The sequence below is a fragment of the Xenopus laevis genome, chromosome 8L (genome assembly GCF_017654675.1).
Source record: "Xenopus laevis strain J_2021 chromosome 8L, Xenopus_laevis_v10.1, whole genome shotgun sequence".
NCBI lineage: Eukaryota > Metazoa > Chordata > Amphibia > Anura > Pipidae > Xenopus > Xenopus laevis.
Genome location: NC_054385.1, coordinates 123,292,098 through 123,364,186, shown reverse-complemented (window position 1 = coordinate 123,364,186; position 72,089 = coordinate 123,292,098). Strand labels below are relative to the sequence as shown.

Genomic DNA, 72,089 nt, shown 5'->3' with positions numbered 1-72,089 from the left:
AAAATAGGTTGTACCATAAAGAGAACTGCAAGAACAAATATTAATAGCTGTACAAAGAGATAAGCAATACATATAAGAAGCAGGAATAGGGAGTAAATCAGTGGAACATAAATCCCTGTACAAATATCAGTGTAATTTAATTGCAGGTAAGTTTATAAAAATAAGACGTTTGTTCATAATCGATTTTAAACCTGCTGGACAATTATCCCAAATGAATGAATTCTGAGTCTCTAACGGTTACAGACACATAGAGGAACAATCAGCTCATGTTCCTGCACTTCTCCTTCTCCATGTGAATCCCAAATTCTCTGCCATCAGAATACAGAAGAGGTATATTTGTAGGGAACAGTTTCAATACGGATCAGTTCCGTATCCTACATCCAGGCATGGAAAGCTGTTGGGGAATTTCAAGCAGGGTCTGGGTGGGAGATCTGATCATTTGTTGGGCATCACCACAGAATAAATTACATCCTAAATGAAAAAGGAAACACACACGGAACAGGTTATGGGCTTTGCACAACACTAGGGGGCACATTTACAAAGCTCGAGTGAAGGATTCGAATAAAAAAAAACTTCGAATTTCGAAGTGTTTTTTTGGCTACTTCGACCATCGAATGGGCTAGTTCGACCTTCGACTACGACTTCGACTACGAATCGAACGATTCGAACTAAAAATCGTTCGACTATTCGATCGTTCGATAATCGAAGTACTGTCTCTTTAAGAAAAACTTCGACCCCCTAGTTCGGCAGCTAAAAGCTACCGAAGTCAATGTTAGCCTATGGGGAAGGTCCCCATAGGCTTGCCTGTGTTTTTTTGATCGAAGGATATTCGTTCGATCGTTGTATTAAAATCCTTCGAATCGATCGAACGAATAATCCTTCGATCGTTCGATCGAAGTATTAGCGCTAAATCGTTCGACTTCGATATTCGAAGTCGAACGATTTTAGTTCCTAGTCGATTATCGAGGGGTAATTAACCCTCGATATTCGACCCTTAGTAAATCTGCCCCAAAGTGTCTCTTTCGAAGAGTTTAAAGGAGAAGGAAAGATAAAATAACGGTTTCCTCTTTCCTCGAGGCGTTGCACATACAGACTAGAGTGAAAGGCAACTTTTTAACTTTACTGTGCATCCATCAGGCCCAGGATATCGAAGAAAGAAAAAGTGAAAGAAGGATTTTGACTTCTCCTGTAAGGGCCCTATAACCTTATAATTTCCAGCATAATTGTGCTTAGAGTGAGAAAGTCTAAGAGAAACCTCAGGTGTTTATCCTGCTATGGTATTATATATTCATTTGGCCACACCCCCAGTGATGTCATACCACACCCCAATGACCAATAGGCCATACAATATTCTGGCTTCTTGTATTGGGATGTAAATAAGAATAAGGGCAAACAGAGGACTTGAAGCTACTCCATGTTTACTATTTAAGGCAGATAATTAGCTTCCCAGTGCACTAATAACCTCCCTAATAATGGACTCCTCTGAAACAGTCACAAAAAAGGGAGAAGAGAGCTAGTTGTGTACGGGAATCCAATTTGACTACTTTACAAGGACCAATCAAATAATATCTTCTCCATGACAAACCTTCTGTTACACAGCAGGCCTCTGTCTTCTTAAAACCCACCTTAGGAGACCTGTGTTATAATTTTACAGGTGTACCACCAACGGGTGCTTGTTGCCCGTGACAAATTGCCGCTACTGCAGGTGGTAAAGCACCTTTTTATTCAGAAGAATGGATTACCCCCAATTTCCATTGTAAATTGTTACATGCACCAGTTTCCATTCTTCTGCATCAGAACATACTAGGGATGCACCGAATCCAGGATTCGGTTCAGGATTCGGCCTTTTTAAGCAGGATTCGGATTCGGCCTAATCCTTCTTCCTGGCCGAACCGGATCCGAATCCTAATTTGCATATGCAAATTAGGGGCTGGGAGGGAAACCACATGACTTTTTGTCACAAAACAAGGAAGTAAAACATGTTTTCCCCTTCCCACCCCGAATTTGCATATGGAAATTAGGATTTGGTTCGGTATTCGGCCGATTCTTTCGTGAAGGATTCGGGGGTTCGGCCTTATCCAAAATAGTGGATTCGGTGCATCCCTAGAACGTACTTTCTGTGAGCTTTGCCATCTGCAGAAATGGTGATTTCCCACGGGCAACAAAGACCCTAATGCGCCATTGCCTTAAAAGGAAAATGCTGATTTTGTTTTTTAAATATAATTAAGGTTATTATGATTTATACATTTGGTTCCCATGTCCTACCATTTTAAATCTGCTTGAATATCCTAATCAATATATGTCTGAGCCTAAGAATTACTGAATTTCCGTAATATAGAGAATTATGTCACAAACACCTATTTATATACACAAAACTATAGCTGCTTTGGATACCAGGGTCTTCTGAAGAGTTTGGTACCTAAACATGTATATAGAGACCCCACAATATGAGTATTGCATGCATATTTTCCTGATTGATAATCCATACCTTGAAGATTTGCAAACTATTTGTGTTTTATGCATAGCAAAAGCCCCCAAATAGTATGTTTACCCCAGAAAACCATATAATTTTAGAATATAGACTTTCTCAAGAATTCTGTTTTTTTTTTGCATTAAAGTTTCCCTAAGTGAATAGAGGAGGAGCAGGCGGCAGGTATATGGCTGTCCCCCAACACTTTTTGGGGTTACATTGATGAATATGCCCCTTCTAAAGTTTCAGTTACACCATAGAATTGTTTAATAGCATACACATTTCAAATCTATAAATTATGGTTGCAGTTTTATTTTTGTAGTGAATTCTGGGTGTTTTAATAATCATGAGAAGCCTAGGGGAAAAAAATTAGAAACATTTACAGCCTAGTAAGTTCAGGTTGTTAACAGAATAAGCTGCATAGTAGGTTTGCTAAGTATGGTTAATAAATAGTAGGGATGTAAATAGTAGGGATGCACCAAATCCAGGATTCGGTTCGGGATTCGGCCTTTTTCAGCAGCATTTGGATCTGGCCGAATTCTTCTGCCAGGCCGAACCAAATTTGAATCCCAATTTGCATATGTAAATTAGGGGCGGGGAGGGAAAACGCATTACTTTTTGTCACAAAACAAGGAAGTTAAAAATGTTTTCCCCTTCCCACCCCGAATTTGCATATGCAAATTAGGATTCGGTTCGGTGTTCTGACGAATCTTTCGCGAAGGATTCGGGGGGTCGGCCGAATCCAAAATAGTGGATTCGGTGCAACCCTAATAAATAAACAATCCAAAATCATCTAAAGGATGTACAGTCTGGGTATAGAGATCTTTTTATAACTCATACACGGGTTGAATGTTACGAATTCTCATCTATGGGTCGTGTCTGCACTGCCAACATGTCGCTTCCCCCAAGGGTTTGTGTATTTCACTCCATTCTTAATTATATACATAGTTTTGTGGGTAATGATAAAATGCAGGTAGAAGTTGTTACTATACTCACATTATTCTGTGGATTCAGGGAGGGAGCTGGGAAAGCTGAAGGAATGATATAGAGAAATATTAGTGTTACATTAATATGTGCCATTAGCTTGCAACCTACAATAACTGGAATCATTTAAATAGTTGAAAATACAACAATATAGTGACCCTTAAAAACATCTAAAATCTTGACAATCTTTTGCACTGTACTAATAGGACATTTTATTCCCCCAGTGGTTTTCGAAATTGTAGTGCAGGTATAGGATCCATTATATAGAAGCTCCAAAATTCCAGTAAGGCCATCACTCAGAGAGTACATTTAAATAAATAAAAATCTGATTTCTAAAAGTGATTTCCTTTTTCTCTGTAATAATAAAACAGTAGCTTGTACTTGATCCACATTAAGATATAATTAATCCTTATTGGAAGCAAAACCAGCCTATTGGGTTTATTTAATATTTACATGATTTTTTAGTAGACTTAAGGTATGAAGATCCAAATTATGGCAAGATTATAGATAACAGATCCCATTCCTGTATATCTTTTATTTACAGGGTGCAGGGTCCCCAGAGTGACAACGTCTAATTTAGTTGTTAGTTTCAGTCCTGACTGGCTAAGAAGTGCTGTGCTTTTGGTCTAGTAACCCATGGCAACCAATCAGAAGCTAGCTTTAAAACATTCTACCAATAAATTCTGTCTGCTGATTTGCTGCAGGTTTTTATTGGTTACTAGAACTGGAAAATCCCTGGCACACATTACCCCCCTAATGCATAGCACATATTTATTGCAATGACATCTCGTTTTTATCCGGGCTGTTAGTTGTCAAATCATCATTGAAATTCATTTCATTTCATCATTGAAATTTTTTTCATTTACTTTCTAATGCAGAAAAAAAATTAATTGTTTTTTCTTGCAACTGGCCGTGCACCTGCTGAACATTATTTTGAGATTTCTTTTCTCGTGATGTTCTGATTTGTATCAGTCTTCTACAGTTTTGCCCACTAATGAAACACTTTAGTGAATTCATCACAAAATAGAGCAAAAAAGAATAATTTTAAGACTTCTAAAGAACGTGATAACATTTAGGGGGTTATTTATCAAAAAAAAAAAAAGTTAAAAAAGTCCAACCAAACTAGAATTTATCATTTGACCTTATTTATCATTGAAAAAACTTGATAAAATCGGTTTGGTAAAAAACTCAAAGAACTGTGTGAATGATTTTTTGTGTTTTATGCCCAAAAAGCTAGAATTTTCTGTGAAATCACTCGAAACCCCTAAATTTTTTAATATTTTTGGCTGAAACTCAACATAGACCATCTTCATATTTCAAATGGGACCTTTCCCATTGATTTATACAGGACCCGACAGCATGGAGATGGAGTATTTTCGGATTCTGACTTAAAGCAGCCTCGGGGTATAATACATCACAAAAAAATCTAGTTTTTTTTCTCAACTAAAAATTCAGATTTTATAGTAAAAAAAAAAACTTGGGCATTGGGACTTACTCTTAGACTATAAGGAAAATTCCATCAGTAGTAGAAATCATCTACAGGTATGAGACCTGTTATCCAGAATGCTCGGGACCTGGGATTTTATGGATAACAGATCTTTCCTTAATTTGGGTCTTCATGCCTTAAGTCTACTAGAAATTCATTTAAACATTAAATAAACCCAATAGGCTGGTTTTGCTTCCAATAAGGATTAATTATATCTTAGTTGGGATCAAGTACACGCTACTGTTTTATTATTAAAAGGAAATCATTTTTAAAAATTTGGATTATTTGGAGTCTATGAGAGACAGCTATTCTGTAATTCGGAAGCTTTCTAGATATCGGGTTTCCGGATAAGGGATCCTATACCTGTACAACAACAACAACTTTTAACAAGTGTCAAGTTATTTATAAAAGAAAACATTTTTTTTAATAGCGAGTTTTCGTGTGCTTACAAATGAAAGAAACTCTTTAAACCGCTAAAACCATGAAGCAAAGAAAGATGTTATATGATAAGGTTCAGGGAAATTAGCAAAATACAAACTTCAATAAATTGGCCCCTTACTGTGTGAATGATACCCATTCTGTATATTTTACTAATCGAATGATCCCAAAACGTACTTTTCCGTAGGTGATTGGTGTCAATGTAGGAGTAACACACGTCTTGTTCAGCAGGGGGAGCTCCTGCACAAAACACAAACAAGAAAGTGATTTAAACAGATTCATGTAAATCATGGCAAAAAATATTGTGCTTTGTTTATGGCTCATTTTATTCTGCAACTTGGTGATTGGTGGCAAAATCAACAATTTGTGCAGAGTAGTCACTTACGGCACAACCTGACTAAATAATATACACACAGTACCTGCAGCCATTATATTTTAGCAATCTTAAAAGTGTGCAATGGTTCCATCAAGTAAAATGTCAATTTCGCACTACAAAAACAGTATCTCTCAAAAAAACATTTTACCATAACTTTAGTAACGAGAATAAAAGAGACATATGAACGAATAGCAGAACAGTGACATAGAGATGTAATATCAGATCAGTGAGTTCTGGGTGCAGAAACACTAGTAAACGTGCCCTGATTGTGGTGTTTATACAAATGGCCTGTAGATGTCACTGTGCTCAAGACTTATACTGTGCATACTTTCTATACAGCTTGTGGTGTTAGAGTTGCTTAATGTTGTTTAATAGCTGCATGAGCCTGCTAATAAACACGGTTATACTCTACTCATCCTCAGCTACCCAAAACATAACACTGATGTTTCATCTAATTGGGAGAGAAACACAAGTTAGTTGAGTTAGATATAGAGACAAGTACAGTATGTAAGTAAGTAAAAATACTATGTAGTTTATTGTATCTCAGTACCTGTGCGAGGCTGGTGATAAACTGGGTCTCCATCTACTGCACTGTGGACATAAAATGTTGGTTAATATCTATAAATGTAAAATAATGAAAATGGTATTTATTGCAATAGATCCAGCAGCATAGACCACACTGAGCATGTGCACATTCTTAGTCTTGCAAAGATTTTTGACAAAGTTACAAGATGGTGACCCCCTGTAGCCAACTTTGAAAGCATAAATTATTTGTTTGATTAGGGTTGTGGTGCAGTGAGTTCATTTTTTTATTTAGTATACAAAATACAGCATTTCTAGCCTTATTCTATTTTAGACTTTACATGCCCTTTAAGCATAGTAAAAACACTTAGTATTTGTAGTGCCTCTATAAAACTATATATTAATACATAGTAAAATGTCGGGACTCCGCATACATTAAGGGGTTATTTACTAAACTCCAATGTAGAGAGTGATATTCTGAGACAATTTGCAGCCACCAGTTTGCCATTTACTAGGGTCCAAATTACCCTAGCAACCATGCATTGATTTGAATAAGAGACTGGAATATGAATAGGAGAGGCCTGAATAGAAAGAGGAGTAATAAAGAGTAACAATAACAATAAATTTGAATAATTTTAGAACATGTGTTTTTTGATGGGGTCACTGACCCCCATTTGAAAGCTGGAAACAGTTAGAGGAATAATTTAAAAACGAAAAAAAAAATGAAGGCCAATTAAAAAGTTGTTTAGTCATTCTATAATATTATAAACGTTAACTCAAAGGTGACCCACCCCTTTTACCCCTGTAAATGAACCATATTGCTTTTCATTTATTTGGAGGGTTTATGTCTACACCCATAATACATTTTATTCAGAAAACCAGTTTCAGGATTTTTGGGATTCGGGGGCTTCTTCAGTGGTGAAAAATACAGCCTGTGTCTGGAGCCTCAGAGCTTCTCATATAGACTATAATGAAAGAAGAAGTGGAACTTACAGAGTTGGGCCGGTAGAAAGAGGAATGCCTAGGAAAGAAAAGAAGGTCGGTTTGTGAGCAAAAGAAAGTGACTTATTAGTTTTAGTTCAGCTTTATGTTAGGTACACTCTCATATTACATTATACATATTATTTATGCCCAACGGCAAAGCATATAATGGACTTTTCCTGCGTCTTTCCTGCAGATGTGCCTCACTATTGTATCTTGTTATTATTTATTATGCTGCACATAATAGGCGTTTTTATGTCACATCTCCCCAACCAAATCCAATCAGCAGCATGAGAAAAAGAGCCAACTTCAGCATTAGAGGTATGGGATCCGTTATTTAGAAACCCATTATTCAGAAAGTTCCGAATTAAGGAAAGGCCGTCTCCCATAGACTCCATTTTATCCAAGTTATTCAAATGTTTAAAAATGATTTCCTTTTTCTCTGTAATAATAAAACAGTAGCTTGTATTTGATCCAAACTAATATCTAATTAATCCTAATTGGAAGCAAAACCAGCCTATTGGGTTTATTTAATGTTTACATGATTGTCTAGTAGACATAAGGTATGAAGATCCAAATTACGGAAAGATCCGTTATCTGGATAGACCCAGTTTCCAAGCATTCTGGATAACAGATCCCATACCTATATTAAAAAAAAGTAACAGAGAATAACAGTTGGAGATCGTACGGTTACCCAGCAGAGATAATTTTTTAGGGTAACAGTGGTGTAAGTAATAGTAAATGATGGTTATGGAGCCCAGAAACTCAAGAGCTGCAGGTCTGATTATCAGTGCCGATTCTTGCCTAAGGGCCGTCTGAGGCGCCTCCTGCAATGCCGCCCCCCCTGCCAACTTACCTGTCGGGAGGGGAGGCAGGAAAACTAATGCGAATTGCGCTCTCTCACATAAGTAAAGCCGAATTTCTGGTTTAAAAACCGGAAATTTGTCTCTTAAAGGTACCAGGAGCCATGGGCGGATTTTCATTAAGGCTAGGGGAGGCTAAGCCTCCCCAAACCTTTGACATCTGAAAAAAAACCACTGCGGAATTAACAAAAATCAAACCTCCCCTTTGTCTAGAGAAGTCTGAGTGTGGGGAAAAGAATCTGGGGGCAGTGTCTCTGCAGAACGCATCACAGACGTTTTCTCTCATGCCTGCCTGCGTAAAAGCCTGGTTTTGTCAAGTTTAGGACCAGGTACAGTTGGCTGGGAATCTGATTGGCTGTAAAGTGAACTTCAACCTCCCTCCAGCCAATCCAGTTCCAGCATGGCTTTGCCAGGACTTTGAGCAGAGACCAAGCAGCATCAGAAAATGACGTTAGAGTTCTGAGGGAATAGATTAACTTTCCGCTATATTTATGAGGCAGAGTCCTGTTGATGACTCCGGAGGTAATCACCCCCACTACTAAGTGCAAGCCTTAAACAAATAAATCTTATCCTTTTTTCTAAAACTGCTTTTTTATCTGCTTCACCCTCACCTCCCTCCCAAAACGTTACTTTATCTACACTAATCCTTCAACCCCTGTTTATTTATGGCTGCAACTTCTGTATATAATAGAATTAACCATTTTCTTGCTCTAACTAGCGTTACTATTTTGTTTAAACCTATAGTTTTTTCCTGAGGTTATTATGTGTCTGATTACTCCTGAAATTAGCATTGCATTTATCCAGTTATGGGTTTTGTGACTATTATACATGAAATGTATGCTTTTTTTGGGGGGGGGGGGGTTAATATAGATGTATTTAGCATTTATTTTATCCTACATTGTTTTCTGGGGAGCGTAATAAATTAAATTTGGACAGCATTTATTGTAACCAATATTCAAGGGCAATAAACATGGAACTGGCAATTCATTTACCTAAATTAATTGCAACCCTGATGTTTCACTGCTTCTCGTTTCATATACTGTGCCAGGTGTATCAGTAATTTATCCACTTTGCTGGGGGTAAGTACCCACAGCCTTTTACTGTATGTAATGTGTTGTGTAAAAGTGCCTTTCACTGTATCCTTTGGGTCAGCAGTAGTGATGGGCAAATATATTCACCTGGCACGAATTCATGGGGAATTTCCAATTTTTATGAAAACTTTCGAATTGCTAGATTTTAGTGAAAACTTTAGTGAACTTTCATATTTCACCATTTTGTGCAAATGTTTCACCGTTTCGCGAATTTTGCAGGAAATTCGAGAATTTTTCAGTGAAACAGGAGAAATTTGCCCATCACTAGTCAGCAGTTAGGCAGCTTTAATTTAGACAAAAGACTGAGCTTGATAGACAGGAGTCCTATATTACTGCATATAATGTACTTGAGGTGCAAACACTGCCTCTCACAGTATGGAACATACTTGGGGTACCAGCACTTTCTCTGATTGTATATAATGTGCTTTGGGAGTCGGTATTCAGAGCCTTTCATTGTATATAGTGTGGTAGGAGTGCAGGACACTATACGAGTATACTGCATTGTAGTAGTTTGTCCCAACACCCTTCAATATGTTGTGTCCTTATATGTGGGTAGGCTGTAAAGTGCCTAAAATATTATTTTTATTTTTGATTGCCTAGTTTGATTGTCTGTCGTTGCACTTGAAGTCAGTTGAGACTGTGGCAGGTACTTGTGGTGTTCATTTATACTCCAGTTGAGAATCTAGTACATCTGCCAACATATGGCCAAATCTAGCCTCCCCAAACAAAAAAATCACCCTCCGCCTATGCCAGGAGCGGCTTTTTGCTGCCCCTGGAAACCTCTCCGGCATTGCCGCCTGAGGCGAGCGTCTCAGCTCGCCTCATTGGCGGCGCGCCCCTGCTGATTATCACTCACCTGTATTTGATTGGTCAGAAGGAGGTTTAGTTTGTCCAGTCTTGTGTCTGAGCTTAACAATGCCTACCGCAATAATAATACTGAGTATCACCAGCAGAGGGAGTCCTATCCAAAGCAGCAATTTCCATCTGTTGCCTAGAAAAAGGAAGATGCAATTGGCAATTGTTTCCTTGATTACAGAACTTTAAAAGGATAAAAGTAAACCTTAAAAATAAGCAAATATAAAATTGATGAGAGTGTTATTCTAAGCACTTTTGCAATGTACATTCGTTATTTGTTTACTTTTTAATGCAACATATTAAGAGATACATGTACTGTTAACATGAATAAATTGTGTTACAATAGGAATTTTTTGATTTAGGTACAACAGCGCCACCTGCTGGTCAGTTTCCCACCAGTCTGACCACCAAGTAGTCAAGGAAGTTGTCAGGAGAAAGAAAGAGGGCTAACTTGATGTTTTTCTGGTTAGGAAAGATTTGAGAAAGGTTTCTAATATTTTTTCTAAGCAGAAGAACATCAGAGCAGCCTCTTTCTTTCTCCTGACAACTTCCTTGACTACTTGGAAACTAACCAGCAGGTGTCGCTGTTGTAACAAATCCTATTCATATTAACAGTCCATGTATCCCTTAATATCCTGCATTAAAAAAAAATGAATGTACATTGCAAAAGTGCTCATCAATTTTATATTTGCTTATTTTTAAGGTTTACTTTTCCTTTAAGTAGAAACATTACGTACATAAATATAAACTGTCAGAGACATGATGGGGAAGAACCATAAAACAAACATAATTAGGATTGGTCAGACTTATATGTGGCACTTTTGGTTTTTAACAGATGTGAAGTGTCTTCAACAACTTGGAAGTTGGACCCACCTTGTAAGAAATCACAGGTCTCTACTCCTCATGGCTGCGGGGTCTGGATCTTAGTTACACCATTGCTTTTGTCCAGGTCCGGACTGAGAATTAAAATAGGCCCTGGCATTTTCAGCCCACATAGAGGCCCAATCAGCCCCACCAGCCCACTAAATACTGACTTTCTATGGCACCTTATAGCAGCCCCTCTGGCATTTGCCAGAACCCACAGATTGCCAGTCCAGGCCTGCTTTTGTCTGTACTGTACAAAATGTGAATGTTATACTAGTTGTTTGAGTTATACTAGTTGTTTGAGTTATACTAGTTGGTTATACGAATTGTTAATGAAGCTTAATCTCCCTATAATGATATTGCATTAGTCTTTGTGGAGGGCTGGTTATAAATTGGGAACAGGACAGCCCCCCAGGGCACAAATTGGTGTATTACAGGTGACAGTGTCTCTCCAGGTCGGTTACTCTTGCACAAATAAATTTGCAGAATTTGACTATGGAGAAGTTCACAGAACACCACTGGCTATTGAGAGAACATGGGCCTGGACTAGGGGAGGGGACAGAAGAGGAGTCTATACATAAGGGTAGGACTACATGGACGTTTTGGCGCGATCTGACGCACTGCAACAGAACGCCTGCGACAAGAATGCAACAAAAATGAGGTAAGTGAATGCATTGTCGTATGATGTTGCAGCGTTGATCTGACGCGACACGACTGTCGGATGCAGACGCAGCGTTTTGTTCCAGCACGCCAAAAACGTCCATGTAGTTCTACCCTAAGTGCTGATTGTATTGTATCTACTGTGTATAGATAATAATGGGAAGCCCCACTTGGTTATTATTCTCTGTGGATAACCTCTTGTTTGACATTAGTACTGGGTAGTAGCTATTTCAGTACATATTGGTATTGGATTCTAAATAAAACAAGAAACTGGTGCCTTACTGACATTGAGTTGTATTACAAGAAAGGGGGAGATTGCTGAGAACACTATTAATCCATTATTTCCACACTTACCTTGTATCTGGATTTGGGTCACATTGCTCATTTTAAGCACAGAACCAGTAACAGTTCTCACTGCGCAGGAATAATCTCCCAAGTCTCCAGGTCCAATTGAGCAAACTCTGTATCTTTTGGATAAACTGAAATTGCGCACAGTATTTCCATCTTTATAAAAGGCAAATTCCAGCATTGTGCTTCTTCTGGATGGATGAAGGGCTGTATCACAGGTTATGATCATGTCACTGTCTTCTGCCAGGGGACTTGGACTCACTTTTATTTCTGGGCTGGAGAACAACTCTGGAAAAAAGAACGAAATAGAACTTTTATGCTGTATGCAGAAATAAGAAAGATGCATTTACAATTGGTCTTTGACTCCAGCAATAAAAAATCACATTGTTAGTGAGTATATACAATAAACATTTATGTGGTATTACATCCAAAACCTTCAGCTTGCTACCAACATCTTTATCTTAAGTGAATTATCTAAAGAGACCAGACCCTGTCTGTGCACCTGTAGGTCAAATAGTCCCACCTCCACCCCTGGGCCACCTCCTCCACAAATTCACTCGTTTGCATGAATGCACATATTTTCAATCAGTCTGGAGTTAAAAAACGTAATTATATAATATATTATTGGAAGCAAAACCAGCCTATTGGGTTTATTTAATGTTTACATGATTTTCTAGTAGATTTAAGGTGTGAAGATCCAAATTATGAAAAGACCCATTATACAAAAAACCCCAGGTCCTGAGCATTCTGGATAACAGGTCCCATACCCGTACTACTAACGTGCAGGAACATATTGAACATTATTTCCTCCTCTGTATCCATTTTAACTTAACCTATTTTCAGCCTCCATCTTGTTTCACTACTAATGTTCTGATAGTATTGATATTCATCTTTTTGGTAGGGAGGTTCATTGTCTTGATTTTTTTTAAATTAGTTGTTCTTTTCAATATTGTGTAATATAATATATAGTTACTGCGAGCACTTGCCACAACATGAAGATGTAGGGGCAGATTTATCAAGGGTCGTAGTGAAAATTCTAATTTCGAATTTTGAAATTCGAATTTCGAGGTTTTTTTTGTGAAATTAGATTGGGAAATAGTTAAAATTTGATTCGAAAATTTTAAAAAATATAAATTCGATTTTTAAAACTTATCAAACCGTGGCCCTTTAGAAATTCGAATTTTGACTATTTGCCACCTTAAACCTGCCCAATTGCTGTTTTAAACCTAAGGGGGACGTCCTAGGATCAATTTGGAGTTGTTTGCTGGCTTACTGACATTAATTAAACTCGAATCAAGTTTTAAAATTTGATTCGAATTTGATTTTGGGTCAATCCTATTCACCTGAGTTTGTAAAATTCTAATTAATTAATGCATTTCGATTGGTCGAATTTTGGTTGAATTCCGAGTTCATGGGAGTTTGAAAAAACTCCCATGAACTCAAATTTTAAACTTTGATAAATCTGACCCGTAGGGGGTTATTTACTAAACTCCGAATGCAAAAATCACGAAAAATGTATGATTTTTTTTTAATATAAAATCGGACTTTTAAAAAAAATCACAAATTTTTCAAAATGTATTAAACCCCGAGGATGGAAAAGTCAGAATCTGGAAATCCGGCATCTCAGACCTGTCAAGGTTGCATATAAGTCAATGGGAGAAGTCCCAAAGATTTTTTGATGTGCGCTGGGTTTCGGGCAATACCCTGAAGTTGTTACGCAAAAAATTGTGAGAATCTGGAAAATCGGAGGAAAAAGTCTGAAAAATTCTTGAAAATCGGATTTTTTGGAAATTGTAATAATAAATAAGCATAAAAAACCCGAGCGAATTTGATTGGAGTTTGTAGCAGAAATTATTGAGATAAATTCAGACTTTGATAAATAACCCCCTTAGCGTTATGATTAACATAAATCCACAGAGTTTACCAATCCACTGGCAAACTATCTGCCATATAATTTACACCACTAAATACACTCACCCTGGTCCTTGTTCTTATATCCAGTTTCTGGGATTTTAGTTGTTGCCTAACTAATTGGTAACACTCAGGCTTTCATTGTTATTGGTGAATATAGTGGGACAATATAGTGGGACAATATACTGGGACAATAAACTGGGACAATATAGCAATTAGTGACATTCATATCATATTCAATAAAGATTAAACCCTATTCAACATTCTAAAGAATAAGAAGCATTTGGTTACCTCTTACAGAAATGAATTCTTCATCAGTCTGATGGAGATCATGGTATGTAGATGGCCTAATAAACTTTCTTTTAGAACATCTGTATGTACCAGTCACAGTCACATTGACTTTATGAATATATAAATGATCACCATTCATCGGCTTTATTGTATTATTGTCCTTATAAAACACTGTATCACTCCCAGACTTGCTGTAACATCTCATAGACAGGGAGTCTCCTTCATACACATACGGAGGTGCCTGCAGGATGAGAGGAGCTGGAATAAAGAGACAGAGATATAAGGTTTGGGAGACAGTTCTGCAGCCAATAAAACTAGGAAACCTGTACATCCCAGGATGAGATTTGTTCCAGGGTTTTTATGTGAAATGTTTGGTCCAGGGTTGGATTTGTCACAAGGCATATTGTAGGGTTAGACTGGACTGGTGGGACACTGGGAAAAAACTCGGTGGGTCCCAGCTCTCGTGAGTCCCGCCAGCCCAGACCCGCTATCCACCGCGCCCAACATTTAGGAAACAGAGAGAGGGACAAAAACAGTTGGTGCGTGAAGCGCGTTATATTTTTTTGACCACCAAGTTTTGGGGCCACACCCCCTAATTACCATGTTCGTTTTACATAATTTGGCAGGTTATGAAACACATTTCTGTGGTTTTTATATGTTATTACAGTTTTGCAAATGAAGGTGAATTGCCCTTTAAGCTGTGAGTCTAAGTTCTTATCTTATCAAACTGCTACAAAGAATGTCACGTATCTATTCTGGGCTGTCTGCCAAGACACAATTAAGTTAAAAAAAAGTTGTATCTGTTTCTGGCTGTTCAGTGCAGCAGATCAAAGAGAAACCCAGGACTTATCAGTACAAATCAGTGACAGCAGGTTGAGCTGTCAAAAGCGGGACTGCCCCGCTCAAAATGGGACAGTTGGGAGGTATGCTCCGGTACTCCTGCACTCCAGCGCTCTTTTATAATCCCCCCCGTCCGCCCGAAAATACATGCAGGAAAAAAGTATGTGCTGGCGGGGGAGTAAGTGGGACAGGGGGGGCTTTGTGGCTTGTGCAGGGGGCCCCTGTGGGTGGGGGGGGGATAATAAAACCACAAATATTAAAAAATGAAAACCAATTGCAAATTGTCTCAGAATATCACTTTCTACATTACACTAAGGGGCACATTTACTATTGGTAGAATATCGAGGGTTAATTAACCCTCGATATTCGACTACCGAAGTTAAATCCTTCGATTTTGAATATCAAAGTCGAAGGATTTACCGATATTCGTTCGATGGAACGAATGATTAAATCCTTCAAATCGAACGATTCGAAGGATATTAATCCATCGATCGAACGAAATTCCTTCGATCAAAAAATTGCTAGAAAGCCCATGGGGACCTTCCCCATAGGCTAACATTGATGCTCGGTAGGTTTTAGATGGCGAAGTAGGAGGTCGAAGTTTTTTTTTAAAGTGACAGTACTTCGACTATCAAATGGTCGAATAGTCGAACGATTTTTAGTTAGAATCGTTAGATTCAAAGTCGCAGTCGAAGGTCGAAGTAGCCAATTCGATGGTCGAAGTAGCCAAAAAAATACTTCGAAATTCGAAGTATTTTTCATTCGAATCCTTCACTCGAGCTAAGCAAATGTGCCCCTAAAAGTTAACTCAAAAGTGAACAACCCCTTTAGGTTATTTAAATTTTTAGGGCAACTATGCAGTCTACCTAAGTATATTACTTTATTTATGGTAGAAAGACACATGCATGGTTTCAGAAACCTGTACAATAGACTAAGCTCAGTCCCAGCACTACAATTCATAATATCTTTATTTCAGTGTTTCACCATAGAGATACAAGGGCTGTGAAACTCCCCTCCTATGAATTGTGTAATAGACACACAGAGAGTGTGATGTAATAAATGTGCAGGGGATTCTCACTGCTTCACTTGCCCCAGCGTTGTCTTTGTCATTAGTGAGTGTGGGAGAAGAGCTGACCCTCCAAACCAAGCACAAGGCTAACTTTATTGAAGTTGGGGGGACAAGTGCATCATATATATATATATATATATATATATATATATACCCTTTGATAAATATGCCCCTATATTCCCAATCATTTATAACGACAAAGCTATTAGCAGATATGATTTTATTTTGCCTTAAAGGGGTTGTTCACCTTTTAGTTAACTTTTAGTATTATGTAGAGCAGTGCTGTCCAACTTCTGTGGTACCAAGGGCCACAATTTTACTGGCATATGTGGTGGAGGGCCGATAATGGAAGTCAGTGTTGACCACTCCTCTTTTAAACCACACTCATATTACCACAAGACCGATTAAGATCATATCCACATTAACGGTGGTAACACACCAAAAAACCAAATGGTTGGTGCTCACTGCAGGGAAATCCCTCATCACTCATATGTGAGAAATTGAAGTCAAACATACCCTTAAATCCATATGCCTCATATTCCCCTGTGGATAATACAGCAACCCCCCAACACATGATTAAATACCTTAGGGGCCCTTAACAACAGTTTCCAAATGCTAACAAACCCCAAGAACAAACCCCTAACAGGCTTACATCCCACAGGTAGTGTAGGGCAAGCAGAGAAAGGCACACCCAAGCAGCACTGGGCAAGCAGAGAATGGCACACACAAGCAGCACTGGGCAAGCAGAGAATGGCACACACAAGCAGCACTGGGCAAGCAGAGAATGGCACACACAAGCAGCACTGGGCAAGCAGAGAATGGCACACACAAGCAGCACTGGGCAAGCAGAGAATGGCACACACAAGCAGCACTGGGCAAGCAGGGAATGGCACACACAAGCAGCATGGAGTAAGCAGAGAATGGCACACCTAAGCAGCACTGGGCAAGCAGAGAATGGCACACACAAGCAGCACTGGGCAAGCAAAGAATGGCACACACACAAGCAGCACTGGGCAAGCAGAGAATGGCACACACAAGCAGCATGGAGTAAGCAGAGAATGGCACACACAAGCAGCACTGGGCAAGCAGAGAATGGCACACACAAGCATCACTGGGCCAGCAGAGAATGGCACACACAAGCAGCACTGGGCAAGCAGAGAATGGCACACACAAGCAGCACTGGGCAAGCAGAGAATGGCACACACAAGCAGCACTGGGCAAGCAGAGAATGGCACATACAAGCAGCACAGGGCAAGCAGAGAATAGCACACACAAGCAGCACTGGGCAAGCAGAGATTGGCACACACAAGCAGCACTGGGCAAGCAGAGAATGGCACACACAAGCAGTACTGGGCAAGCAGAGAATGACACACACAAGCAGCACTGGGCAAGCAGAGAATGGCACACACAAGCAGCACTGGGCAAGCAGAGAATGGCACACACAAGCAGCACTGGGCAAGCAGGGAATGGCACACACAAGCAGCATGGAGTAAGCATAGAATGGCACACCTAAGCAGCACTGGGCAAGCAGAGAATGGCACACACAAGCAGCACTGGGCAAGCAGAGAATGGCACATACAAGCAGCACTGGGCAAGCAGAGAATGGCACACACAAGCAGCACTGGGCAAGCAGAGAATGGCACACACAAGCAGCACTGGGCAAGCAGAGAATGGCACATACAAGCAGCACTGGGCAAGTAGAGAATGGCACACACAAGCAGCACTGGGCAAGCAGAGAATGGCACACACAAGCAGCACTGGGCAAGCAGAGAATGGCACACACAAGCAGCACTGGGCAAGCAGAGAATGGCACACACAGGGAGGGAAGGCAGAACAGAGCAGGAGACAAGGAAAGCTCTCAGTCTAATATGTACTACATACAGTGACACAGTGCTGGTTCCCTATTAGCATTTTGAATAAAGTGTGAACAGGTGAACAATGTGGGCAGTTTCAGTCTGGGTCTCAGGTGTGAACAGTACAGGGGCTTTAGGCAGGGCCGCTCCGGCCATGAGGCAAGGTGAGAATCTTGCCTCAGGCGGCGCGGAGCGGCCAGTTACCAGGGGCAGCAAAAAGCCGCCTCTGGTAACTTTAAGAGCCGAATTTCCGTTTTTTAAAACGGAAATTCGGCTCTTCTAGCGCAGCGAGCGCAATAGCGCTCACTGCACTAGCGATGTGGCCCCTCCTCCACCTGCTCCGACGCTGGTAGTTAGAAGAGCGGAGCAGGAGGAGGGGCGGCATTGGGGCTGCTGCCTCAGGCGGCAGCAGCCCCTGAAACGTGCCTGGCTTTAGGATATAAACAATAGAGGAGTCACAAGTGTGAACAATACAGGGGGATCACAGGTGTGAACAATACAGGGGATTAGAGACTGAATTTGAGGTTTAAACAATGCAGGGTGCAGTTAATCTCTGTAGTAATACCTTTTAAATCTTACATGTGGTAAGTAGACACAGCATGTGGGGGCCACAGAAGGGGGGGGTCACCAGTTGGATATCCCTGATGTAGAGGGTGATATTCTGAGTCAATTTGCAATTGGTTTTCATTTTTTATTATTTAAGGTTTTTGAGTTATTTAGCTTTTAATTCAGCAGCTCTTCAATTTGCATTTTAAACATTCTGTTAGCTTGGGTCCAATTTACCATAGCAACCATGCATTAATTTGAACAAGAGACTGGAATATGAATAGTAGAGGACCTTACTAGAAAGATGAGAAATAAAAATTGGCAATAACAATACATTTATTTTTTTAGATGGGGTCAGCGACGCCCATTTGAAAGCTGCAAAGAATCAGAAGAAAAAGGCAAATAACAATAAAACTGTAAAAAATAAATAATGAAAACCAATGGAAAAGTTGCTTAGAATTGACAATTCTATTACATGCTAAAAGTTTACTTAAAGGTGAACCCACCCCTTTAATAGGCAGCATTCTGGGAAAATAATTTTGGGAAAGCACCAAGAAACAACTCTGATGGGGGGAGATTTTTATGTAATGGAATATTGTACTGTCCAAAATGTCATAAATGTTATCTCTGATAACTTCCTCCCCATCTGGTTTATAGTTTCTGCACATTGTACCACATTTCAGTAGAGTTTTATATGAGAGTTGGTAACTCACCATCAGTAACATTCAGTCTGACAGACTCACTTCTCTCACTGGTATCCGTCTGGCACTGGTAATTACCACTGTGTGTCTCATGTGCATAGTTAATTATTATTTGTCCATTAGTCTGAATATACTTATTCATCTTCTCATTGTCTTTATACCAGGAATATGAGGGTGTTGTTCCTGCTGTAGATCCCACATCACATGTCAGAGTCACCTGGTCACCAGTTAATATGTTGGCCCAGTTGGGGGATAAGGAAACCACAGGTCTGACTGCTCCTCCTGCAAAGCAACAGATGTGCCACTATGAGCAGAAGCATCTCATACTGACACTATTACAGTACAGAGACTCAATAATGTATATAGAAATAATAACCATCAAACAAAACCTATAAACTCTTCGCACAGGAATGTTATATCCCTCTCCTTATGTTCCCTGGGGCAGTGTTTCCTCCCAACTTTAACCCCACCCCATTTATTTTAATTTCATGATACCCAACTGTTGCAATAATAGTTCTACTTAAATAGACTATATATCTTGGATTTTCTATAAGATATATAAGTGTGTCTTTCCCTGATTGTCATCTTCGTTAGCCAATGTAAGCCTTCTGGGTAAAGATAGGCTGAGATTTGGCAGAGAACTCAATGGGGCTCATTAAAAGATTCGTTTTCACAAAAGGACGAGAACTCAGCACAAAGCACATAACCCTATATTGGACCCCTCGCTGACATAAAAAGGTGTTCCTGCTGTTGCAGTGCTATGTTAGGGTAATTATTCTATCTTAAGTGCAACTAAATCAGAGCAATCTGGATACTCCTTAAGCCCATAGTTGAACATATGTACTTACCTACTACCTGGATGTAGGACAATTCACTTGTTTTATATATACTTTTAGCTGGATGTTGTACTTTGCAATTATAATTCCCAGAATCCTCCATCTGAACTGAGTCAACTTGATACTGATTGGATGAGCTGAACCCCTGCACCTCCTGCCCATCCCAGTAGAAAGCAAACTGCAGTTCCTCAGTGCTGACTGTAATGGGAGTTGTATCACATGTCAGGGTCAGGGTTGTGCCTTCTGTAATAGGGTTGGAGCTCACTCTCAGTTCTGGTTTAGAGAACATTTCTAGGGAAAAAGGAGAAATCAAATGATAGGATTAGCATGACATAAACTGTAAATAAAAGCATTGCTCTTAGTCACTACCACTTGGTGTTGCTGGAAAATATTAATCGCATTTAATGCAATATACAAACAAATATTCTGATACTGCAGATTGTACCATATTATTTATTTTCATGTTTTCATGTTTGGCATAAGGAAGCAGCATTGGCAAATGGCATCTAAATTCTATCCACATGGTATATTGCTAATGTAGGGATGTGAAAATTTAGACACCCTCACATATTATTGACAGGCACATCCCTAGTAATTTGGATGCCTAAGTGGGTTCTTAGGGGGACCTTGTGCTTATGTAACCCCTGTAGTTCTCACAGTGTACACTACATGGCACTGTGCAGTAGTTTAAAGGTTTTGGGAACCATGAGGTCTGGGTCCATTTCTTTAGCCCAGCCCTGCAGGCTGGATGGGAATAGGTATTTGTCCCTAGGAGCTTTGGCCCTAGTAAATAGATTAGCAGTACTCTGTCATAGATCACTCTAGGAGTGATAGATAGCTTAGGTAGTTTAGCAGCTCAAAGCTCCAACGAGGAGACATTAGAGGGATTAAGATCCCGGGTACTAATAGCCCAGAAGTAGGGACAAAGTGTTGAGACTAGGGATGATAGGAATTCCCCTAGCTGCTACTTAAAGAGATCCTGAAAACTGGTTTTACCTTCCACATTACTGCTACCTATGCTAACATGAACCCTTGCCTGTAGGGATCCAGCCCCATGCCCGGTTCTGTGAGTATTTGCTTCCTTTATGCTATCTGTGTTCTAAGCTCCATTGTGGATATGTGCTATGTTAAATAAATATATGGTTCTGGTTAAGCATTAAAGAACTACTGGAGCCCATTTATTGTGCGATGGCCCCTGGTTACAATTGCACTACACCCTGCCTCCACCGTGTTGCAAGGGTTTACCCCTGAGAGAGAGGGCCTCATTTGTGGTATTATCCCACACTGAAAGTAGCTTAACTGACCAGAGTAAAGTCAGTTTAGTATAGCGCTAAACTAAGTAAGGTCATGATTTTGGAATATGGCAGTGCAGGATCTCTTAATGAATTTCATGTCTAGACTGCAGCTAGATTGTCTGGATAGATAGTAACTCACACCCACACTCAGGTTCGCTCCTGACAACCTTGCCCCAGGCGGCAGCGAGTGGCCAGTTACAAGGGGCGGCAAGAAGCCTCCTCTTGGGGCAGATTTATCAAGGGTCGAATTGAAAATTAGAATTTTTAAATTCGAACTTGGAGTTTACTTTAGTGTAATTCGACTAGGGAATAGTCCAAATTCGATTTGAGTGAAAAAAAAATTCAAATTCGACCAAATCGCCATCTAAAATTTGCCAAATTGGTGTTTTAGCCTATGGGGGACCTCCTACAACCAATTTGGAGTCGTTTGTTGGACTTTTGAAAAAAAATAAAAGTTTTTTATTTTTTTGTGTAAAAAAACTCGAATTGAATTCCATCTGCCCCTTAGAGTCAAATTTCCATTTTCAACCCGAAAAATCAGCTCCGCTAGTGCAGAGAGCGTAATTGTGCTCAATGCACTAGCGATGCTGCCCCCTTTCAACAGCTCCGACGCTGCCATTTAAGTGTGGAGTGGGAGAGGGGGGCGGCATCTGGGCTGCTGCAGCCCCAGAATCGCAGATGCCCCCACTCCTGGCCAAGTAATCGGATCCTTGGGTGGGCATATTGGGACAAAATCCATTTGTTTGGCCACCCCTCCAAACGAGCGGATCTTCCCGTTTAAGGACACCTTTACTTTGCCTTTTTTAGACGAAGAAAATATAAAGTCATATTTAATAACTTGTTTACACTGGTTTCTAATACACAATATCAAGCAGAAATTTGTTTATGAATAATAATTGTATTAAAACACATTCAGAAGCAGAAGAATAACCCTTATCAGATAGGGGGAGCTATTCCTTACTCACCAGTTATCTGGATAGTTATAGGAGAACTCAGTTTATAAACTCTGTTATTTGGTGTTGCTGCTGCACAGGAATAATCCCCAGAGTGTTGCAGCTGAACTGCTGGGACTCGGTATTCACTGGAGAGACTGAGCTGCAGGATATTACCCCACTTCTTGTAGAAAAGAAACTTCAGTTGGGTATTTTTTCTATATTGGCTCCTCTGTGTGTCACATGTTAGGGACAAGGTATCTCCTTCTGTTATTGGGTTTATATTCACTTTTATTACCGGCCGTGAGAAAAGCTCTGCAAGAAATGATCACGCATTTAAACATTGTGTATTTTTTATCTGCAGAGATTAAAGGTAAATGGAAACATTTACTATAAGTATATTTCCAGTTAGCCATGAGTTGTTAGTCATGTCTCCAATTCCTTCTGACACTAAACAGTACATCTTTCTTGTTTTATGGCAGTTACAGGTATGGGACCTGTTATCCAGAATGCTCAGGACCTCTGGTTTTCCGGAATAACCGATCTTTCCGTAATTTGTTTCTCTATACCTTCTACCAAAAAATCATTTAAGCGTTATATAAACAGGCTTTTTTTGCCTCTAATAAGGATTAATTATATCTATTTTGAGATTAAGTACAAAGTTAATTCCACTGCCCCCCAAAGAATTTACTGACTTATCATCACGTTAAAGGGGTTGTTCACCTTCAAACAACTAGTTGTGTTCAGCTAGATCACCAGAAATAACACTTTTTCTATGTGTGACTGTTTTTCTAATATTGAAGTGCAAAGTGTCATTTTTCACCTTCTAAAGCAGCTCTGAGAGGGGGGTCGCCGACCCCCCAAACTGTTCTAAATTGATACATTTAATGGATACATTTCTTATCTTTGTTCCTGCTGAGCAAAATCCCTGAGTTTCATTACAGGCAGCTGTTAGAATTGATACAATAGTTGCTGATACTCCAGAGATGCTGCTGAGAAATGGATCAACCCAATGTTGCAAAATTGTGACAGTTCAGAATCTGCACCTGAATGAGCTGCCAGACTCAAACACCAGAGACAGGGACATTTAACTTTTAACTTTGATTTTGGAAAAACAGTAAAAAATAAATAATGGAAATTAATTGAAAAAAGTCTTTATTTCTGGGGAACAATCTGAAAACAACAGAACTGAAAAAAGTGTTTGGAAGGTGAACAACCCCTTTAATGAAGCAGTTTATTTAAATGAACTTCTTATTATAGAGTAACATATTGTAAAATTGTCTCCTACATGAACTTTCCAGCAGTGAAATGACTGGTTATTGGGCCCCACAGTAACACTGGGCCCCTGCACTTACGCAATTTATGTAAGTAACTTGCACATCAGGCAATGACAATGCAGAGCAAATGATGGAAGGATTGTAACTAAATGAGTAATTAGCACATTCATTAATTGAACTATTTACTTATCATAGAGTAACAACTGTTTTTTTGGGGATCGATATGTCAATCATATGAACATCTCCTATATGAATTTTGTTAGCAGTGAAATGACTGGTTATTACCCCCACAGCAAGATCATTGGGGCCCCTGAACTTTGGGAATAAGACATTTTCCATGAACATATATTACAGCTGTCTATGTTGAAGACAAATTGTTTTATAGGCCAGTTAGATTGAAGATATGTTTATTCACATGAAGACAGTACACATTGGGGGCAGGGATTTCTTTAATAGTGGAAACAGACAACACGGTCAGGGCCCCCAGTAACTGCTTGGTCTTCTTCCTCTATTGTTAGACCAATGGTCTGTTACCTCTATAATTACACCCTGATTTTTTAGTAAAATTATTGGTTTTTGTCATAGTTCAACCTTTTGTCCTAGCAAAATCTACCTGCTTGTTAATTATTTGTATAGCAAGGAGTATAGCCCTTTCTGAAGGCAGCCCTGGGTATAGGACTCCTGTTGTACTACAGTATATAAGTTGGGGTATTGACAGATGGATGTTATAGCTTCCCCTCTCTGTAAGGAGCGCTCAACGTACTCCCTACTCTTCCAGCGTCTTCCTCAAAATGGCTGCACCCAGGGGAGCCACATGGGCCGTCAGACGCAAGCATGATATTCTGGCTCAGCGTAATTATGATAGGGGTAAAACGCGCGGCGTCAATGCGCAACATCTGCGCTTGACGTCATTACACGAAAAGTGGCTAACTGGCTATAAAAGGACGGCAGAGGCCTGGATCATTACCCGATTATAGGTTCTACCACTCTGTGTTCCTGGGTGTGATTTCTGACTGAACTCTTGATCTTTCGACCTATTGCCTGAATCTTGACCTTGAAACCTTGCCGCCTGAACTGACCCTTTGCCTGGATTGACAACTCTTCTGCCTAACCCTTTTGTAGCATGAACTGTGTTATTTATACATTGCTTCCTCCTTGGTTCGCACTGCAAACTGCGCCTTCGGGCCCTGACACTCTCCTCCTTCTTCTTCTTTAAACTTTGTTGAAGCCACACAAGCAAGCAGGGAAGGTTATGGTTCGGTGCAGGTGGGAGCTGCTTGGTGTGTGCCAGGCACTTTCGAAGATTTTTATTTGCAGTGGGAGCCAGCGTCCACTTGGCTACTATAATCTCCTCTGTTATCTTTATTTTTTTATCATTTTGAACCCAATGAACCAACTAAAAAAGACCTATTGCTCCAGCTATTATCATTTGCTAAAGCACTGATTACTCTCTATGGGAGAAACAAAAACACCACCTTCAACTAAGAGATGGTTTATAGTAGTTAATGAGCTCTGCCTTATGGAGGATATGACAGTGAATAACAGATCTCTAAGCCTTTTAGTGACAATTTTGTGACTATGGCTCATGGGTAAAAAAGCATGGGGACCCCAGTGCGATGTTGGGGTAATCATTCTATCTATCTTTAGTGCAACAGTCTAAGTATTCAGAGCAATCTGGATACTCCTTAAGCCCATAATTGAACATATGTACTTACCTACTATCTGAATATAAGAGAATTTACTTGTTTTAATTATACTTTTAGCTGGATGTTGTACTTTGCAATTATAATTCCCAGAATCCTCCAGCTGAACTGAGTCAACTTGATACTGATTGGATGAGCTGAACCCCTGCACCTCCTGCCCATCCCAGTAGAAAGCAAACTGCAGTTCCTCAGTGCTGACTGTACTGGGAGTTGTATCACATGTCAGGGTCAGGGTTGTGCCTTCTGTAAATGGGTTGGAGCTCACTCTGAGTTCTGGTTTAGAGAACAATTCTAGGGGAAAAAGGAGAAATCAAATGATAGGATTAGCATGACAAGAAAGTAGTATAACCCATTTAGTACCAAATAAACTGTAAATAAAAAGCATTGCTGTTAGGCGCTACCACTTGGTGCTGCTGGGAAATATTAATCGTATATAATGCAATTTACAAACAAATATTCTGATACTGCAGATTGTACCATATTATTTAATGCTGTTTATTTTCATGTTTAACATAAGGAAGCAGCATTGGCAACTGGCATCTAAATTCTATCCACATGGTATATTGTTAGAGAGTCTAACCGGACTGCTAAAAGTGTAGTGAGTATGAGCAAGGGTCACTGAAGGGCAAATGTTTCACTTACAAATGTAGTGAGCATCAGGGACTGTGGGGGGGATGTCGCACACAGCAGCGCATCAGGGTTGTTGGCATCCGGAGAGAGCAAGTAGGCAGCAAGTATTCTGGGGGTATTATACATGTAATTGCCACTGTGTCATCCTACTATGAATTTTGGGGGTATTATATATGTAATTGCCACTGTGTCATTCTACTGTGTATTCTGGGGGTATTATACATGTAATTGCCACTGTGTCATCCTACTATGAATTTTGGGGGTATTATATATGTAAGTGCCACTGTGCCATTCTACTGTGTATTCTGGGGGTATTATACATGTAATTGCCACCGTGCTGTAGTCACAATTCTATATTGTTTCAATAACACCACATTTGTTGGGCCCACGGCCAAAATCAGTAAAGAAGAAGAAAAATATTTCTGGGTCTTCAAAGTTGGCAAACTCAAACATATTTAGTAAAGTCTTTCACACTCAGTGGGTCATTAGCTTAAAAGTGACAATAGAAAAGGATATTGACGGTTCTAGCAGTCCGTACGAACCCAAGGCGCCTGGGGGTGACGTCACTGCCTTGGCGCGTTTCGTCTATCGACTTCTACAAAAGGCTTCTGAAGAACACTTTCCCTTTTATTTTAAGCGCTGCCTTAGTAGTGAAAATCTGTAGAAATTGTTTCTGGCAAGCATTGTTTCAAAATTTGTTCTAGTAATTGTATGAAACACTGTTTATATATTTATATAATTGTATTGAATTGCCGCTTAAGGTAACGTTTATAAGATTTTGCAGATATAGGAAATGTTTATTATATTCCTTTCAGATAAAGCATTTCGTCTTGCTAAGAGTTAATTTTTTTAATTGTTGGGATCTGGAAACAAGCCTTACGTAGGGCTGATCTGGACGTCATTTCCTTTAACATGGTTTAAAAGGTTGTAACGGTTTGCTAAACATTTGTGGCTATGATTACGTGTCTATTGATATGAAACGCGTCAGGACTACTGACTTTTAATGAGATGAAATAATCTTTTCCTTTTTACCTTATCGGCTGGCTGCAGGAGTGCGTGCTTTTTTTTTCTGATGTAATTTTGCCTCAAGCTACGGGTTCGGGGCTCAGCACCTGGGCCAGCAGATAGATGCGGTGGGTTCGTATTGCTGACTTTACAAGCACATTTACCGTGATTAAAACTTTGAAGTGTCGGACCTGGGGTTTTTACACCCAGGTCATTTCGCTCTAAGGGTGAGCTATAGTTCAACAACAATGATATTTGTGCTTCTAATAGTATCTTTAAGTATTTACTGGCAGATAGGTAGTTAATAAAAAAAAAAAAAGGTTGAACTCGATGGAGGTGGGCATTGAAAGTACTGTTTCTATTTGTGCAGATGATACTAAATTGTGCAGAACTATAGGTTCCATGCAGGATGCTGCCACTTTGCACAGTGATTTGTCTAAACTGGAAAACTGGGCAGCAAACTGGAAAATGAGGTTCAATGTTGATAAATGCAGGTTATGCACTTTGGCAAAAATAATATAAATGCAAGTTATACACTAAATGGCAGTGTGTTGGGAGTTTCCTTAAATGAAAAGGATCTAGGGGTCTTTGTAGATAACACGTTGTCTAATTCTGGGCAGTGTCATTCTGTGGCTACTAAAGCAAATAAAGTTCTGTCTTGTATAAAAAAGGGCATTAATTCAAGGGATGAAAACATAATTCTGCCTCTTTATAGGTCCCTGGTGAGGCCTCATCTGGAGTATGGGGGCAGTTTTGGACTCCAGTCCTTAAGAGGGATATAAATGAGCTGGAGAGAGTGCAGAGACTAAGTGCAACTAAACTGGTTAGAGGGAGAGAAGAGTTAAATTATGAGGGGAGACTGTCAAGGTTGGGGCTGTTTTCTCTGGAAAAAAGGTGCTTGCGAGGGGACATGATTACACTTTACAAGTACATTAGAGGACATTATAGACAAATAGCAGGGGACCTTTTTACCCATAAAGTGGATCACGTACCAGAGGCCTCCCCTTTAGACTAGAAGAAAAGAACTTTCATTTGAAGCAACGTAGGGGGTTCTTCACAGTCAGGACAGTGAGGTTGTGGAATGCACTGCCGGGTGATGTTGTGATGGCTGATTCAGTTAATGACTATAAGAGGGACTTGGATGATTTCTTGGACAGACATAATATGAAAGGCTATTGTGATACTAAGCTCTATAGTTAGTATAGATATGGGTATATAGAATTTAATTAAAAGTAGGGAGGGTTGTGTGAATGGATGCTGGGTTTTCATTTGGAGGGGTTGAACTTGATGAACTTTGTTTTTTCAACCCAATTTAACTATGTAACTATGTACTATGTGTCTTTTTTCAACCTTACTTACTATGTTACTATGTTACTATGTAGCGATTGGGACTAGAGCCAACACATCTTTCTCTCAAAGCACAGATTACTCTCTATTGGAGAAACAAAAACACCACCTTCAACTAAGAGATGGTTTATAGTAGTTAAAGGAGAAGGAAAGATTAAAACTAAGTAAGCCTTATCAGAAAGGTCCATCTAAATATACCAGTAAACCCCCAAAGTAGTGCTGCTCTGAGTCCCCTGTCAAAAGAAACACAGCATTTCTTTCCTTCTATTGTGTACACATGGGCTTCTGTATCAGACTTCCTGCCTTCAGCTTAAACCTCATTGCCCTGGGCAAGAGCATGCTCAGTTTGCTCCTCTCCCCCCTCCCTTCTCTACTGTAATCTGAGCTCAGAGCAGGGAGAGACTCAGACAGGAAGTGATGTCACACATGTTAATACTGCAGCTCCTATTCTAAACAAACAGAGAGTTTCTAGATATTTTTACTCAGGTATGGTAAAACATTCTACAGAATAAATACAGCATTCTAGCTTGCACTATTGCAATAGTCTATTGGCAATAGCTTTCCTTCTCCTTTAATGAGCTCTGCCTTATGGAGGATATGACGGTGAATAACAGATCTCTAAGCCTTTTAGTGACATTTTTTTGAATATGGCTCATGGGTAAAAAAAGCAATGGGACCCCTGTTCCTGCTGTTGCAATGCGATGTTGGGGTAATCATTCTATCTATCTTTAGTGCAACAGTCTAAGTATTCAGAGCAATCTGGATACTCCTTAAGCCCATAATTGAACATATGTACTTACCTACTACCTGAATATAGGACACTTCACTTGTTTTATTTATACTTTTAGCTGGATGTTGCACTTTGCAATTATAATTCCCAGAATCCTTTAGCTGAACTGAGTCAACTTGATACTGATTGGATGAGCTGAACCCCTGCACCTCCTGCCCATCCCAGTAGAAAGCAAACTGCAGTTCCTCAGTGCTGACTGTACTGGGAGTTGTATCACATGTCAGGGTCAAGGTTGTGCCTTCTGTAATAGGGTTGGAGCTCACTCTCAGTTCTGGTTTAGAGAACAATTCTAGGGGAAAAAGGAGAAATCAAATGATAGGATTAGCATGACAAGAAAGTAGTATAACCCATTTAGTACCAAATAAACTGTAAATAAAAAGCATTGCTGTTAGGCGCTGCCACTTGGTGCTGCTGGGAAATATTAATAGCATTTAATGCAATTTACAAACAAATTTTCTGATACTGCAGATTGTACCATATTATTTAATGCTGTTTATTTTCATGTTTGGCAAAAGGAAGCAGCATTGGCAACTGGCATCTAAATTCTATCCACATGGTATATTGCTAAGTAAGGGCATGATTTTGGAATATGGAGTGGCAGGTTCTCTTAATGAATTTCATGTAAGTTTTATCCAAGTTGTAAAGACTCCAGTGTTTTTTATATGTCTTCATTATTTAAAAAGGGTCGCTAGAAACATTGGTCAACAGACCAGACCACAACTAGATTGTCTAGATATATAGTAACTCACATAAACCAACCAAACTCCTGGCTAAGTGATCTGATTGTTGGGTCCTAAGGGCCAAGGTAAAATATCTATGATATCGCTCACTCAAGGTGGGAATATTGGGGCAAAATCCCTTTGTTTGGACACCCTTCCAAATGAGCAGATCTGCCCATGTAGGGACACCTTTACTTTGCCTTTTTAGAGTGAGATGAGAATTGTTAAGTGATATTTAATAACTTGTTTATACTGGTTTATAATACATAATATCAAGCAGAAATTTGTTTATGAATAATAATTGTAGTAAAACACATGTAGAAACATAAGCCTTATCAGCAGGGAACCACAGACACAAATAAACTGAATAATGTACCGTTTCCTTTTATAATCACTCCCTGTAATATAGCTTTATGGTATGTCTCCCCACTGATGTCTGCGTTTAAATCTTATGGCTAGTGATGGGCGAATAAATTCGCCTGGCACGAATTTGCAGCGAATTCTAGCGTTTCGCCGCCAGCGAATATTTTCGCCGGCGTGAATTTCTGATTTTCAGACCTTCAAATTTCACGATTTTTGAGTGAAATCCTCCGAATTTCACGATTTTTGAGTGAAATCCTTCAAATTTCAGTTTTTTTTTGTGAAAACCTTCAAATTTCACGATTTTTGAGTGAAATCTTCAAATTTCACGATTTTTGAGTGAAATCCTTCAAATTTCACAATTTTTTTGGGAAAACCTTCAAATTTCACGTTTTTTGAGTGAATACGTCCGAATTTCATGATTGTTTTGTGAACTTTCCTATTTTTCGCAAATTTTTCGCTGTTTTGGAAATTTTGTGGAAAATTCGCCAATTTTTTCTAAGCGAAACGGAACAAATTCGCCCATCACTACTTATGTATCAGAAAGGGGATACTATTCCTTTCTCAGTGGCATAACTAAGGCCCCCACAGACCCCGCAATGCGGAGGGGTCCGCGTCCGCGAAGTTGCAGGACTACAGTTTCCACAACGCACATGTACAGAAAAGCTTATGCCCATGCCCAACAACTTCACCAGTAGATGCATTACTCTGTCTGAGAGTTAGAGAGTCTAACCGGACTGGTAAAAGTGTAGTGAGTATGAGCAAGGGTCACTGAAGGGCAAATGTTTCACTTACAAATGTAGCGAGCATCAGGGACTGTGGGGGGGATGTCGCACACAGCAGCGCATCAGGGTTGTTGGCATCCGGAGAGAGCAAGTAGGCAGCAAGTATTCTGGGGGTATTATACGTGTAATTGCCACTGTGTCATCCTACTATGAATTTTGGGGGTATTATATATGTAAGTGCCACTGTGCCATTCTACTGTGTATTCTGGGGGTATTATACATGTAATTGCCACCGTGCTGTAGTCACAATTCTATATTGTTTCAATAACCCCACATTTGTTGGGCCCACGGCCAAAATCAGTAAAGAAGAAGAAAAATATTTCTGGGTCTTCAAAGTTGGCAAACTCAAACATATTTAGTAAAGTCTTTCACACTCAGTGGGTCATTAGCTTAAAAGTGACAATAGAAAAGGATATTGACGGTTCTAGCAGTCCGTACGAACCCAAGGCGCCTGGGGGTGACGTCACTGCCTTGGCGCGTTTCGTCTATCGACTTCTACAAAAGGCTGCTGAAGAAAAGATAGACGAAACGCGTCAAGGCAGTGACGTCACCCCCAGGCACCTTGGGTGCCAATGACAATGATTTTTTAGGGGGAAGACCCAAAAAACCATACAAAGACAAAGGTGTAGGAAGGGAGACAAACCATCAACATATAGAAAGGGGTGGGAGACAAATGAACTCATGGCACCAGAACAACAGGAAAGGGGACACAAGAGGTCAAAGGATGATAGAAAGCAATCACAACCAATATTGGAAAACACAAGAAGGGGCACACAGGCAGGGAAGCAACATAAAGTAAAAGAAATTACACAAACAACACAAAATGGGATTTTTAATTTAAGTAGTAGAAACCTCACACAAGAAGAAACAAATGTTTCAAAAAAAGGACTAACATTTGCACCGACAAATAAGGTTAATAAATTTGAGATGTATATTGACACTGAAAAATTCATTCGAAAAATAATGTTAAAAAAAGCATTTGCACAAGATGATCACATTTATAAAATTATAATAATCACACAACTAACCAAGAGGACACCCAAGAGAAGTTTATACGCACTTCCTTGAAAAAAAAGTCAGAATACATCCCTTATAATGAAAAGGGACAATATAGTATATAAGGTTATATGAAGAATTGATACAAAAAAGACCTTGATATTCTACAATATGCAATGAAAACAAAAAAGAAAAGATCTAATTTAACAAAAAAAGAACAGTTAGCAATTGAACAGCTGAGAAAAGATGAGACTACAGTTATTAAAGCTGTAGACAAGGGAGGTGGGACTGTAATTATGGATAAACAAAATTACATACAAATGTGCCAAAGTTTATTAGATGATGCTACAACATACAAGAATCTAGATACCAATCCTTTGGAACATTTAACCAGAAGCTTAACCATTTATTGAATGAAGCTAAAACCTTGGGGATACTTAGAGGCACATTTACTAAGGGTCAAATATCGAGGTTTAATTAACCCTTGATATTCGACCATCGAAGTAAAATCCTTCGACTTTGAATATCGAAGTCGAAGGATTTACCGCAAATACTTCGATCGATCGAAGGAAAAAGATTCGAAAGGATTTTAGAAAGATTCGAAGGATTTTAATCCATCAATCGAAGGATTTTCCTTCGATCAAAAAAAGCTTAGAAACCTTATGGGGAAGGTCCCCATAGGCTAACATTGGTGCTCGGTAGGTTTTAAGTGGCGAAGTAGGTAGTCGAAGTTTTTTTTAAAGAGACGGTACTTCGACTATCGAATGGTCAAATAATCGAACGATTTTTAGTTCGAATCATTCAATTTGAAGTCGAAGTCGTAGTCGAAGGTCGAAGTAGCCTATTCGATGGTCGAAGAACCCAAAAAAAACTTCCAATTTCTAAGTTTTATTTAGTTCGAATCCTTCACTCGAGCTTAGTAAATGTGCCCCTTAATGAGGCAGAATGGAAGTATTTGAGGATACAACAACCAATGTTGCATATGCTACACTGTTTGCCGAAAATCCATAAGGATCCATTGAACCCCTCGGGAAGACTGAAAAAGCTTGTTATATCATTACCCACATATTTAAAAGACTCTACTGAAGTAATTAGAGTCCTACAAAATCTGAAATGGGAATCAGACATGATACTGGCAACGTTGGATGTGAAATCCCTTTATACTTCAATTAGACATAGGGCCTCAAGGCTACAGCTCATTTTTTGGAAAGAGATGGATTAATTCCAAACTCCAAGATGGAATTCATTCTAAGAGGAATTGAATTCATATTGCAACATAATTTTTTTCTGGTTCCAATGTAAATACTACCTACAGACATGTGGGACTGCCATGGGAACTTGGTCCAGCTATGCGAATTTGCATATGGGTTATTGGGTCATATTCTTCATTACCTTCAGCTGGGGGCGAACCTTATCCTATGGCGTCGCTACATAGATGACATAGTAATTGTCTGGAAAGGCCCTTCAAGTTCTCTAGTTGAGTATGTTGCATCTTTGAATAAGAATGATCTCAACATAGAATAATCTCTCACTTATAGCAATGAAGAAATACATTTCCTAGATTTTATTATTTACCCAAAAGACACACAGCTACACTTTAGAACATTTTTTAAAGAGGTAGATGTGAACAATTATGTTATACCAAGTAGCAATCACCATCCACAATGGATAAAAAGCAGCCAAATGTGTAGAATTAAGAAAAATTGTAGTGAAGAAATAGTACAAAAAAATCAGTTAGAACAAATTAATAATAGGTGAAAGAGATTATAAAGGAAAATGACTAAAAGGATCATGAGATAAAGTTGATAGAATAGAAAGAGCAAGCCTACTGACAGAGAAAATGAAAGAAAACAAAGCAGAGATAAAACAAGAAGTGGTATTTTCTAACACTTACAACCCTCTAGCAGGAAGTAGAAGTAAAATTATCAAGAAACATTGGGGGGGTTTTGCAGTGCGACACAGAACTAGAAAAAATGATTCCAGATAAACCAAGGGTAGTGTTTAGGAAAGCAAATAACCGAAAACTAATTTTATCAAGTAATCATTGCACCACAAAAGAAAAACAATCAGAAAATAAAGAACATGCATGGGCAGGTTTCTATCCATGCTCTTTATGTACAGCATGTAGGTATGGTAAAAAAAGAGAATTTAGAATCAGACAAAATATCAGATGTACAACTAAGAATGTTATATATTGTTTACAATGTTCATGCGGTCTACAATACGTAGGGAAAAACGAACAGAATGTTGAGAGATAGGATCAGAGAACATGTAAACAATATAAAGAAAGGAAATGAGAAACATAGTGTTTCAAAACATTTTAAAGATGTCCACTGTATGAACCCTGCATGTCTGACATATCGGGGCATAGAGGAGATTAAAAACAAGTGGAGAGGGGGAGATTTAATAAAAACCTCTCTACAATGCGAGAGCAGATGGATTTATGGCTTAGAAACATTCACACCTAAAGGCCTAAATGTTGATATAAATTTGAGAGCCTTTTTATAAGACATTTTGGTTGAAATAGACAAAAGCAGATAATAACTCTAAAATGTAATATTGTTTTAAACTAGGGATGCACCGAATCCAGGATTCGGTTCGGGATTCGGCCAGGATTCAGCCTTTTTCAGCAGGATTAGGATTCGGCCGAATCCTTCTGCCCGGCCGAACGGAATCCGAATTTGCATATGCAAATTAGGGGCGGGGAGGGAAATCGCGTGACTTTTTGTCACAAAACAAGGAAGTAAAAAATGTTTTCCCCTTCCCACCCCTAATTTGCATATGCATATGCAAATTAGGGTTTGGATTTGGTTCGGTATTCGGCCTAATCTTTCACGAAGGATTCGGCCGAATCTAAAATAGTGGATTTCGTGCATCCCTATTTTACACATCGGTTTAGATAGTTTTATTATCATTGACTGTTTTAATATATTTTAATTCCGTATAAAGCCTTGTTTACCCTTATGTAGCAACTAATGTGATATAATAGACCATCCAAGAGAAGAACAGATTTGTTATTTCAACAAAAGTCTGAATGAATCATCATAATAACGCGTGGGGAAAAAAAAGAAAGTAAATCTTCTAACGTAAAGTTGATTAAGGGAGTGAAGGATTACGATGGAGACACATTGGTAAAGGGTTGCTATGGCGACCTATAAACAAAGAAAGTGACAGGCGGAAGGAGCAGTACGTCACTGGAACAACCATCCTCATTTAAGAGACATGCGCACTTGTGATTATGAAGCCTTTTGAAGAAGTCAATAGACGAAACGCGTCAAGGCAGTGACGTCACCCCCAGGTGCCTTGGGTTTGTATGCGGTGAGCGAGACCAACGATACCGACCACCCAGAGAACCCAAAAAAAAACGGCGGTGACTCTAAGAGACTATATGCAATTTCGTAACAAGAATACCGTGAGTGTAATTTTTACCTTATTGGCTATTACAATATTTACGATTTTACACTATGTCAGAGTATTTTTATAGAGCTTTTTCTCAATGCACATTACCTTTTAAACGTTTGTAAGTACCCACTGTACAAGTTGCCACACTATATGGTTTGGAGTAACGGATAAGAGGATGCACAGATTGAATTAGCTGAATGGAGAAAGGGCACTTAATCTAATTATATTGGAAACTCACTAAGTGGTGTGATAACACAATTGAGAAATACTGCACTATAGTGGAATCATCTCTCTAGTTTGGATATTAGCTTAAAAGTAGTTGAGGGCAGGGGCATTTCATGCTCAGTGAGGAAGGGCCATGCGGTCCCGAAACGTCTGATCATTTGAAAGTTTTGTGTAGATCCATTGAATAAATTTGGGATCACCCCGTTTGCTGCAACCACAGATATTGGCATTCTTTTCTATTGGATTCACTACTGGCGTGTGGCTAGGCCAGTGCCATATACCTTTATCCCCTGAATTGACTTTGCATGAATTGAGTAACATTGCCACATTGGGTATTTCATGCACCTCACTATGGGAGTATGATCAGATGGAAGAAATATTTGATGACTGGGTGGTGAATGAAGGAAAAATCAGAGGGGGGGGCTATTTCACACCCTCACAGGGTAAAGATAATGATTGGATGGGTGCATCAGGGTTGGATACTGCTGCAGGTGAAATATAAATCATCTACTAGAGTAATAAATGTGATCATTTTAATAATTGTGCCATTTGGAGATAAGCTTTATAAAATATGTGTATGGTAATAAGGCTAGCAATGATGATATATGTATCATGTTAATATGGTGGGGAGTGTAAGAGGGGTTAATACAGTTTGTGTTAAAAAAAGGCTTTAGTTCCTCACATTTCTATGCAATCTTTTTGTTCAATCCACTGAATTAAAGCTGAAAGTCTGCAGTTCAACTGCATCTGAGTTGTTTCATTTAAAATTCATTGTGGTCATGTACAGAACCAAAATTAGAAAGAAAAGTTGTATCTATAACAACAACTTGCATGAGACTGGCAATCTGTGGATTCTGGCAAATGTCAGTGGGGCCGCTGTAAAATGCCATAGACAGTCACTATTTATTGGGGACAGAATCCTACTCATATTCTGAAGGCACTGGCAGTTCCTATTGTCTAATGTGGCAAATAATAAAAACTATGTAGCCACATTTACTTTAAGAAAATCCCAGATGGCCATTGCCCTAGTGCAGGGGTCCCCAACCTTTTTTTACCTGTGAGCCACATACTAATGTAAAAAGAGTTGGGGGCAACACAAGATGAGGAGGTGCCAAATAAGGGCTGTGATTGGCTATTTGGTAGCCCCTATGTGGACTGGCAGCCTACAAGAGGCTCTACTTGGCACTATACTTAGGTTTTTATTGAATTAAAACTTGCTTTCAAGCTTGGAATTCAAAAATCAGCACCTGCTTTGACCCTGAGAGCAACATCCAAGAGGTTGGAGAGCAACATGTTTCTCGCAAGCTACTGGTTGGGGATCACTGCCCTAGTGAATGGAATAATAGTGTCAGCTGATGAGTTGCTTTTAACAATGTTTGTAGTTACCACTTGCAATAACATATCTGTAATATCTAGGCCTCCCTCAGAGGAATCAGACAAAGGGAGCTATTCCTTACTCACCAGTTATCTGGATAGCTATAGGAGAACTCCGTTTATAAACTCTGTTATCTGGTGTTGCTGCTGCACAGGAATAATCCCCAGAGTGTTGCAGCTGAACTGATGGAACTCGGTATTCACTGGAGAGACTGAACTGCCCAGGCTTAAATTGTTGACCAGTCCTGCTCTGTAGGAGTCCAATTGTCCATTTGTTAAAATAAAACTCCAGTTGGGTATTTCCATATTGGCTCCTCTGTGTGTCACATGTTAGGGACAAGGTATCTCCTTCTGTTATTGGGTTTATATTCACTCTTATTTCCGGCTGTGAGAAGAGCTCTATAAGGAAAGTTTATGAAATTAATATGCACTTTGTATTTACAACATTAGTCCTTACCTTTAGTCCTCCGTCCTAACTATAGCTCCCCTCAAGTTGAAATATATACAACCAAGGGAAGAAAGTTGTCAAAAAACAAGCTCAAAACATGACACAGACAATTCCTTTGTGGCTGAAGGTTAGTCACAGCTTAATGAACACAAAATAGGTCCTTGTCGTACCTGTTGTTATAACAATGTTTTTTTCATCATTAACAATTAAAAAAAGGGGTGCACTCGCATTGTGTAAAATTGTACCAGCATCTTTAATCAAAGAAATATATATTGCACTTATAATTTACCAGAAAATGATTGTTCATCAATAAAATCTGTTAAATATGTTCCCAACGCGTTATCCTGACTTTCTCTAGGGAAATGCAGCACTCCATCAGCCTTGAGAAAGTCGGGACATGACTTTGCCTGCTTGGGACCAGCAGATTAATGAGGCAGCACCAACATTTGTTGGAGTTGCTGGATAATTTCCTTTTAAGCCATGGAGTATCGAACACTTATATTTGATCTTCGGAGTATTTGGACTTTTTTTATTCTTGGGCATTATTTGTTTCTCCACCTAACTTACTTAAACCAGTCACCACCCCTTTTCTCTTATATACATCTTTTATATAAAAACATATGACAACAAGAATCCCCATTCTTTGAAAACCAATTTGCAGGTATTTGGTAGTTTGAAATATTTTATTTGCTTTTCACATTAAACAAATAAAATCAATAGACAGCAAATATTATGCAGAAAAAGAGAGAACGGTACAGTCGACTAAATAGTATGTTATTGTCAAAAAGTATACCATATTAGAAAATTAACAAGAACTAACAAAAATTAACTAACTAACTAAGTCAGTGGATGCAAATGTAATAAAAGAAAGAAAGAAAAAGACCATTAATAATCTGGAATGTCGGATAGATCTTTTACAGTTGAAGAAACCGCATAATATGATCACCAAACCCCTAGGGATAGAAAATGCCCCAATGCCCTTCTTGCATCTGGTTTCCCCTCAACACAACACCAGGCTCCTTTGTTATACATTTTGGTGCCTATAAGATCTGCACCCACAATAACTGTCTGTGCCCCTAGAAGAAAATAGAAACAGTTGCACTTTTATCAGTACTGAACACTGGAGGATTGTCACTTGCCCAAGTGCAGCACTGATAGAAGTGACCCCAGAGTCACAGGTTCTGCTCCCTCTGTAGTCACATCACTGATTTATGATGATTAATATGAAATAAAAGGATTGTGTATTCAATGATGGACAGGTTCCTTAAATAAAATATTTTCAGTATATTTTAAGAAACTGTAAAACATGCATGTGGATTCTTACCTTGTATTTTAATATCGACACTAGAGCTTCTCCGTTCTTGTCCATTTGAGAGTCTAACTGCACATGTATAATCTCCTGACTGCTCAGCCCGGGCCCTGGAAATGTACCAGTAACTGGAATAACTAAATTCCTTAAAGATGATTCCATCTCTGTATAATGCAAACTGCAGGCCTGAACTCTCTCCTGGTGACATTGGAGTATAATGACAAGATATGGCCAGATCAGAACCTTCAATGATCACATCTGAGCTCACTCTTATTTCTGGATTGGAGATCAACTCTAGAAGTAAACACAGAATAAGAAAGTTATTCAAACGAGACAAAAACACAGGGAATGTACAATACAATACAGTACAGTACAATGTACAATACTGTTACCAATATATAAGAGGAGTAGATAAACTGGGTACCATTCACAGAAGGATAATCAATTAAATACAGTATGTGAAAAGAAAAGGATTGATAAGTCCAGTTCAACCCTTAGAATAGAGGCCCTCAGATAGATAATAATCAATATGTGGGAAAATATACAGGATCAATATAGTAATTACTCTAATTTATTTTTATTCTATAGAAAGGTAAAGATGACAAGAGAACAAAAGGAGACTAGACAAAAGGAGATTTGACCATCAGCATAGCAGGGGTACTTTAACTCTTTCACTGCCAAAGGGAGCTTGGCAAACTTTTATTTTGAACATGTTGTGCTCTTCGACTTTAGAGGCATTTTCTGGGGGGAACTTTTAGTTTACTTAGGAAAACTATTTGCTGTTTTTGTTTTTCAAGCTTTCAAAATATTTTATGTCAGTCACTTATATAGGGATGCACTGAATCCAGGATTTTGTTTGGGATTCGCCCAGGATTCAGCCTTTTTCAGCAGGATTCGGCCGAATCCTTGTGCCTGGCTGAACCAAATCCTAATTTGCATATGTAAATTAGGGGCGGGTCACAAATGAAGATTTTTTTCCACTTTTTCCTTTCCTGCCACAAATTTGCATATGCCGTAATTTGTTTGGCCGTATCTTTCACCAAGGATTCGCCAAATCCCAAATAGTGGATTTGTTGCATCCCTACTTTTATAACAAGATATAGGGGTAGATTTATCAAAGAGTGAAGTAAGAGATTGCCACAGACCTCTAGAGTGAAATACCACCTCTCTCCATTCATTTCTATGGGTTTTTTAAAGGCCTATTTATCAAACGATGAACTTTCACTGTCACCCTTTGATAAATACGCCTTTAAAAATCCCATAGAAATGAATAGAGAGAGGCGATATTTCATTTTGCACTCTTTGATTAATCTACCCCATTGGCTACTAAGGGGCTGATTCACTATGGGTCGAATATCGAGGGTTAATTAACCCTCGATATTCGACTAGGAATATCGAAGTCGAAGGATTTAGCACAGAAAATTCGATCAAACGATCGAAGGATGATTCCTTCGATCGAACAATTAAATCCTTCGAATCGAACGATTCGAAGGATTTTAATCCAACGATCGAAGGAATATCCTTCGATCAAAAAAAGTTAGCCAAGCCTATGGGGACCTTCCCCATAGGCTAACATTGACTTCAGTAGCTTTTAGCTGCCGAACTAGGGGGTCGAAGTTTTTTTTAAAGAGACAGTACTTCGACTATCGAATGGTCGAATAGTCGAACGATTTTTAGTTCGAATCCTTCGATTCGAAAACGTAGTCGAAGGTCGAAGTAGCCCATTCGATGGTCAAAGTAGCCCAAAAAATACTTCGAAATTCGAAGTATTTTTACTTCGAATCCTTCACTCGAATTTAGTGAATCGGCCCCTAAATGTCTACAAAAATTACATTTAAATTTCATATTTTCTGTAATATAAACACAACGGATGTGGAAAGTCCCATGTCTCCTGCACATGCCAATACCAAATATGTACAGTTTTACGGTTTATATAGGTCAAAAACTCACAGCAATGCTCTACCATATTTCTAAAAAAATTCAGAAAATTTTGAAAATTCATTACAACTCTTCCAGTGTACAGGAACTTCTGTTTAATCTTAGGTACCAAGCTAAAACATCCTAAGAATGAATACCAGGGGCCAATTAAACAGTTTTATGCCCAGTGTACATAGCCTTACCTAAGTATGCGGCTCCTAGAGGCCCAAAATGTAGACACCCTATTTATTCTATTATTTCTATTATTTCAGATACTGCAAAATGAACACATTTACTGCATTTTATGCAACAGAATGGTCAGTGGTGAGAAGACCCGATCAATAGTCACACTGTAAAATAAATAGTTTATATGGGGAAAATAAAAGATAAAATAATAAAATGAAGAACTAAAAAAAATATTGTCTCCATTTTCTAGTTGTTTTTTTTAGGTTTGCCAGGGTCTATACCCCTAGTAATGCTGCCTCAGGTGCAAATCCCTAAACGGAGTGTTGAAAAAAAGAAAAGGAAAATACAAACACATCACATATTGTAAATGACATTATTTAAAGACAGTCACAAGAGATACAAAGACATTTGACTTACCTGTGTCCCCCTTAGTTGCTGCTGAAAATTAGAAGAGAAGAAATGTGAATAATAATAATGTACCAGAACATTTCATAATAAAGAATGAACATTAGTGCTCCATTATCCAAAGGAAAGTACATGGACTGGTTGGGTTTTCAAGTCAGTTTTCATCTAAGAAGGAATATTAGTTACTAATAATAATAATACAATTTTTATAGGACTTTATTAATGAAATGCTTCTTATTGTACTCATGAAACCTGGGTAAACAAGTATTTTTTTCAGATAAACAGGGCCTTGATTATTTAGGATAGGACTCCACTTAGGGCAGGACTACATGGCCCATTCAGGCGCGATCCAACTCGCTGCGCAAAATCACAGGCATCACGTCGGATGCGACGGAAACAAGGTATGTAATGGCAGTGTCGGATCATGTCACATTGTTGATGCGACATAACACGACTGTCGGATGCAGACGCAGCATGCAGCGACTGCATCCGACAGTCGTGTCGCATCAATGCTGCTACACAATGCGACAATTGAATTACTTACCTTGTTTCCGTCGTATGCGATTTTGCGCAGCTCGTCGGATCGCGGCTGAATCGCCAATGTAGTCCTGCCCTAATAGATTTATAAGCAAGCAGGCCAATATGAAACTGGTGTTATGTGGGTGATTAGACTGGCTGCCACAATTTGTACCAATTGCAATTAGTGCAGTTCTTTTTCTGGGGGACCATAATACAGTGCATTGCAATAACCCAGTTTTGAGTATACAAAAACATGGATTTATTTTGGTTTATCCTCCATTGAAATAAGCTGTTAAATCCTTGCAGTGTTTTTTTGAGATGGTAAAATTGTTATCTCATGACAGCTGACACCTGATTTTTGAGGGAGAGATCACTATCAATACACCAAAGCTGTGTACCGGGTTTGAAAAATAAATACTTATTCCCCTGAGTTTTAAATTCTATGGCTGTGCTCCCTGCCACTTTATTACTTGCTTCTGCTCTTTGAATACATCTGTCTGGGTTCAATTTCAGCCAGTTCAGGATTATCAAACCTTGCAGATCAGCTAAGCACCTATGGACTGTGAGTACTGAATCCTTATGATCTGATTTAAAGGACAAGTAGAGTTAAAACTCCTCTGAATAGCAATGGTAACTAAGGTCATAGCGTTGGAACATATTTCCAAGTGGCAGAATATATATGACAAATAACACCGGTGATAAGATTTACCCTGTGCAACTCCATACGGTAATGGGAATGAGGCTGATGAGTAAATTCCAGTTGTGCCATTTTGGGATCTGACAAAAAGGATTTAAAAACCAGTTGAGCACCATACATTCTATTTGATAGAATTTGTTAAACAAATTCAGCAGGTCATACCGTATGCAGATCAGTGAGGTTTCTCTACTGGTTTCCCTTCTGAACGTAGACTGGAATGTTTCATAGATCTTTTAGTTTAAAGCAGAAGGAAATCACTGTTAGACTCCCTCCAATGATTATAATTGCTTGAGACCCTGAGCCAGTGCTCCTGTACGCTGAAAATTGCACCTGCCTGGGGTTCATCTATAGGGGCAACGTTTCACAATCTTCTTATGTTTTACAGCCCCAGACCAGTTTATTGGTACAGTAGAGTGAGAAGCTGACTTTTGCTTCTATGTCTTTATAGAACAAAAAGATCCATAAAGAAGAAGAAGATGGCAGCATGGTGATCCTACATTATTACTCCGGCTCTTGGAGGCACCTCATATTTTTTGTATTCCCAAATACTTATACAATTCCCTCAAGAGCCTGACTTCTGACCTGTTGGTGACAGCCTTTTTTTATTGAACTTCAAAAGAAACTGAATGTTTGAGCCTGGTCTATATCTGGCCTTGGTCTCTGGGTCTGGAGAAGATTTATTTTCAGTTAAGGTCTGATAATGGCTTCCTTAAAGGGTTTCTTCACCTTTAAATTAAAGGGATACTGTCATCGGAAAACATGTTTTTTTCAAAACACACCAGTTAATAGTGCTACTCCAGCAGAATTCTGCACTGAAATCGATTTCTCAAAAGAGCAAACAGATTTTTTTATATTCAATTTTGAAATCTGACATGGGGCTAGACATTTTGTCAACTTCCCAGCTGCCCCTGGTCATGTGACTTGTGCCTGCACTTTAGGAGAGAAATGCTTTCTGGCAGGCTGCTGTTTTTCCTTCTCAATGTAACTGAATGTGTCTCAGTGGAACATGGGATTTTACTATTGAGTGTTGTTCTTAGATCTACCAGGGAGCTGTTATCTGGTTACCTTCCCATTGTTCTTTTGTTTGGCTGCTGGGGGGGTGGAGAAGGGAGGGGGGTGATATCACTCCAATTTGCAGTACAGCAGTAAAGAGTGATTGAAGTTTATCAGAGCACAAGTCACATGACTTGGGGCAGCTGGGAAATTGACAATATGTCTATCCCCATGTCAGATTTCAAAATTGAATATAAAAAAATCTATTTGCTCTTTTGAGAAATGGATTTCAGAGCAGAAGCAGCACTATTAACTGATTCATTTTGAAAAAAATGTTTTTATCCATGACAGTATCCCTTTAACTTAAAGGGGTTGTTCACTTTTGAGTTAACTTTTAGCATGATGTAGTGAGTGCAATTGTTTTTCATGTTTTATTATTTGTGTGTTTGCATTATTTACCTTTTTATTCAGCAGCTCTCCAGTCTGCAATTTCTGCAATCGTGTTGCTAGGGTACAAATTCCCCTAGCAACCATGTATTGATTTGATTAAGAGACTGGAATATGAATATGAGTGGGTCTGAATAGAGAGCTGAGTAATACATAGTAGTAATAACAAAAAATGTGTAGCCTTACAGAGCATTTGTTTTTAGATGGGGTCAGTGACCCCTGTTTGAAAGCTGGAAAGAGTCAGAAGAAGAAGCCAAATAATTCAAAAACCACAAAAAAGAAAAGGCCAATTGAAAATTTGCTTAGAATTAGCCATTCTGTAACATACTCAAAGTTAACTTAAAGGCGAACCACTTAAATGTTCACGCTGGAGAAGAGGCACTAAGGCGCTGATTCACTATGGGTCGAATATCGAGGGTTAATTAACCCTCGATATTCGACTAGGAATTGAAATCCTTCGACTTCGAATATCGAAGTCGAAGGATTTAGCACAGAAAATTCGATCGAACGAGGATTATTCCTTCGATCGAACGATTAAATCCTTCGAATCGTTCGATTCGAAGGATTTTAATCCAACGATCGAAGGAGTATCCTTCGATCAAAAAAAGTTAGGCAAGCCTATGGGGACCTTACCCATAGGCTAACATTGACTTCGGTAGCTTTTATCTGGCGAACTAGGGGGTCGAAGTTTTTTTTAAAGAGACAGTACTTCGACTATCGAATGGTCGAATAGTCGAACGATTTTTACTTCGAATCCTTCGATTCGTAGCCGTAGTCGAAGGTCGAAGTAGCCCATTAGATGTTCGAAGTAGCCCAAAAAAACCTTCGAAATTCGAAGTTGTTTTACTTCGAATCCTTCACTCGAAGTTAGTGAATCGGCCCCTTAGGGTCTCACATGTGGCTACTCGGGGTGATTAGTCACCCAGCAACAAATCTCCTCTTCTTCAGGTGACTAATCTCCCTGAAATTCCGGCTACAATGTAAATCGTCAGCGGGATGGCACTTGGATCACTTTGTTTTTCTGAAGTTGCCTGAAGTTGCCTCACAAGGCACTGGTGCCCTAAATCTCCTGATCTTTTTTCAGTAAATGTATGTTAAGCTGCAGACACTGAAAAAAAGATTAGCTTATCTGTACAAAGCTGATTTCCGGTTCAGCCCACAGAGGAATTCAAGCTGCCATCGCCTTTTCATCTTTCTCCTACGAGGCACTTTGTAAGCCCAATTCAAGCTGATGATTTGAAAAAATCAAAGGGGAAGTAAGCTTTACCTATTATTATAGCTGTTTTGGGGGGGGGGAATTAAATATTTAAAACATTTGGTGTTACTGGTCCTTATAGCTCTGAACTCACATTTTAAATTGAGATTGGTAGGTGCTATCTTACACGGGTTCAGGTGATCGGCTTGGTTGGCAACATGAAACATGTGCAGTGGAAACTATGTCCAGAACGGTTTCAGCTGCTAATGCTCCTGGGCGATGTCCAACAGAAGAGGACCTGAAGTGGTGCAAGATCACTCCTGCAAACCTGTGCAACTCTGCTTTTTTAAAGGAGTTACACATAGAGACGCTTTTGAAGGTTCCAAGTGGTGCAAGTAGGGGGTTGTTGGAGGGATCCTTGGGTAGGGTTGCCACCTGCCCGGTATTTTACAGGCCCGGCTGGTAAAAATGCTGGTTGATCCCAAAGTTATTAATAGGGAAAAAAGATAAATATATAGGAAGGTCGGTATTTTTTTTCCAGAAAAGATGGCATCCCTATCCTTGAGTGGGAGGCAGGCAGGGTTACTTTTTTTTTTTGTAACTTATATTTTATTTTTCATCAAAGAAAGATACAGCAATAACATGTCTGATACAATTCTGGCACAGATCACTTAAAAAGTGATATGAGCTTCAAATAACATGTAGGGGTCCAGTGCATACATGCATGATCCATGTTATACATGTTACACCGTATATATAACAATGAGTATTGAAACATGTATATAAAGTCATGAGAAAGGAGGAAAAAAGATAGAGTTCAACTAAAGAGGGGGGTGGGAGTAGTAGGGGAAGGGGAGGCAGGGTTACTTCCTTCTTTCATTTTCATTGAAATGGCTTATAGAAAGGGAAATGCAAAGTGTGATTCCAAACACTTAAATACAGTGGTGTGAAAAACTATTTGCCCCCTTCCTGATTTCTTATTCTTTTGCATGTTTGTCACACTTAAATGTTTCTGCTCATAAAAAACCGTTAGTAACTATTAGTCAAAGATAACATAATTGAACACAAAATGCAGTTTTTAAATGAAGGTTTACGTTATTAAGGGAGAAAAAAAAACTCCAAATCTACATGGGCCTGTGTGAAAAAGTGATTGCCCCCCTTGTTAAAAAATAACTTAACTGTGGTTTATCACACCTGAGTTCAATTTCAAAGGTTACAAAGCCATTTCTAAAGCTTTGGGACTCCAGCGAACCACAGTGAGAGCCATTATCCACAAATGGCAAAAACATGGAACAATGGTGAACCTTCCCAGGAGTGGCCGGCCCACCAAAATGACCCCAAGAGCGCAGAGACAACTCATCCGAGAGGCCACAAAAGACCCCAGGACAACATCTAAAGAACTGCAGGCCTCACTTGCCTCAATTAAGGTCAGTGTTCACGACTCCACCATAAGAAAGAGACTGGGCAAAAACGGCCTGCATGGCAGATTTCCAAGGCACAAACCACTTTTAAGCAAAAAGAACATTAAGGCTCGTCTCAATTTTGCTAAAAAACATCATGATTGCCAAGACTTTTGGGAAAATACCTTGTGGACCGACGAGACAAAAGTTGAACTTTTTGGAAGGCGCGCGTCCCGTTACATCTGGCGTAAAAGTAACACAGCATTTCAGAAAAAGAACATCATACCAACAGTAAAATATGGTGGTGGTAGTGTGATGGTCTGGGGTTGTTTTGCTGCTTCAGGACCTGGAAGACTTGCTGTGATAGATGGAACCATGAATTCTACTGTCTACCAAAAAATCCTGAAGGAGAATGTCCGGCCATCTGTTCGTCAACTCAAGCTGAAGCGATCTTGGGTGCTGCAGCAGGACAATGACCCAAAACACACCAGCAAATCCACCTCTGAATGGCTGAAGAAAAACAAAATGAAGACTTTGGAGTGGCCTAGTCAAAGTCCTGACCTGAATCCTATTGAGATGTTGTGGCATGACCTTAAAAAGGCGGTTCATGCTAGAAAACCCTCAAATAAAGCTGAATTACAACAATTCTGCAAAGATGAGTGGGCCAAAATTCCTCCAGAGCGCTGTAAAAGACTCGTTGCAAGTTATCGCAAACGCTTGATTGCAGTTATTGCTGCTAAGGGTGGCCCAACCAGTTATTAGGTTCAGGGGGCAATTACTTTTTCACACAGGTTTGGATTTCTTAACTCCCTAAATAATAAAAACCCTCATTTAAAAACTGCATTTTGTGTTATCTTTGACTAATAGTTAAATGTGTTTGATGATCAGAAACATTTTGTGTGACAAACATGCAAAAGAATAAGAAATCAGGAAGGGGGAAAATAGTTTTTCACACCACTGTATATTTAACTACATATCAAAAATACATTTTAAAAATGAAGCATTAGTACCACACTTTGGGCAAAATAAATAAGCTCAGGTTCCATGTCAAGGCTCCTCATTATATGTGTCAAAGCTGGCTCAAGGTCAAGGTGACTGAGGCATTTGCTTAGCCCCAAGCCTTAGAGGGTCCCACCACACCAGCCTACAGGGATGAACTGCCCTACCTGCTAAGCTCTGCAGAGGCCCAGCATTACTCCCCTGCCCAAATTTCACTCTACATCTCAACACACCATCCAGGAGACCTTTATTTCAGGTAATGCTTTTATGCCGGGAGGCTTTAGCATTTGATATTATGACCAGAAGGAAAATAGTTAGGGACCACCATATGGGTTTTACCTTGACGTGGTATGGTGGCTTATCAATTTTATGATCATAATTTGTAACTAAAAAAACCCATGTTTTTGTAAATACATGTAACTGTATATATTACTTATGTGACAGGGGACAAGGGAATGTGCATTGGTCAATTACTCTTCTTTTTCTCTCCACCATTGGGAACGTTTAGCCAGGCTCAAACAATTTGGGGCCGATTCATTAACTTCGAGTGAAGGATTCGAAGGTAAAAAGCTTCGAATTTCGACGTTTTTTTGGGCTACTTCGACCATCGAATGGGCTACTTCGACCTTCGACTATCGAAGGATTCGTAGTAAAAATCGTTTGACTATTCGACCATTCGATAGTCGAAGTACTGTCTCTTTAAAAAAAACTTCGACCCCCTAGTTCGGCAGCTAAAAGCTACCGAAGTCAATGTTAGCCTATGGGGAAGGTCCCCATAGGCTTGCCTAAGTTTTTTTGATCGAAGGATATTCCTTCGATCGTTGGATTTAAATCCTTTGAATCGTTCGATTCAAAGGATTTTATCGTTCGATCGAAGGAATAATCCTTCGATGGTACGATCGCAGAATTTGAGCTAAATCCTTCGACTTCGATATTCGAAGTCGAAGGATTTCAATTCCCAGTCGAATATCGAGGGTTAATTAACCCTCGATATTCGACCCTTGATGAATCGGCCCCTAAGTGTTTGTCTGTGTGATGTAACGCAACCAGTGCAAAGTAAAAAAGAAATATCATGTTTATTTGTTGTTGACTGTTTCCTTGACAGCTAAGTCATTGCACAGAGACTTGGTCTTCAGGGGAACTGAAACCCACAAGCTAGATGTGATGAGAAAGTAACTCAATTATTGGATATTTCTGTTGTTAGTATGTTCTGTTACAGCAGTGTCTCTGTAGCATGGTATAGTAATGTTTTAAACCAGATCTTTATGGGTGTTGTATTTTTATGTCTCTCTGTGTAGGGATGGGAGGGCATGAGATTAATGATGCTGCAAAATAAGAATGTAAAAATGCTGTAAAATGAGCATTGGGGAACTACAGTGAAAAATAAGCCCAAAATATAGAAACCAATATATAGAACCAGTAAATAATGAAAGATTCTCAGCTCAGTATCTAAGTAAAGTGATCACCATTATCATGTATTATAGTAACATAGTAAGTTAGGCTGAAAAAAGACATTAAGACATCAACATCAAGTTCAACCTTTTTATTCTATTTTAACTAGGGATGCACCGAATCCACTATTTTCCGAACCTGCGAATCCTTTGCGAAAGATTCGGCCGAATACCGAACCGAATGCAAATTAGGGGTGGGAAAGGAAAAACATTTTTTACTTCCTTGTTTTGTGACAAAAACTCACGCGATTTCCCTCCCCGTCCCTAATATGCATATGCAAATTAGGATTCGGTTCGGCCTTGCGGAAGGATTCGTCCGAATCCTGCTGAAAAAGGCTGAATCATGGCCGAATCCCGAACCGAATCCTGGATTCGGTGCATCCCTAATTTTAAACGGCATAACTGTTAGTTGATCAAAAGGAAGGCAAAAAAAACCCCATCTGAAGCCTCTCCAATTTGCCTCAGAGGGGGAAAAATTCCTTCCTGACTCCAAAATGGCAATGGGACCAGTCCCTGGATCAACTTGTACTATGAGCTATCTCCCATATCCCTGTATTCCCTCACTTGCTAAACACCATCCAACCCCTTCTTATACCTATCTAATGTATCAGCCTGTACCACTGATTGTTATTGTTTTATTCCAATATATAACACAATGTTTTGAAGAGTATAATTCATTATTCAGATCAGTACCTGCCTATGTGTATTATGTGAGCAAACACATACAGAAATTATCTGGCAGTATGTTCTTGTACCATGAGAAGAAACCCAATCACCTAGGGAAATCCATTTGAGCATGGGTAAAACATATGAATCCATAATGTATCCTGGATAGATATAAATCAAATGCAAAGTTTTTCCAGGCAGCAACGTAAACCAGTAGTCGGCAAAACAACTCTTCCCGTGCCGCCTGCAAACAACTTCAAGTTCCCCTGTTAACCAGAGCCATAACAAAAAACTGCTTTAAGAATACACTGGTGAAGAAAGGAGGAGATAAGAGATGTGTACATTTTTAATAAAAGCGTATACCCCTGGGCATAATCACGTGGTGATAGGACCATGATGGAGACATGTACAAGAGCACCAAACTGTTAGACTTTTCATCATCTCTGACCTGTTAATTTGTACCTCTCCATCTCTACCCCACTCATTACCATAGTGGCCAAAATTTTTAAATAATTTCCAAGGACACAGTTTTGCTGAGCATTAGTGCCTTTCAAGAAGTACCTTAAAAGGGACATAATATACCATATTAAATATATATGACATGCTTTATGGACACGGCTATGAGAATCACAATACATCATGCATGTTCTTTTGAATTTTCTTACAGGGATACTGTCATGGGAAAAGAAAAATTCTAAATGAATCAGTTAATAGTGCTGTTCCAGCAGAATTCTGCACTGAAATCCATTTCTCAAAAGAGCAAACAGATTTTTTTATATTCAATTTTGAAATCTGACATGGGGCTAGACATATTGTCAATTTCCCAGCTGCCTCCAGTCATGTGACTTGCGCTCTGATAAACTTCAATCACTCTTTACTGCTGTACTGCAATTTGGAGTGGTATCAGACCACCCCCCCCCCAGCAGCCAAACCAAAGAACAATGGGAAGGTAACCAGATAACAGCTCCCTAACATAAGATAACAGCTGCCTGGTAGATTTAAGAACAACACTCAATAGTAAAAACCCATGTCCCACTGAGACACATTCAGTTCCATTGAGAAGGAAAAACAGCAGCCTGCCAGAAAGCATTTCTCTCCTAAAGTGCAGGCACAAGTCACATGACCAGGGGCAGCTGGGAAATTGACAAAATGTCTAGCCCCATGTCAGATTTCAAAATTGAATATAAAAAATTTGCTATTTTGAGAAATGGATTTCAGTGCAGAATTCTGCTGGAGTAGCACTATTAACTGATGTCTTTTGATCCCTAAAGGAGACATATTAATTATGTCTCTAAAAAATCACTAAATTCACTAAAAAATTTGCCCAGTTTTTTTAAAATCCAGGTACATTTCCAGGGACAGAACCATTCATGGAAATGAAGGACAGTTAACAGTTATGTTCTCAGTTCTTTTCCTGTTCCACCCAGAGGCACAAGCTGCATGAGGAGGTCTTCCCAATGCCATTCCCATAACCTCCTGAGCTCTTTGTACTAATATTTCAGTGGTGACACCCATGTTAAGCTGTTGCACACTACAGTCTGATACAAGGTTGTCTCATGGCAGGAGCTGCTCTGGTTCCAACTAGTGCCCCTTAACTCTGCCCTCAAACTATCTGTATATGATGTTTTATTATATATGCTATCAGAGCTCAACCTTTATAAAATTGTGCTACTGGATGAGTTATTTTGGGTTGTTCCTATTCTGTAACAAGTACTCCTGTGGGATATCAGAAGGATATGCTAACTGTAGGAGTGGAATTAAGTGCACGTGTCATTAAATCTACGTCTTTAGTAGAGACATCCTTGTCTTCCCTTCCTTTAACAGAGCCTGTTTGCTCTGGATCTTCTAGTAACGACTTTGGCATAACGTTTCTGAGCTAAATTTATTAGCGAAATGGGTCTATAATTAGTACAGAGGGTTGGAAACTAAAACTGATTCTGTGACAGAACTGTGTCTGATTGAAGAAATGAAAGTTGCTATATTTTATCTAATAAGTGCACATTTCAATTCACATTTCATTTCAATTCTTGATTTTACAGTTGTAACAATACATAACAATTGTCACTAGAGGAAAGACTGGAGTAAAAGACAGAGAGACACAGGTACTTACTGAACAGGATCCCAAACAGCAGGACTAACATGTTGCCTGAGACTGGGGCACTGACATGGACACTATAGTAAATGCCTTTAAGTTTAGAAACAAAGTGACCTCTCATTTTCCTTCCTGTTTCAGTGGTTCATGTCACTTTATCTGATCTTTCTATTGTGGTTTCACATTAGCGCAAGAACCTGACTGCACTTCTGTACTGACCTCACGCAGATGGGAAACAGCCAGAAAATAAAATGTAAAACACGTGTGTAGGTAATTGAGTGGGAGCCCCTTCCATCCAGGGGAGAAACAAGTGATGCTGTGCAGGGTCACGTGAAATTAACATGTAAATGAAAAGAAAGTGGAAAATGCACCTTAACTCCAGAATAACCCATAACTTTTATTAGTAATATAAATAAAAATGTATTCAGCGTAAATAAAATTTGTGCGGTTACGAATTAACAGTCCACACACGGCTGCACAAGTATTAAGTCTGCCCGATCACTTCATAAATTACTGAAGCATTTAGATACCAAATGGTGGTGTCTATAGGAGTCTATCCGGCTTTGTGAACTCTTAAACTGGATCTCGCACCATTCCATACCACCCCAAGGTCTCCTCCCAACTGAGGAGAACAGATATTGCCCCATTTAAGCGTGAGTTTTGATGCCCTGCCTAAGCGAAACTAAAATAAAGTGCGCCTGATGCGTGTTTCACTCAGTCTCACTGAGCTTAGTCAAAGCCTTAAACTACTTAAAAATCATTTAAGCATTAAGTAAATGGAGTCTATGGGAGACAGCCTTCCCATAATTCGGAGCTAACTATTTGTGCTATAGATACAGCGCCGATTCTAATCTAATGGCTGCTGCAATGCCGCCCCCCTCACCAGCTTACCTGTCGGGAGGGGAGGCAGGAACACTAATGCGGAGAGGGCAATTGCACTCTCTCGCATAAGTAAAGCCGAATTTCCGGTTTGAAAAATTCGGCTCTTAAAGGTACCAGGAGCGTCTTATTGCCTCTCTGGCGTTGCCGCCTGAGACGAGTTTCTCAACTTGGTGGTCTCATTGGTGGCGCGCGCCTGTATAGATAAAGCAGGATATAAAGGTTCAGAACAAGAGAAAGAAGTCATGGGTTATTCATTGGGTGCAGTGTCAGCCTTGGGTTCAACATCCCATGGAATTACTCAATATTACTCCTACTCATGTATATTAACTTTTCCAGCTTACATATGTCACTCGTTCAGTTCAGAGTAGAAGCAGCAGTGACATATTTTATACAATATTTGCAGTCTCCTATCTAAACCCACTACGATCCTCCAGTGTCAGGTGCTAATCAGATAAACACAAGTCAGTATCAGGATATATACAGCTGGGTGATCATCTAGTACTCACTATGACTATGAAGATTTTCATCCAGGTCATGGTATATCTAGTTTAGGTAAATCTAAAACAACTGGACTTGCTGAGTAACCAATGAAGACCTTTCACTACTCATCCGAGCGACTTCTTCAGTTCAACTGACTGGTGTGGGAAGTTCTCGACAAATAAACTCTTCCACTAATCCAATCATCCTTTTTAAATACCATATATATAATAATATACACAATACATTGCTGATAAATTTGACCTTAAAGGGATACTGTCATGGGAAAAAAACTTTTTTTCAAAATGAATCAGTTGATAGTGCTGCTCCAGCAGAATTCTGCACTGAAATCCATTTCTCAAAAGAGCAAACAGTTTTTTTTTTTATTCAATTTTGAAATCTGACATGGGGCTAGACATATTGTCAATTTCCCAGCTGCCCCAAGTCATGTGCTCTGATAAACTTCAATCACTCTTTACTGCTGTACTGCAAGTTGGAGTGATATCCCCCCTCCATTTTCCCCCCCAGCAGCCAAACAAAAGAACAATGGGAAGGTAACCAGATAACAGCTCCCTAACACAAGATAACAGCTGCCTGGTAGATCTAAGAACAACACTCAATAGTAAAAACCCATGTCCCACTGAGACAAATTCAGTTACATTGAGAAGGAAAACCGGCAGCCTGCCAGAAAGCATTTCTCTCCTAAAGTGCAGGCACAAGTCACATGACCAGGGGCAGCTGGGAAATTGACAAAATGTTTAGCCCCATGTCAGAATTCAAAATTGAATTTAAAAAAAATCTGTTTGCTCTTTTGAGAAATGGATTTCAGTGCAGAATTCTGCTGGAGCAGCACTATTAACTGATGCGTTTTGAAAAAAACATGTTTTCCGATGACAGGATCCCTTTAAATAGGGTCCCAAAATTGATATGTCATATAAAACATGAATTCATATACTAAGCACTTGATAAATATGTTGGTATCTCTTCACATTTTACCAACATATTACCCAAAAGATTCCACCCTTGGTAACCTGCAGGTGCTACAGTGTGAGGCAGCCCTCCTGCCCCTAGTTCCAGCCCTGGTAATTGGCTCCTGAAGCAACTGACACAAGTGCAGGAATATTAGACTGTTAGCTCTGCTGGAGCAGGGACGGGTGTGACTGATTAGCAATCTCTCTGTAGAGCACTCCTGAGATCTGTTTTTTTTTTTTTTTTAAAGAATAATGTTACCAGAATGCTTCGAGTTAGTGAGAGAGAGAGAACTGGGAATATATCAGAACCCACATTGGATTCAAAGAAATGAGTAAAAACTTGACACTACCACACAGTCAGCCACTTCGTATAAAGTATTATAATGAGTCACCAACCCCTTCTCTTATGCCACTTGTGAGTACCGTAACTTATATACATATTAAAGGTGTAGTTAATGTTTAAATTAACTTTTAGTATGATGCAGACTGATAGTTTAAGAAAATTAGCAATCAGACTTTATTTATTTTTATTATGTGTGTTTTTTTAAAATTATTAAGCTTGTTGTTCCTTTAGCTCTCCATTTTTTTAATTTCAGCAATGATCTGGTTACTAGCAGTGATGGGCGAATTTGTCCCATTTCGCTTCACTGCAAAATTTGAAAAAGGCGAAAAATTCATGAAACGCCCACGGTATCTCATTTTGGAATGCCGATGCACATTCGCCGGCGAAAATGAGCCAGCGTCCAAAAAAACCGACGGACGTTCTTGGGCGCTGCAGGAATTCGCCGCTGGAATATGAATAGGAGAGGACCTCAATGCAAAGATAAATAAAAGAAAGTCTACCTTCACAGAGCATTTGTTTTTTAGTTGCTGGGGTCAGTGACCCCTTCCCTTTGAAAGCTGGAAATTGTCAGAAGAGGAAGGCAAATAAGTTTAGAAAATAAAAACCTGAAGATCAATTGACAAGTTTGCTAAAAAGAGGACATTCTACAACTCACTAAGGGGTCTATTTATCATGTTGTGTAAAAAGCAAAGTAAAACATTATCGTCATCGTTGCTGATAGCATCCAATAAGATCTTTGCTTCTGTTTTCTGTTAAAATGTAATTGCTGATTGGTTACTCTGGGCAGCATCACTGGTAATGCTTCACTGCACTTTTTACACAGCATGATAAATAGGACCCTAAACGTTAACTTAAAGGACAGATAAAACTTAACTAAAGGAGTAGCTAGAAATGTTGTACATTATGTTTTGTGCTTCTGTACCAGCCCAAGGCAACCACAGCCCTTTAGCAGTAAAGACCTGTGTCTCCAAAGATGCCCCAGTAGCTCCCCATCTTCTTTTCTGCTGATTCACTGCACATGCTCTGTGCTGCTGTCACTTACTGAGCTTAGGGACCCACTCACAATATACAGTACACATAGAATAGAAATGTCACAATATAAGGCTGATTAGTAATTAATACAGATAATTACTACATGGCAGCACAGAAACCAGTGCAATTAGCATCAGAATTTAATAATCAGCAAACCTGTAGCATCAGCTTATATTACAGCCAGGGAAGCTCATTTTCTGCTGGATAATTAGTGACGAGCCCTAAGCTTAGCTTCTCAACAGCCAATCAGAGCCCACTGAGCATGTGAGTGTCACAGACACTTTCCAAGATGGTGACCCCCTGTGACAAGTTGGAAGTCCTGGATCATTGCTGCTATTGACAAGCTCAAACTTTAGCCTCGTGCAATAAGTTCACTATATAAAATATGGAATTTTTAGCCATATTCATTTTTAGGGTTTAGTTCTCTTTAAAGTTAAACTTCCTTTTTAAGGCTTCTCATTAAATTGGTAAGTGCAAAAGAGCAATGTTTTATGTGTAATAAGTCATAACATCCTCATTGTGACCTCTGCTTATTTACAAATAATTTATGGCGAGCAAAACTTCCCCTTTCCAGTTTATTTCCAGATCATTTGTCTCGTTTTCCATGTTCAGTCTAAAAGCATTATATGTGCATTCAATGTATAGTGGGAGCTTAGCAATGCTACAGGTATGGTGCCTGTTATCCAGAATGCTCGAGACCTGGGGTTTTCTGAATAAGGGATTTTTCTGTAATTTGGATCTTCATATGTTGTCTACTAAAAATCATTTAAACAGTAATTAAATCCAATTGGATTGTTCTACCTCCAATAAGGATTAATTATATCTTAGTTTGGATCAAGTACAAACTACTGGTTTATTATTACAGAAAAAAAGTTATTTTTTAAAAAAGTGGAATATTTTATTAGAGTTTACGGGAGACAGCCTTTCCATAATTTGGATAACGGGTTTCCAGATAACAGATCCCATACCTGTACTGAATTTCTTGTACGAAGGCTTGTACAGTGCAGGTTGAGAAAAACTCGACCTGGACCCTCATCTGCCTGGCCTGCAACTGCCTGCACCTGGCTTCCCCCTCCATTTATAGACCTGCATGGCCTACCCCACCAATGACATCACAAAAGGGGGCAGGGCAGGGCAGAAGCAAGCCTGTAAAAAAGCAAGCCGGCAGAAGGTCTCAACCCAAACCCACCGGTGGAGCAGCAAGGTCGGCTCACACATCACTGGTGTACAGGTATAGGATCTGTTATCTGGAATGCTCAGGACCAGGGCTATTCCAGATACAGGGGTTTTCTGAAATTTGGAGCACTACCTATCTATAAATAAAAACAGTTGTGATCGGGGATCTGTCTTTACTTCAGCCTCATGCAGCTTGGTAATGACTATTATTTATTGACTACTCAGGTACTGCTTCTGTGTAACGATATCCCACAACCTTAAATTATTAGTATGGGGGAAGGTAGAGACAGAGAGGAAAGACAGACAGAGTGAAGCAGAAACTGAAAGCAACTGGCGAATACCAAAAAAAAAAACAGGGGAGTTTGAAAACTGGTAAAGTTCTGTTTTTGTTTAAAAGAGAAGGAAACGTTTTCAGCGCTAAAACCCCTCCCCCACCCAGGCAAATGCCCCAAACTTGTTAGTCACCCCTCCATGCAGATCCTCTCTTGGCGAGTTCACCGGCGCCATCTTCGTCCGATCGCTCTTCTTCCTCTATTTGCCTGTGCATACGCAGTAGGAGGCATTTGCCGGTTGGATCTACAGCGCATGCGATGAAAGTGACGAAGTTTCCGAAAAAATTAATAGGAAACTTCGTGAAATTCGGGCGCATGTGCAGTAGATCCAACCAGCAAATGCCTCCTCCTGCGCATGCGCCTCCAAACTCAGTGACACACAGGTTATCAGTGACTGGTAACTAGTAATGGGCTAATTTGTCCCATTTTGCCCCGCGAAACTCAGGAATTTCCTGCAAAATTCGTGAAACTGGCGAAAAATTCACAAAATGCGTATTTTGATGCCGGTGTCAATTCACTGGCGTCAAAATTGATGCCGGAGACAATTCGACGCAGGCGTCATTTGACCACATCGAAGTCAACGGGTGTCTGTTAATAGTCCCTGGCATCAAAAAAAACGTTGACGCCTGACTCAGAACCATCGCCGATGTCAAAAACCACCGCCAGCACATTATCACTGGCCATGAATTCGCGCCTGCCAAATAATTTCGCCCATCACTGCTGTTTAAACACTTTATTGTTCTGTGCCTCACTTAAAACATATTTCTCTATGTAGGATGTTAATTTTTTAGATAATGTGGCACATTTTCCAAAATTTTAAAGTTTATTAATATTGAATTGCAAATTTGCCTGAGATCCAGGATAAATTGGGATCTCTATTCATACAAAACGAAGGAGGCCACAACAACCGCAGAGCTGTGTTGCTACTTTGCTATTATTATTATTATTACTACCATATTCTCGTTTGATTGGATTAGTATAAAATGTCAGGGTTAGTATTATCTTACCGTACCCCCGGCTCAGAGGAAAATATACTGTAGGCAGGCATCATATTAAAATGATTCATGATTATTGTCTTGTATATTTCAGAAAATGAAATTATTGGACTTTTTACTAATACAATTTTAATTGTGGGCTTTGATGTATATATGTAAGCGCATAACACTAATAGGGTGGTATCCACTAATGGTGTAAAACTGGACACTCATTTCGCTAACTTGCAATGCGATTGGATCACTCTGTGATTGGACAATTGGTTGGGAGGGCGGAGCACTGTGTGGCAAGTGGTTTAATAGTTAAACACTGAACTGCTTTACTAATAAAAATTAGCAGCTAGAATCACTGTTTTGTAATAATATGCTCTTAAAAGTAGGATTTGGAGCTAAGAAATACGATTCAGAGAAACAAATATTCTATGAACCTTCATAAATCAGCCATAGAGTTGGGGAGCTTTGGTTACAACAAGTTGCACCTGATAATCTGTAGAATGGCCAATAAACAACAATTGTTCAGAATAATAATAATAAGACAGAAACCAGACGAGCTGAGTAGTGGAAATCTGCAGATTTTATTATAACACATAACAGTTCCATTCATTTATATCATAACCAAATCACATAGATTTTAAGGTTATTCTTAAAAAATAAATTGCAGGTTGTCTAAACCATTGTGCTTCTCTCTGCCAGTCTCAGCCAAGAACATGTCATAGTCTTAACCTTCTCATATTAGATTATATATTGATGGAAAACGACACACACTGTGCTACTCATCATGGCTACAAACCTGCCAGAAGAATACTGTCAGAATTGTTTCTGCTAAAACACTCAAATTGTCTAATTGCTCAATTACAGTAGGGGGTACATTATCCCTGTATAACTCAGCCTGCAGCCTTGTGCCTTTATATGGTCACAGAACAACCCCTCAGTGACTTCTAATATCCTTATCATTTACAGTAGGGGGTACATTATCCCTTATAATACATGAGTGATACTCAGAGTTCCCTGTATAACTCAGCCTGCAGCCTTGTGCCTTTATATGGTCACAGAACCCCTCAGTGACTTCTAATATCCTTATCATTTACAGTAGGGGGTACATTATCCCTTATAATACATGAGTGATACTCAGAGTTCCCTGTATAACTCAGCCTGCAGCCTTGTGTCTTTATATGATCACAGAACAACCCCTCAGTGACTTCTAATATCCTTATCATTTACAGTAGGGGGTACATTATCCCTTATAATACATGAGTGATACTCAGAGTTCCCTGTACAACTCAGCCTGCAGCCTTGTGCCTTTATATGGTCACAGAACCCCTCAGTGACTTCTAAAATCCTTATAATTTACAGTAGGGGGTACATTATCCCTTATAATACATGAGTAATACTCAGAGTTCCCTGTATAACTCAGCCTGTAGCCTTGTGTCTTTATATGGTCACAGAACCCCTCAGTGACTTCTAAAATCCTTATTATTTACAGTAGGGGGTACATTCTCCCTTATAATACATGAATGATACTCAGAGTTCCCTGTATAACTCAGCCTGTAGCCTTGTGTCTTTATATGGTCACAGAACCCCTCAGTGACTTCTAAAATCCTTATAATTTACAGTAGGGGGTACATTCTCCCTTATAATACATGAGTGATACTCAGAGTTCCCTGTATAACTCAGCCTGCAGCCTTGTGCCTTTATATAGTCACAGAACCCCTCAGTGACTTCTAATATCCTTATCATTTACAGTAGGGGTTATATTACCCCTTATAATACACGAGTGATACTCAGAGTTCCCTGTATAACTCAGCCTGCAGCCTTGTGTCTTTATATGGTCACAGAACAACCCCTCAGTGACTTCTAATATCCTTATCATTTACAGTAGGGGGTACATTATCTCTTATAATACATGAGTGATACTCAGAGTTCCCTGTATAACTCAGCCTGCAGCCTTGTGCCTTTATATGGTCACAGAACTCCTCAGTCCCTTCTAATATCCTTATCATTTACAGTAGGGGGTACATTATCCCTTATAATACATGAGTGATACTCAGAGTTCCCTGTATAACTCAGCCTGCAGCCTTGTGCCTTTATATGGTCACAGAACCCCTCAGTGACTTCTAAAATCCTTATAATTTACAGTAGGGGGTACATTCTCCCTTATAATACATGAGTGATACTCAGAGTTCCCTGTATAACTCAGCCTGCAGCCTTGAACCTTTATATAGTCACAGAACCCCTCAGTGACTTCTAATATCCTTATCATTTACAGTAGGGGGTATATTACCCCTTATAATACACGAGTGATACTCAGAGTTCCCTGTATAACTCAGCCTGCAGCCTTGTGTCTTTATATGGTCACAGAACAACCCCTCAGTGACTTCTAATATCCTTATCATTTACAGTAGGGGGTACATTATCTCTTATAATACATGAGTGATACTCAGAGTTCCCTGTATAACTCAGCCTGCAGCCTTGTGCCTTTATATGGTCACAGAACTCCTCAGTCCCTTCTAATATCCTTATAATTTACAGTAGGGGGTACATTCTCCCTCATAATACATGAGTGATACTCAGAGTTCCCTGTATAACTCAGCCTGCAGCCTTGAACCTTTATATAGTCACAGAACCCCTCAGTGACTTCTAATATCCTTATCATTTACAGTAGGGGGTACATTATCCCTTATAATACACGAGTGATACTCAGAGTTCCCTGTATAACTCAGCCTGCAGCCTTGTGCCTTTATATGGTCACAGAACAACCCCTCAGTGACTTCTAATATCCTTATCATTTACAGTAGGGGGTACATTATCCCTTATAATACATGAGTGATACTCAGAGTTCCCTGTATAACTCAGCCTGCAGCCTTGTGTCTTTATATGGCCACAGAACTCCTCAATCCCTTCTAATATCCTTATCATTTACAGTAGGGGGTACATTATCACAAATATCAGTATAATCCCTAATTCCATTGCAGGTAATTTAATAAACACATGATATATGCTACTGAATAATGATCCCAAATGAATGAATTATATCTAATGGATACAGACAAACAGATACAGACACAGAGATGTAACATGGTGGTATAATCAGCTCATATTCCCACACTTATCTTCTTATTTGAATGCTGTTTCTGCCATCAGAATGTAGAAGAGATACATCTATAGGGAACAGTTACAATACAAATCAGTTCCTTATTCTACATCCAGGCAGGGAAAGCTTTTGTAGAAGTTCTGGCAGAGTTCTGGTGGGAGATCTGATCATTTGCTGGACATTAACAGAGAGTAAACTGGATCCTGGATGGAAAAAAACAGAATTGTGGTTGAATATCCAGGCGGATTCCTGGCTTGAGAGCGACTCCCAACTCTCAGCTTCATCACAAAGCCCTCTGGATGACTCAGTCTTATTCAACTGTATCTCCCAGCAGCCCCTGTTACGATTGGTTGGAAGTTGCAGCTGAATAAAAAAAATTTCCCTTCTATGAGTTTCGCTACAGCCAGGGAGTATGGGGGGTAATGTAATAAAAGGCACTAAGTTTGTCCACCTATTTAAAAGCAAGCATTTTATTGGTTGCTATGGGTTACTGCTACAGGGCAAACAGCTCCTTTTATTACAAATGGGGGGTGGTGTCATATGTGTGACTGCTGGCTCAAGCAGAATAGCCCATGTGAGCAGAGAGGAGGGGTGTGCCTGTCCCTACAACACAAATACTGTACAACGTGACCTTGCTATATATACACACATAATCCCAACGTGATCACCGGGGAGAGGTAATTAATCCAACCCCTGTGGTGTTTATACAAATGGCCTGTGCTCAAGACATAACAACCGCCCTTCAACAATACAATTAGTACAGCTGGGTAATCAGCGCCCCGCGTCACCCCTATTGCCATGTAAATGGTGGGAGATCAGCTGAGCAGGAGGTGGGTGCACCCAGAGACATGGTACAGCAGTGACACCAGCACAGGGGTAAATCCCCAATAGCAGCAGCCAGGGAGTGGGCAGATGAGAGGAGCTGCCACTTTGTCCCTGTACTTGTGCCAGTGTTGTGCCTGTTGGTTGTTCCCAGTAGTTCTGCAGCATGGCCGGAGCAGCACCACATGGGTCTGTTTGCAACTGACAAATCTCTCCCCACCCCATGCCCTTTAAAAACACAAACCCCCCCCCAGTTCGCAATTCCAGCTGCCCCTCTTGTGCTGCTGATGCTGGGGTGCGCAATAGACGGGGGATCCCCACGTGTGAGGGTGTGTGGAACCAGCTGGCCTTTCCCAATCCCCCGCCTCCTACTCGTGCAACACCTGCTAACCACCCTGCACAGAGATCACAAGCAGGAAGTGAAGATACGATCTCAGAGCCACTATATCTCCTGCTACTGTGCAGGCGTGAGGGGGACATTGGTGGAGGAAGAACCACAAAACTTTTCCTGGTTCCTAATTGCACTGGGCCCTATTGGACGCAATCGGTACAATGGGCCTAAGGACAGCACTGCACGTAGAGCTCTACCAGTGACATCACACGCAGCTCCCCACCGATTTTAATGTTTTTTTAAAAAAATGTCTTTCCTGAGACTTGGTGGGCCCCATAAAGGGTGCAGGTGTACTGTCCCTGGTGCTGCCACACTCCCTACACCCCTGGTAGTTGGGTAGTTGGGTATTCTTATGCAGTGAGACACATGAGAGTCTCCATGGTATTATTCATGTTAAATGAATGTCAAAAGCTTGATCCAGGGAATGTTTCCTACTGCCATTGGGTCAGGAAGGATTTTTTTCCCTCTTGAGGCATAAATGGCACTGGTTTCAGGCTGTGGGCATGTTTACTAACATTGGAGATAAATATCTCCGGAGATGTTGTCCATGGCAATCAATCAGCAATTAGAATCAGTTTGTTTTTATAAAACAAAGCAAAGATCTGATTGGTTGCTATGGGCAACATCTCCGGAGATATTCGGAGATATGTTAGTAAACATGCCCCTAGGTTTTTTGCCTTCCTCTGGATCAAAACAGTAGATATATGATATTGTATATCAAGTTTTGTCACAGCAGTGGTAGGACCTTGCCAGTGTACTGCACAGGTAAATTTAGAAGAGGGAGAAAGGAGGTTCTCTCCTGTGACTGCACGGTGGGTTGATTGATACAGACGCTACTACTGCTTGTTTTAGGTGACAGTTTGCTTGGATTTCCTATCATCGATAGACTGCAGATTCAGGAACGGCAGCAGGGCTGCTAAACTTCTCTCATGGTGGGAGATGCAGCTCCTGCTGGTAGTAGATTTGGGGCCATCCTCTCTGTAGGTAGAGGCAGCCTAATACTCAGTGGTGGATATAATGACATCAAGTCTTCACTGAGGAACAGAGACGTAACTAGAGGGGGGCGGGCCCTGGCATGGGACGTGCAGCAGGCCTGCCCCCCTCCATACTGCTGGAAACGGCCACAGAACAGAGTGGCACGCGAGCTGCCGGGGGGCCCTGAGGGGGTGTGGGCCCTGGCCCAATCGCACCCCCTGCTCCCCTGGTAGTAACGCCACTGCTGAAGAACAGCAGAGCATAGTAGTGATCCCTTATGGAATTCTGGCTTTGAATATTGTCTTGGGGTGAGGCTGGCAAGGTCCTATTTATTTGCGGAAATGTGATTAAATACTGTGGCTATTTTGCCCCATTTCTGGCTCCTGGTGTTTCATTATGGTATGTAACAATGGGGTTCAATGGGATGGCTGAATACGAAGGGTCAATTGAGGAGTCCCCTTGTCAATGACTTCACACAGGCCTGTGCATCACTTCTGTCCTTTACACAGACCCAGTGGCGGAACTACCGGGGTAGCAGGGGTGCAATTGGGCCAGGGCCCGCACCCCCTCAGGGGGTGCACCGGCCGATTTCAGTTAAAAAAAAAATCTGGTATGGAGGGGGGCAGGGGCCCGGCGGCACGTCCCGCACCAGGGCCTGCCCCCCTCCAGTTACGTTACTGCACAGACCCTTACATGTGCCATTTCTACCCTTACATTTGCCCTTACATGTGTCACCTCTGCCCTTGCATGCATCCCTTCCACCCTCATATATAGTGTAGTTTACAGCCATTTACACTTTGTGGTGTTATTATTAGTCTAATATACTACAATATTAGGATATATTATTAGGATAAAATGGAGTCTATGGTTGATGGCCTTCCAGTACTTCAGAGCTTTCGGGATAACAGGTTTCTGGATAACAGATGCCATACCTGTAGTAATATTATTTAGCATTGCCTGACAATTTAGACATTGACTTTTATTGTTATCTAAATTCATTAAAAATCGAATGTGTTCTGCACAGCACGGCTGCATTCTGTCATAATTGCAATCATTGGTAGGGATGTAGCGAACTGTTCGCCGGCGAACTAGTTCGCGCGAACTTCGACTGTTCGCGTCCGCCGCAAGTTCGCGAACGTCGCGCGACGTTCGCCAATAGGCGTTCGCGTCAAAATCGTTCGACCATTCGACCATTCGATCGCTAAAATCGAACGATTGTCGTTTGAATCGAACGATCGAAGCCATTGGATTGAATGAAATCATTCGATCGAATGGCTTCGATCGTTCGATTCGAACGAAAATCGTTCGATCGAACGATTAAAATCCTTCGATCGTTCGAATCGAACGATTTTCAGATGTTCGAAGTTCGCGAACTGTTCGCGAACTGTTCGCATTTTTTGCCGGTGTTCGCGAACGGCGTTCGCAAACACATACTCGGCAGTTCGCTACATCCCTAATCATTGGACTAATTTATTGACCCCTAAAGTAATTAGATCAAATATTATTGAAAATTTCCACTGCCACCCTTCTTCTCCTGTACAAAACTGGACTCATGCTGGTTGTTATACAGACAGGATGTGCTTCAGTGATATCAATATGTGTCATAAGAAAAAAATCAAATTGCCATTTAAGATTTATTATTATTAACATATTTATATAGCGCCAACATATTGCGTAGCACTGTAAAGTAAATGTGATTATACAACTAAATCACATGAATTATATACATAGAACATATGGAGTTACATACATCACAATCAATACCAGTGCAAAAGGCGAGGAAGGCCCTATGCAGAAAGAGCTTACACTCTAAAGGGAAGGGAGTAATACACAAGGTGTGGGAGTGAGCAAGATCGAATTAAGTGTGTGAGAAATGTGGTACTGTATTTGGTGTTGTGTTTGGTAGTTAAGAAGAGTGAGGGTAGGCTTCTCGAAAGAAGTGCGTTTTAAGAGATTTCTTGAAACAGAAAGGTTGGGAGAAAGTCGGACAGACCATGGGAGAGAGTTCCAGAGGAGGGGTGCAGCCCTTGCAAAGTCTTGAATGCGAGCATGTGAGGAGGTAATGAGAGAAGAGTTGAGTAGCAGGTCAGTAGAGGAGCGTAGTAAGCGGTTGGGTGAGTATATAGAGATGAGTTCAGAGATGTAGAGTGGGGCAGATTACAGAATGGCGAGGCAGAGGAGGAGCGGTTGCTGAGGTATATGAGCCTCGCAGCAGTGTTCATTATGGACTGGAGAGGTGACAGTCTCTGGAGGGGAAGGCCAATTAAAAGAGAGTTACAGTAGTCTAGACGTGATATGACGAGAGAGTGGATAAGAATTTTGGCAGCGTCTTGGGTGATAAATGATCGTATTTTGGATATGTTTCTTAGGTGGAAGTGATATGATTTAATAAGTGATTGATATGAGGAGTGAATGACAGGGCAGAATCTAGGATAACCCCAAGGCACCAGGCCTGGGGAGAGGGGGTGATAGTGGAATTGTTAACTATGATGGATACTTCTGGGATGTTACTAGTGTTAGTTGGAGGAAAGAGAACCATTTCAGTTTTAGAGAGGTTTAATTTAAGGTAGTGTTGCGACATCCAGATAGAGATAGCAGACAGGCAGGAGGAGAAGCGAGTTAGGAGTTCTGGGTTGAGATCAGGAGATGAGAGATAAATCTGAGTATCGTCAGCATAGAGGTGGTAGTTGAAACCATACGAGTTGATTAATTTGCCGAGGTAGGAAGGATAAACGAAGAATAGTAATGGTCCCAGGACAGAGCCTTGAGGAACTCCAACAGAAAGAGGTAGGGGAGAAGATGCTACTCCAGTAGGAGACACCGAAGGAACGATTGGTGATATAAGAAGAGAACCAGGACAGGGCTGTGTCACGAAGGCCAAGCAAATGGAGGGACTAGAGGAGGAGAGGGTGATCTACAGTGTCAAATGCAGCTGATAGATCAAGCAGTATTACTGAGAAATGATTGTTGGCTTTAGCAGTTAAAAAGTCATTGTTTAGTCAGGTCAGGACAGTTTCAGTGGAGTGTTGTGGCTTAAAACCAGATTGTAGGGGGTCCAGCAGGTTATTGTCAGAAAGGAATGAGGTTAGTCGGTTGTAGACTAGGCGCTCAAGTAGTTTAGAGATGAAAGGTAGCAGAGAGATAGGTCGGAGGTTGTCAAGATTGGAGGGATCAAGAGAGGGTTTTTTTAGAATGGGGGTGACAAGAGCATGTTTTAGTTGAGAAGGAAACAGTCCAGTTAAAAGCGAGAGATTAAATAGGTGAGTTAAGGATTTGATTAGACAAGGATTGGTATTGCGGAGAAGTTTTGAGGGAATTGGATCAAGCGGGCAGGTGGTAAGGTGAGAAGAGGCCAGAAGCTTTGAGACTTCCTCATCAGTGACAGGGGTGAATGAGCACAGGGGAGACTGGGGAGTGTGGAGGGAGGGTGGTGGAAGTCTAGGGGGGTTGAGTAGTGTAATGTCCCTTCTGATAGTGTCAATTTTGTTTTTGAAGTGCTCAGCAATATCTTGAGCAGAGACAGATGTGCATGGAGGGGGTGGAGAAGGGGAAAGGAGAGTGTTAAAGGTGGAGAAAAGTTGTGCTGTTTTTTTAGAAAGGGAGTTAATGAGTGAAGTAAAGTATGTTAGTTTGGCTTGGAAGAGGCTGGTATTATAGAAGCGCAGAGGAGATTTGTAGCTCCAAAAGTCTGATTCTGAACGGGATTTGCGCCAGCGACGCACAAGTGCACGTGAGTGTCTTTGGAGCGCTTTTGTATGAGCAGTATGCCAAGGTTGAGGTGGTTTGGGTCTAGAACATTTAGTTTTTATAGGAGCAAGCTCATTTAGGGCAGTGGTGAGAGTACTATAGTAGACAGAGGTAACCACATTAGGACAAGAGATGGCTGAGATATTAGAGTGAAGAGAGTCAAAGGAAGAAGAGAGATGTGACACGTCTACAGCTTGCAAGTCACAGTAAGTACGTGTTTGGGGAATAGCAGGGGGTGAGGAGGGAGTTAGTGAGAGTTGAAATGTGAGCATATTGTGATCAGAGAGGGGAAATGGTGAGTTAGTAAAATTGGTGGTTGAACAGAGTCTGGTAAATATGAGATCCAGAGCATTACCATTGGAGTGAGAGGGGGAGTCTGAGCACAAAGATAAGCCTAGGGAGGAGGTTAGTGAAAGAAGTTTAGAGACAGAAGAGTTGTTAATGTTGTTAACGGGTATATTAAAGTCACCTAATATGATGGATGGGATGTGAGATGAAAGAAAGTAAGGAAGCCAGGCAGCAAAGTTGTCCAGAAATTGTGCAGTTGGTCCTGGTGGTCGATATATAACAGCAATGCAGAGTGAAACAGGAGAAAAGAGCCTAATGCAGTGAGCCTCAAATGAGGAGAATGATAAAGAGGGAACAGGTGGAAGAACTTTAAAAGTACAGCGGGGAGAGAGAAGCAAACCTACCCCACCTCCAGGTCTGTTACCAGGTCTGGGAGTATGAGTAAGGTGTAGCCCCCATAGGACAGGGCAGCAGGTGAGGGGGTGTCAGTAGGAGAGAGACAGGTTTCAGTAAGCGCAAGTAGGTTAAAGGAATTTGAAATGAAATGGTCGTGTATAGCGGTGAGTTTGTTGCAAACAGATCTGGCATTCCAGAGAGCACAGGAAAGATTAACTGGGGTTTTGGGTATAGGAATAAGAGTTCTGTACCGTTGGAATTTGCAATTTGAAGAGAAGGAGCTCATGGCCGTGATATAACTGGGATGGGGTAAGGGCCAGGGTTTGGGGAAATGTCCCCAGCTGCCAGCAGTAGAAAGGAAAGATAGACTAAGTGACAGCGGGATTTGTAGGTAATATATCTTGTTTCTACATCAACTTTATATATACGCCTGTCTCTGGCATACACGATAAACTCAATGTTATGCAGTAATGTGGTCTGCAGAAGTACATATTTTTTGGCATGGGCTACTAAAATAGACTAAACTGACAGATCCCAAAGGAGTCCTGGCTGTAATTATATAATGACTAATGTTATTTTTTCAAATCCCTCAGGAGCTTGTAGCATCCCTGGTTAACAACATGAAAACATTAAAATAAAAAAATAAATAAAGAAGTGCATTGTGTGAGTGCAGTTACAAAGCACTAAGGAAAGATAAATAGTTTGTTGTTTCTGCAGACTCCCGTTCCATCTGCTGGAGGCTCTTGAAGTGGTGGAAGACAAGACATGAAGCCAGAAGGAATATGAAGGCCGACACCGTCAGTCTCACTGTATTCTGTACTGTGTAATTTCTACCTGGATTGGTGAGAAGTGGAAATGTACAATTATGAGCACAGTATGAAAAAAAAAAGGGGAATGTGTAGGGGTTTTTTCCAATAGAAATTAAGATTATTTTGTTCTTTCAAATACTAAATTGAGGTTTATATTGAGTTGACCACATCACTTATATTTTGCCTGCAAGTTTATATCCTGTATACCAGAGCTGTCCAACCTTTTCCCTCTCAAGGGTCAGTTCTCCTCTATACATGTTAACAAGTTTGGGGCCAACTGTGACAAAATTTTCATCATTTTTCTAAAGGCATGTTTTTATGATCAGCTGATATAATAACTCAAGTCGATGAATGGAAACTGGAGATATGAGAATTCCTTTCACACAATGGGCCCATTCACTAAATTCGAGTGAAGGAATAGAATAAAAAATACTTCGAATTTCGAAGTATTTTTTTGGCTACTTCGACCATCGAATTGGCTACTTCGACCTTCAACTACGTTCGACTATTCAACCATTCGATAGTCGAAGTACTGTCTCTTTAAGGAAAAACTTCGACCCCCTAGTTTGCCACCTAAAAGCTACTGAAGTCAATGTTAGCCTATGGGGAAGGTCCCCATAGGCTTTCCAAGTTTTTTCTGATCGAAGGATAATCCTTCGATCGATGGATTAAAATCCTTCGAATCGTTCGATTCAAAGGATTTAATCGTTCGATCGAATGATTATTCCTTCGATCGTTCGATTGAACGAATTGCGCAAAATCCTTCGACTTCGATATTCGAAGTTGAAGGATTTTAATTCACCAGTTGAATATCGAGGGTTAATTAACCCTCAATATTCGACCCTTAAAACATCTGCCCCTTACCTTTTATCTGGATTTGGGTCACATTGCTCAGTTTCAGTACAGAATCAGTAGAAGTCCTCGCTGCACATGAATAATCTCCCAGGTCTCTGGGCCCAACTAAAGAAACTCGGTATTTTTTTAATAAACTGAAATTGCCCACAGTATTCCCATTTACATAAAAGGCAAATTCCAGCATTGTGTTTCTTCTGGATGGATGAAGGGCTGTATCACAGGTTATGGTCATGTCACTGCCTTCTGCCAGGGGACTTGGACTCACTTTTATTTCTGGTCTGGAGAACAACTCTGAAAAAGAGAACCAAATGGGACTTTATTTTAATAGGAAGAGTGGAATTTTCAATCTAGGTTATAAATTGTACCCTAGTAACTAATATACCTACTTGCAACAAGTGACTTCAGTACTTTATCTAGAAATATTGCTTCAGTCCATTGCTGGAATCTTGTTTGTTTATGTAAACCACAATAAAAAATGTGTTAACCATAAAAATATTGCTGTAAGTAAAGTTTACTCCCACGTCCAAAGTGTGTATCTTGCATATGACTCCTACATAGAGGACATCTAAATGAAACATTTGGGACCACGATCCTGTGACTTTTTGTTATTTGTGGAAACCTTGGATTGGGAGGTAGGCACTCCATGGGTATACAGATAGACAGTTTCCTATAACTGATTTGTGCTGCTCATATTCTTTACTTGTGTGACATAGGACAGGCTGGATCATATTTATAGATGACCCACAAATAAACCTGGTGATTCGAAAATTCTTTGGGTCCCTTGAGATGTTCATTATTGGCCATAATTGTGGGTGATGCCATTAGTGTAGCATAGGATAGAGTAGGTTTTCTTTTGAGATTATCTTTTTGGCTTCCCCTTATTAGACTTTTATTTTCTCAACAGTTTTGGGCCTCCTTTTCAAAACCTACAGGCTTAGCTTCAAATGTTTAATAAATGACACCATTGTCCTTATGACGAGTAGGAAAAGAATCATGGGTTGGATCTGATAGTAGGGTTGTGAGGCTTGCTTGCAATAATTTGGTTTTGTTGCCATGTTTCTCGATGAACATCAGACATTATATTAATTTTATAGCAGTAGAAATACCAGGCTCCATAATGGTAAAACTCTCATGATATGGATCATATAATTGGTCGTTCAAAGAAAGCTGTTTAGGAGTTTGCAACAGAGTACCCTCGTGAGTTGTAGAATATTTGCCTTTCTTTCTGATCTTCCAGCAACTGTCAACTATGCCTTTGTGAGTCCTTCTGGATTTGAGAGATGCTATTCCTATAGATCCATAGACACAAGTGCCCGCAGGTGATATCCCAACTCCATGATTCCTCGGCATCTTCCTTAGCATCCAGCCCCTGCAACTGGGCTTAGAGAAATTACAATTTGTCTAGCCCTACCTATCAATTCACACGCTGTCAAATGTTGAGTCTTCCTTTTATATTGTCCCTGTAAGCACAAGAAGTCTCTGGAAATTCCTAGCTCCACCTAATAATAAATATTCCAGGAGACAGTGGTTGCAATATTTCAGGGGTAATTAACAACAAACCTTTGATCTTATATCTTAAGCGCACAGATCAGTCAATGAATCTCCACCTTCAGACATAGCGATGGGGGAATTTGCGCCGGCGTCTCGTTTTTGATGCTGGCGTCCGTTTTTTTGGGAATTTTTTTTTTTTTGCGGGCGTTTCGCGAATTTATTCGCTGGCGGCGAATCGCGCAAATTCACCACGAATTCGCGCCTGGCGAATAAATTCGCCCATCACTATTCAGAGACTCTGTGTCTGTAAATCCAATTAGATGTTAAACTGATTATTATTTAAACAGCATGGGGAAATAGGTATTTCTTAAAGATAAGTATAAAAATTGCTCCCCAACAAAAGCTGGGTGGGGAATAAGGAATAAGTCAGAGAACCATAACAGGCAGCCATGTTGCATCCATAACTGGTGACATAATGCCAGATTCATAACATGGATAATCAAGTTCTGTGTGCATTTCCCCCATGTCCCTGAGATAAGAGCCTCTGAAATATACTGTAGCTGTAAGGTTGCGAGGTAGTTAAGCAATCTGGTCTCCATCATATAGAGTTCTGTCATGCACTTGCCACAGTCATTTTAAAAGACATCACTCTTACCTTAATTTGCTAGTTATACCAAAACCGGGACTTTCTCTTACCTCTCCACTCTGTCATATGATGGGCTCTTAAGCTGGCCATAGATGTTGAGATTTTAAAAGATCAGATCCTGATTGTGAGACCACGATCTTCTCAGAACGATCGTACGAATTGACCATCAATTGACCAATTTGGCAGGAAAACAAAGGGGAGCTGCCTGCTTGGCCCTGCAAACATAGATAGATTGCACTGGGACCGACAAAGATTTTTTGACCTGGCCGATCAATTTCCTGACAGATGTCGGCCGAAAAATCGTAAGATGTACGATCATTCGAATCCCACTAACCGCACGATAATTTCGAAGGATTGGTCGGACTTCCCTAAAATCGGTCGTTCGGCAAGAAGAATCGTCGCGTCTATGGGGAGCTTTACACTGGTTATAGAGCTCAGTGTTCACCATGCCAGAACTATGTAACACACAGCCCTATTCACTCTTCTGAAAACTGATTCCCTTATCCCCAAAATTACATTTACAATTATCTTTTTGGTTTTTGGAGAGCGATGGTTCCTTGCAGGCAAGCTTAGCTTGTCTCCTCCATTTCACAACATTTTACATTTCCATATAATACAAATGCTGTATTTTTTTCAAAGCAAAAGACTCCCTGGGATACTGGAAGATACTCCCCACAACAGATTGTTACTAACATCCATGGATTTTTATTGTTATTCTGTGCATCATACATGGGGTGGCCCAAAGGTCGAATTTCGAATTCATGTGAATTTTTTCATGTGAATTTTTTCAAAATTCTAATATACTCACAATTCGATTAGGAGGT

At 40.0% G+C, this 72,089-nt stretch overlaps 1 protein-coding gene and 1 long non-coding RNA gene across 2 annotated transcripts in view; both read right to left on the bottom strand.

Moving 5' to 3' along the window:
• Positions 1–10,198, bottom strand: part of LOC121396926 — a 10,229-nt gene extending 31 nt beyond the window's left edge. Inside the window, exons 1-6 of the long non-coding RNA XR_005963267.1 lie at positions 10,068–10,198; positions 7,270–7,297; positions 6,305–6,345; positions 5,556–5,618; positions 3,467–3,501; positions 1–471 (exon numbers count right to left, since the gene is read on the bottom strand). The exon at positions 1–471 is cut by the window's left edge and continues 31 nt beyond it. This is a non-coding gene — a long non-coding RNA (uncharacterized LOC121396926). The remainder of the gene's footprint in view (positions 472–3,466; positions 3,502–5,555; positions 5,619–6,304; positions 6,346–7,269; positions 7,298–10,067) is intronic.
• A 1,645-nt stretch (positions 10,199–11,843) lies between these two features.
• On the bottom strand, positions 11,844–49,948 carry LOC121397343 (Fc receptor-like protein 5). The gene is made up of 11 exons (XM_041573979.1): positions 49,906–49,948; positions 41,103–41,123; positions 38,598–38,876; positions 36,913–37,224; positions 28,975–29,253; positions 25,205–25,483; positions 22,246–22,527; positions 19,998–20,276; positions 19,162–19,431; positions 14,141–14,398; positions 11,844–12,226 (listed from the first exon to the last, which is right to left on the bottom strand). Exons 1-11 carry the CDS (start codon positions 49,946–49,948, stop codon positions 11,844–11,846), a joined length of 2,685 nt encoding a protein of 894 aa, XP_041429913.1.
• Between the last annotated feature and the right edge of the window lie 22,141 nt (positions 49,949–72,089).

Bases quoted from the DNA above. Each gene is read 5' to 3' on its own strand.
- LOC121397343 (XM_041573979.1), bottom strand. From the start codon at position 49,948: ATGGTAATGAGTGGGGTAGAGATGGAGAGGTACAAATTAACAG. The intron at 37,225-38,597 runs GTAAGAATCCAC...CTTTCCTTATAG, and splicing joins TGTCGATATTAAAATACAAG to AGCTCTTCTCACAGCCGGAA. The intron at 20,277-22,245 runs GTGAGTAAGGAA...CTTTTTCCCTAG, and splicing joins TATAACTATCCAGATAACTG to AAATGTTCTCTAAACCAGAA.